General features: G+C 45.2%; 1 protein-coding gene across 1 annotated transcript; it reads left to right on the top strand.

The window, feature by feature from the left end:
- Window positions 12,963–48,633, top strand: HS3ST1 (heparan sulfate-glucosamine 3-sulfotransferase 1). The gene is made up of 2 exons (XM_018049730.1): window positions 12,963–13,186; window positions 47,228–48,633. The coding sequence occupies exon 2, from the start codon at window positions 47,339–47,341 to the stop codon at window positions 48,275–48,277; it is 939 nt and encodes a 312-aa protein (XP_017905219.1). The 5' UTR covers window positions 12,963–13,186; window positions 47,228–47,338; the 3' UTR covers window positions 48,278–48,633.

Here is a 72,089-nt window from a genome sequence, read left to right as displayed (position 1 = left end):
AACTCTTTAAAGGGACTTCAAGGATGAAGAAGACTGTTTTCTTGACAGTCTTAGGCCAATCACTGTTCCTTTCCAAAATCATTCTATATTCACACATATACTTATATAGAATAATACAGTGTGGATGTTTATAATTTAGTTAACCCTGGTCTAAAGGAGATGGTTTTCTTGCCTGGGGAGAGAAATGAAAAAATAAACAAACTTTCCATTCAGGAAAGAAATCTCCAGAAATTTAAATGAGGTAAATGAAATTTAACAGTTGAGAAATTACAACTATGAAGAACTAGGTTAATCCAGGAATGAAACAGAGTGAATCAGGAAAAAAATATAAGAAGCTGAATTTAATTAAGGGACCAAGAAGGAAGATATTAGTAGCTGTTCTCTGTGAGGAATAATAAATGAAAGATTGTCATTTTTGGTTGTAAAGGCCTAAATTATGGTCTTCTATGTGCTTCCCTCCTCAAAAAAGAATGAATTTAATTTATCTGTAAAAATCTCACAAATGGAAGGAGCCAAGGCAGGCTGACTACAGTTTGTTGACTTGTTTGTTTATAAGAAATTCTACTGCCTTGGCTACTAGAGGCAAAGTAATTCCCAAATGGGGAGAAAAGAAATGTCCTTTTTTCCTAAGTGTGGTTGGTGAACCAGGAGAATTTGTTTGAGGCAGAGATGGGCACTGAGCCTAAAACACTTCATTGCTCACACTGCGTAACTTCAAATACATTTAATTCCTGTGTTTGGGGAGGTTTTTTTGTTTGCGTGTGTGTGTGTGTGTGTGTGTGTATCACCTCCTAGTGCAAAGTCATGCTATAGAAACTTTTGGAATCTTGGAATCAACACGCCAAATGCACCATGCAATGGCAGCGAGTTAACCGCTAGTTCAGTGATTTTCTGTCAAAAACCCTTTGTTCTCTTCAGAGGAAAATCACAGTTCTAATATTTTAAAAGCAGTGTGGTGATTATAATAAAATCACAACCAGCATTTTCCTCTAAAGCTATGACTAGGGCCTTATGTATGTCACTCAGTCAAGTCTGACGCTTTCAGTCCCATGGACTGTAGCTTGTCTGGTTCCTCTGTCTAAGGGACTCTCCAGGTAAGAATACCAAAGTGTGTCCCTTCCCCAGGGGATATCCCCAATCCAGGATTGAACCCACACCTCCTGCACTGTAAGTAGGTTCTTAACCACTAAGCCATCAGGGCCCTAGTTGGCCCAATTAGGGGTGACAAAGGTGAATTCCTGGAGAAGGCAATGGCAACCCACTCCAGTACTCTTGCCTGAAGAATCCCATGGACGGAGGAGCCTGGTAGGCTGCAGTCCATGGGGTCGCTAAGAGTCAGACATGACTGAGTGACTTCACTTTCACTTTCACTTTCATGCATTGGAGAAGGAAATGGCAACCCACCCCAGTGTTCTTGCGTGGAGAATCCCAGGGATGGGGGAGCCTGGTGAGCTGCCTTCTATGGGGTCTCAGAGTCAGACATGACTGAAGTGACTTAGCAGCAGCAGCAGCAAGGTTAGTTCCAATCTTTCTGGCTCTGTAAAGTAACTGTTTGCAAGGCAATGTTGGTAAATGGGAGTTTGAAGCCTCTTTGGAGTTCTGTGTCCACAATGTGCTAGCCATGGGAACCTGACCAGTAACAAAAGGAAACACTTACGGAGCACTTACTATGTGCCGCATATGGTTCTAACTGTTTACATGCATTAACTCATATAGTCCTAGCAACAACAAGATGTAAAGTAGGCATTATTATTATTCACATTTGTAGGCAGGAAAACAGAAGCACAGTAACTTGCCCCAAACATATAAAGATTTTCTATAAATCAATAAACACAAGACAATAGAAAAATGGGCAAAAGTCATGAATATGTATTTTATAAAAGACGGACAAATTAGGGGTATGGGATTAACAGATACAACCTGCTGCTGCTGCTGCTGCAAAGTCACTTCAGTCGTGTCCGACTCTGTGCGACCCCATAGATGGCAGCCCAGCAGTCTCCCCCGTCCCTGGGATTCTCCAGGCAAGAACACTGGAGTGGGTTGCCATTTCCTTCTCCAATGCATGAAAGTGAAAAAAATGAAAGTAAAGTCGCTCAGTCGTGTCCAACCCTCAGCGACCCCATGGACTACAGCCCACCAGGCTCCTCCATCCATGGGATTCTCCAGGCAGGAGTACTGGAGTGGGGTGCCGTTGCCTGCTCCTACTACATATAAAATAGACAAGCAACAAGGTTATGTTGCACAACGCAGGAAATTATAGCAATCATCATCTCATAGCCTATAATTGAGTATAACTGCAAAAATACTGATTCACTATGCAGAAACCCTACTCCTAAGTTTACAAAAAAATATAAAAGTTTACATTTTTGCACCGAAAGGACACACACTGGAATGTTCACAGATGCAAGATTTGGGAAAGTCCTAAACTGGAAACAACCTGAACGTCATCAACAGTAGGACTAAGATTCTTCCAACATTCACACAATATGCAGCAGTAACAAAGAATTCCATCTGCAAGCAATGGCATGGATGAATTGTATAAGCAATGTAGAAAGCAAGGTCTGGGACTCAGAATAGAGATGCGTGCTGGTATTTAAATCACATTCCAGTTTGCAAATTTAATCTCTAACTTTAAAATTCAGGAGAAGGGGTGACTTTGGGGAAGGAAGAGAGGGAGGATGTTTGATGAGGAAGAGGCCGGAAAGTCTTGTGGAGGTAAAGACCTACTCCTCCATCTAAACCCACTTCTTCATTCCTGTCTCAAGAACTGGGTGTGAGTGAATTGCTTGACGAGTTGTCCTTCTTCAGACTTCCATGCGTCATCAGACAAGAATGTATTTGTTCATTTTCTATATAAAGTCAATATTGAAGTATTACTAAAACTGATTTTTTAAAAATCAGAAACCAGGCCCCGGTTTGCACCCTTTCCTAAGAAATCAGAAATCCAAATATACAATAATGTTATGTTTAATAAAGTTAAACATAAACAACTTTAAATGCTATAGACTTAGAAATACTCTAGTACAACAAACTGGTGATTTCAATTTTGTTTTTCATTTCAGTTATTATCTACCCAGTCTTAATCCAGGAATTGCCTTCAGGTAGTGGTATTATTGTTTTCTTTTTTTCTCTGTCTAATTTTCTGTGATTTTTTTTCCAAATTAGCTATAATGAACAAGTTTTACTTTATAACAAAACAAATGCCAAAGTAAACTTTAAAATCTAGCTTAACCCTTAATACTGGGATGTGGAAGTTTAAAAACAGTATTTAGTCCTCGCTTGTGTGTCATTGGTGGCCTGTATGCTTTTTTCTCCTCTGACCTGTTCAGTAAATTCAGTAGAGAATTTTGCTATTTGACACTTCTGCTGAAACCAAGCATTATATTACATGGATGTGGCCCAGATCCCACCTCTTTGTGAAGGATTCTGATCGCTGATCAGCTGATCTTTTCCTCTGAATCCATCAAACACTTTGAGGGTAGGTCTTTCCTGGTGGCTCAGTTGGTAAAGAATCTGCCTGTAATGCAGGACACATGGTTTGATCCCTGGGTGGGGAAGATTCCCTGGAGAAAGGAATGGCAACCCACTCCAGTATTCTGGCCTGGAAAATCCTATGCACAGAGGAGTTTGGCTGGCTACGGTCTACGGGGCGGCAAAAAGTCAGACACGGCTGAGGGGCTGACACATTTTCACATGCATAGGGGCTTCCCGAGCAGTGCAGTGGTGAAGAACCCACCTACCAGTGCAGGGGTTCCAGTCTCGGGTTCCATCCCTGGGTCAGTAAGATTCTGTGGAGGAGGAAATGGCAGTTCACTCCAGTATTCTTGCCTGGGAAATCCCACTGACAGAGGAGCCTGGTGGGCTATAGTCCATGGGGTTGCAAGAAGTTGGACATGACTGATCATGCATGAAGCAGCTGTCATATGCGTCGAACTTAGTGGTATCCATCTCTTTTTGACTGATTAAATGATTTATTAATTAAGTACCTCAACATTTGATTCCATGGTTTTGGCTTTCCTTATTCTCTATTATAACACGTAACTGCAAAGGTAATGTGAAAATTACAAGAAAAAATTTATGATACATCATGTAGGGATGCCATTTCAAAGATTCTAAGAAATAACATTGCATTTAACTGACTTTAAGGTTTTTACATCTTAATATTTAAGAAACTGAGATTACACCAGAATTGATAGCATGTCACCATTGTGGTCAGCCAGGAAGTTGTCATGAGGCTGATGTTGCTGCTGCTTGTGGACGGACTTGCCTGTAGCTGCATTTAGTGTGTACTATATACCAGGTGCTTTCCATGTAATAAGAAGAGAAGGGGGCCATTTTCACGATTTTACAGAAGAAGAAGCTGAGGCTAAGTAACTCAGGTGACATCACAGAGCTCATTCTGCAGATCTAGGATCTGAACCCTGGCAACCTGGATCTGGAATCTGCCCCCTTGAGGTGTCTCATCTGTCCTAAATGTTTATTTTGGAAGAATTCACTTCACATTCTCTTTCCAAGAATGAGTAGGGCCTAAAAGGTATAAACTATGAACCCAACAGACTTACAGTAACCCCAGGAATTGACCTTGGCCATGGTTAACAATTAGAGCACAGGATGGTACCTAATGAGTGCTAATTACGGGCAGTTCAGCTCAATGAACTATGAGCCATGCTGTGTAGAGCCACCCAAGATGGACGGGTCCACTCCAGTGGACAAAATGTGGTCCACTGGAGAAGGGAATGGCGAACCGCTTCAGTATCCTTGCCTTGTGAGAACACCATGAACAGTAAGTGAATTAAGACAAAGGGGAAAGAGTTCATCAGTTGGGAGCTTTTAAATCAACTTCTGTACGTGGCACCCCTATTCCATGCCATGCCATAATGACCAAGATGGACATCAGCTAAGTAAGTCTTTTTTACTGAGGGAAAAGAGATTGCAGAAACTTACCATGTGAGAGCTAAGAGGGCTGCATAGCTGAACCCCAGAACTGGGCACCTACGCAGGGGGAAAGAAACAGTCCCAGGCTAGAACAGACCTCTCTCCCATAGAGGTGGATCCCAAAGAGGCAGCAAAGGAATCAAGCAGGTTGGACACTTCCTACAGGCATCTTGCTCCCAAGAGGAAGAAAGGACGAGCTAACGGATAATCTGAAGATACACTTCTCAGTTCATTCATAAGTAAGTCCATTCATTGAGCTTCCCAGGTGGCTCAGTGGTAAAGAATCTGCCTGACAATGCAGGAGATGTGGGTTCAGTTCCTGGGTTGGGAAGATTCCCTTGGAGGAGGAAATGGCAACCTGCTCCAGTATTCTTGTCTGGAAAATCCCATGGACAGAGAAGCTTGGTGGGCTACAGTCCATGGGATTGCAAAAACTCAGACACGACTGATCAACTGAGCACACACATACACACTGACACACAAGTTCATCCACTTCCCTATGAAGGCAGAGTGTCTCTACCAATCAGAACAGCTTCCAGGTAGAGTGAATCCAGAAAGGCAGGCTGACTCCTGAACAAGAGCTGGGAAGGGCATTCAATCCTCCAAAGGATGTTTGGACACCTTCCTGATTTTCAGCTCTAAGACAACAGGGAGCGCTGTCTGCAGTCCATTCCTGTATCTCCAGGGCCCACCTTGTACCTGACACAGACTAAGAACTAAAAACTACATGATGCTGGAATAAATGAATGAATGACCACAGACACCAGAGCTGAGATCTCAAGCCCGCCTGAAATCAAGGGCCACAGTGTGAGATAAAGCTTGCCAGCGATACATCTTCATCATAAATGTATGCAGGGAGAGAAAAACAATTACACTGAGAACTGAGCTTTTAAGCCTGGAGTTAGTTTACTAAATGCAATTATAACAGTATCATGAATATGGGATTTAAATACCTTATGGATAATTCCTAGAATGTAAGTATCTTTTCAAGGCCTGAAGAGAACCCCTAATCTCTTCTTCATTTGGAAGAGATAGACCATAAACTCCACTGGACTCTTCTTTCTTATGAAGTGAATATGTGAAATTAAGCAAGAAAAGAGAAATTATATCATGAGACAGGGGGGACAAAAACATAGAAGGACTTGATGCTCACCTGGTCCTAAATCCAGCATTGCTGGTTGTATGTCCTTTAGGAACTTCCTTAACTGATCTATGTCTGTGTACAAAACAAAGATAAGATATTCAGATCTCCTAGCACAAAGTTTATCAATAAACGCCATGATTTTTATTTACCTCTTCATACCTCCACATTATTTCCCATGCTGTCTAATATATTTTCCCAACTTTGTGCAAGTTAGCCATTTTTTAACATGGAATTCAAGCATGGTTTCATCTGCTCAAAGTCACTCAGTCATGTCCAACTCTTTATGACCCCATGGACTATATAATTCTCCAAGCCAGAATACTGGAGTGGGTAGCATTTCCCTTATTCAGGGTATCCTCCCAACCCAGGGATTGAACTCAGGTCTCCCACATTGCAGGCAAACCCTTTACTGGCTTTCATTGAGTCTCCGTCCTAATCAGTCTTTGATCCATTTGTTTTGACATCTTCTGTGTCCCAGAGGTCAGACCTTGTTTTCACACTGAGGTCTCTCATGGTCACAGGATAGACACAAAAAGGAACTGAGGTATCATATTTGCAAGCTAGCCATTTTAGCTTTTCATAATAAATTTTATTACCAATATATTTAGATATGTCAACTTGATCATTTTAAATATCAAATCCTTTTTTTTTCTTTTAGAGCTAAGTTGTCTGAGCTTCAAAGTGTTCTATAAAATACACATTACTACCATAAAGGAGAAAAAATATATATATATATATATATATATATATATATATATATATAGCGAGCTCTTTTGGAGTGTCATAACAAACTCTTTTATAAGAAAAGTATTATAAAAGTCAGAAAGAGAACTCACGAGCACCTTTCAAGACTTTTCTTATCGTTTTGATTCTATTTTAAATCTGGAATCAAAACAAGGCTCAGAAGTGAGAAGGCAGCCCTGCTGGTTTTCAGGGACAATAAGGCCACACTCTGGAGGACTTCAGCAGGGACTCCGAGAGGAGAGAGCTGCTAGAAATAGCAAGTGCTGCTTGAAGCTGCAAGTTCAGGGTAGAATGTAAGGGCGTGAGAATCATATTCCAAATGTTCCATCGACCTTCCTAGTGCACCAGGAACCTGAGCGTGTGAGAATCCTCAGGCTGAATTGGAATTTTTCTGTTCTGCACATCTGTGAGCCCCTTTGGGTTAGGGCTTACACTTTATTCTTCTCTGTACATCTCCACCCAGGTACTTACCACGGCTGCTGTCTAGGACGTACCCAGTAAATGTTTCCACTGAACTGACAGGGCTAGAGAGAGAGGTAAAGAGCCATTTTTTTTTTCTTTTTCCTGAAGAGTTTGAACCTCTCAGGATCCTTGAATGAGGTCTAAAAGAGAGAATCAGCAAGACTCGCTTGTCAAAGCATCATCAGTTTTGGTCCCTGCAAACCTGAAATCAAAAAGAGTGCCGCAATTTCCTATGGCCCGGAAGGTTTTCTGGCACTCAGCAGGGTCCAACAATTTGAACAAAAGGACCACTTCAGGGCTGCAATATTGCAATTTTTGCAGCACTGATGTGTGTAATTTGGGGCAAAGCTTGACACAGGACCCAAAATAAAAGCAGCATGTTTTCTATGGTTGTTTATCCAACATAACAAATGGACCTTGAAGTATGAGTCTGGAATTGCGGTTTCATACATACTCTGTGTGATCAATCTCTCAGTCATGTCCGACTCTCGGTGACCCCATGGACTGTAGCCCTCCAGGTTCCTCTGTTCCTGGGATTTTCCAGGCAGGAGTACTAGAGTGGGTTGCCATTTCCAGGGATTCTTCCTGACTCAGGGGTTGAACCCATGTCTCTGTCTCCTGTATTGGCAGGCAGATTCTTTACCACTGCACCTCTTTACCAAAATCAATTAAGCACCATCACCACCAACACAGGGGTAACCACTCCGTCAGAAATCTTGAGAGCCCAAGGTACTTTCAGGGCCTTTCAAAAATATTGTAATTTCTTTTAAACTCCCAAGAAATACTGATTTGGGGGGCCTCAGAAAATATTTAAATAAGTAAAAATAATATCAATATATTCTGGAGAAGGAAATGACAACCCCTTCTAGTGCTCTTGCCTGGAGGATTCCATGGACAAGGGAGCTTGGTGGGCTACACAGTCCATGGGGTCATGGGGAGTCAGATCACAACTGTTTCACTGAACATGCACACACATGCTTCTTTATGGCGATGTAGACATGCCATATAACTTTAATGTTTAATTAATTGCATAAGCAATATGGGAGAAGGATAGGTCCTGTAAAGGCAAAAGTTAGAGCTGAAACTTGTCACCACATGTGCCGTGAGTATGTCCAGTGTTACTAAGGGGATGAAAGTCCTTTTTTCAGAAAAACATCCCATAGTCTATTAATCACAGAGGCATGAGTCATTTTCAAGGACACACAGATAAGGTTGGGAGTTGGACAGGCTGGTGGGGTAGGCAGGTGACAGGTGTGCTGGCTGGGAGGAATCACAATCCTACGTATTTTCTGGATATGACCATCATTTTTCTATTCTCACAAGCCTTCTGCTCCAGCTAATTAGCAAGTCAAAAGAAATGGAAACAATTCTAGACCTCAGCACAATCAAATTAGAGGAGTTATTTGAGGATACCATTTTCACACAGTGCAATCACACTCCCTTTGTTTTGGTCAAATGAGTGAAAACTATCTTTCAAACCGAACGCCCTCTCCTCTCCCAACCAGCTCTGTGCACAGCAGCATTTCATATCTGCTCTCATCCATTATACACGTGATCTTTTCTATGAAGACAGGGACGCACAGTCTACAATTAAACAACACCCATCCAGCTTTCTCTACAACAAGGACCTTTTAAAAATACATTGATTGTTAAGGTGATTCAGCACTGAAAGCCATTAGTGCATCATCTAAATCAAGACTTGGAAAGTTTATTAAAATTGGATTTTTAACCTGATCCCAATTTCCTCTGCTTATAAAGAATCCCATTGGACTCCTTAATATTCATGCTATTAACCTGAAAGTTTCAAATGGCCATTAAGGGAGGAAAGGCTGAGGCTGTACAGGGGAGCCTTACAGATAAAATCAGGTTGAGCTCAGGAAGGTAGGGTGACTCTGAGTCCTCGACGTTTTCCGAGGAAGCAAGCCCTCTCTTTCTCTCTCTCTCTCTAATTCTCCTCCTCCTGGCCTCTCTTCCATCATACATTTGAGGAAGAGTAGAAACAAAAGAGATAACAAAAGCAAACATTAACTATTCAAATACAGAAAGCACTACGCTAGGAATCTTTTTCATGGCAAATAGATGGGACAAAATGGAAATCGGCAGATTTAATTTTCTTGGGCTCCAAAATCACTGTAGATGGTGACTGCCGTCATGAAATTAAAAGATGCTTGCTCCTTGGGAAAAAAAGCTATGACAATACTAGATAACGTATTAAAAAAACAGAGATATCACTTTGCTGACAAAGATCCATGATTTTTCAAGTAATCATGTATGGATGTGAGAGTTGGACCACAAAGAAAGCTGAGCGCCAAAGAACCGATGCTTTGGAACTATGGTGGTGGAGAAGACTCTTGAGAGTGCCTTAGACTTCAAGGAGATCAAGCTAGTTAATCCAAAAGGAAGTGTTAGTTGCTGAGTCATGTCCAATTCTTTGTGAGCCCATGGACTGTAGCCCACCAGGTTCCTCTGTTCATGGAATTCTGTAGGCAAGGATACTGAAGTGGGTAGATATTCCCTTCTCCAGGGGATCATCTTGATCTAGGGATCAAACCTGGATCTCCCATATTGCAGGCAGATTCCTTACCATCTGATCCATCAGGGAAGCCAGGAAATCAACCCTGAATATTCATTGGATGGACTGATGTTAAAGCAGAAACTCCAATCTTTGGTCACTTGATATAAAGAGCCAACTGATTGGAAAAGACTAATGCTGGGACTAAGGGCAAGAGGAGAAGGGGGTGACAGAGGATGAGATAGTTGGATGATGTCACCAACTCAGTGGACATGAGTTTGAGCAAACTCTGGGAGATGTGAAGGACAGGGAAGCCTGGAATGCTGCAGTCCATGGGGTTGCAAAGAGTCAGACAGGACTTAGTCAATGAACAACAATAACAGCAACAAAGATGCTAAATAAGAACAAAATAACCAGTGAATACTTTCTTATTTACCTAAGCATAAGAATATTGATCACTGATTGATGAATGCTGGCCAAAATCAAAAAAGAGAGAGAAGCTACAACACCAATCCTTGCCAGCGGCCAGATCTGTCTGGAGTCATTTGGGGCAAGAGAAGCTTGTGACAGAGTCTCAGGGCTGTGGCCTGAGGTTTTAGTTCCCTTTTAGGGCTTGTAGTGGGGAAATAAGTAGATCAGTTAACCGGACTTTGGCTCCCAGGGTGCAAATGGAATCACTGCCAGTCTCACTTTGCATCTCACAAATGAGTTGTGAAATCCAGACTGTGGGCCCAAAGGCACTTTGAACTCCTAAGGAAAAGCAATCATACCAACTTAGGACATCAAAGTGGCTCCCTATTTTGAAGAACTTGTGATCTGCACTGGGCTTAGCTGCTGGTAGGAGCTTAAGGACTCCAGTACTTGGCAAGGGTACATTTGAAACTACCATTTGACCTGCACAGCCTCATCATACATGATTTTACAGAGCTTCATCGAATGAGGCAGGAAAAGTACTTTTTTTTAGAAGCTAATGCAAATTTGAATGTTAAGGCTTTTCAAAGAGAGGCTTTAAACTGACTTTGTTTTTTTTTTTTTTTCCAGGTTTACTGAGATGTAATTGGCATACATCATTTTAAGGCATACAGCCTTCTGGTTTGATTTACGTCTATTGTGATATGATTATGACAGTGAGTTCAGCCAACAGACACATTCTCACATAAACCCAATATAAGGGAAGAAAAGAACAGAAAAAAGGCTCTTTGTGATGAGAACTCTTGGGATTTACTCTGTTAGCAACTTTCCTACATATCATACAACAGTGTCAGCTATAGTCAGTATGCTGTACATTATACCTCTGATATTTATCTATCTTTTAACTGGATTTGTACTTTTTGACTACCTTCCTCCACACCCAGCCCCCAACCACAAGTTTGATTAAAGTGACTTTTTAAAATACATACGTGTGTGTGTGTTCAGCGGCTCAGTTGTGTTTGACTCTCTGCAATCCCATGGACTAGAGCCACCAGGCTCTTCTGTCCATAGAATTTCCCAGGCAAGACTATTGGAGTAGGTTGCCATTTCCTTGGGCTTCCCAGGTGGCACTGGTGGTAAAGAACCCACCTACCAAAGCAGGAGATGTAAGAGAGGACTGTTAGATCTCTGGGCCAGGAAGATTCCCTCCAGGAGGAAATGGCAACCCACTGCAGTATTCTTGCCTGGAGAATCCCCATGGACAGAGAAGCCTGGTGGTTTACAGTCCATGGGTCACAAAGAGTGGATCATGACAGAAGCAACTTAACACAAAGGTACTCCAAATGTATTTTAAAAGTTCTAAAATATTATGTCAATATTAGTCTGGCTCAAAGAAGCGATCAGGATCATTAAAACTTCTATAATCTTATTTTCCAAAATAAGACTTGGCCTTGGCTTCCCAGATGCTACTGGTTTTATTAGACAGCCAGAAAATGCTGATCATCGTTTTGCTTTCTAAAAGGACAGTGTGTAACACTACACGAGAAAGAGGTCAATTTCCTACAGGATTTATTACTTATTTTTAATCTGAGCAAAGTTAATGAGAGGTTTTTTACACTTGAAGGGCAAATTTGATTTCTTCCAAACATTTATTTTCCAGTACTTAAGATATGGAAGAGCGACTGAAATGTCATCTAAAATAAATTACTTTGACACTCATCTGGCACGTTTTCTTTTTATTTTATTTAATTTCTTAACGTATTGGCTGATCTGCCTTTTAGGGCCACTAGTTTGGGCTCGGATAGAGAGACAGCCTAGCTTCTCCAAGGGGATTCCTACCCTGGGTCCCTGGAAACCTTACATCTGAAATGAGAGTGAAGCCTGGTCCAGTTCTGACACAAAACTTCCCAGGTACAGGAACGCGGGGGAACGGGGCAGGGGGACCGGCTTAATTTCAGAGCTGACGTTTGCAATCCCGATGCAACAGCAAAGGCAGAGCTGAAAAAGCTCTGCGTTCTCCGGGTGAATCCGCATCGCTCCGGGGACGCGAAACCGAAGAGGGAGGGAGTGTTGAATGGCGACACCGAGCGCTGGGGAGCCGGGTCCTCGCGCGGATCCTCGCTCCAGCTGCCCGGCCGCCGGCGTCCGGGTCCGGCTGCGGTGCGAGTGGATGGCTCCCCTCGCTTCCTGGGCGGCGCAGGGAGCAACCGATGCCTAAGGTGGGCACCTGCCCTGACGGAGATGGGCCGTGCTGACGCACGTGGGAGGACCCGGCGAGGCCGGGGAGTGGAGGAAGACGTGGGCTCAGGGTTAGGAAGGACCTCGCCTTCCCAAACAAGAGAGACAGTGGAGACAGGATGTCCCAGGTTCGCAGCGACGGCCATCACCCAACCCACAACCGGCCCCACCCTCCCGGGAGGGAGCGCTGGTCCCCTCCCCAAGTTCCATCCCCACCCCCAGCTTCCCAGGGCTGAAACCCCGGGAACTGCCGCGCCAGGCAAGGGGCGGGACTGACTCGAGCCGTACCTGTCGGCGGGATTTCCCGAGCCCTGCCCGGCTGCCCCGGGAGCGGCGTGGCGAGCCGGACTCCGAGCCGACCCGACCCGACCCCGGGGCAGCACCGGAGCGGACCGGGCAGCAGTGGGCGCTCGCGATCCTCCTCGGCCCGACACGCTCTCCCTGCGGGCCCGGCCTCCTCTGTCCCCTCCTCCCGCTCCCGCTCCTCCCTCTGCTCCTCCCCTCGGCGGCGGTGATAACCTCGCCTCCCCGCCTGCAAAGTCCCCGGCGCGAGGGCAGCCGCGAACCGCCGCTACCGCCGGGTCTCCGCGGGCGCCTGCGCCGGCGTATCGCCCGCCGGCCCGGATAGTCCTGAAAAAACTCGCTCCGCTGGCCGCCGGGGCTCCACGGCGCTGCCCATGGCCAAGCCCAGGAGCCGACTTCGGGCGCCGGACCGGCTGGACCGCCGAGGCGCGGCTCAGGTGAGTGCGGCGCGCGCTTGCGGCGGCGGGGGTCGCTAGTGTGGGGAGCGGCAGGACCTGGGGCCATCGAGGTGCCCCGACCTGCCATCCTGGACTTCAGTGCGAGAGCAGAGCCCAAGGTGAGTGGAGGCTGGAGCAAGCGGGGTGCACGTAGGTGGAGGAAGGAAGGAGAGCCCAGAGCTTTCCCCATCCTACTAGCCTCCTGACTTCGTCCCTCAGCTAGGCAAGTCTTCAGGGACTGGTTTTTTTCAAGCAGGTTTCTGACTTAGTGGATTTTTCTCTTTTTTTCCCTTACCCCCTAGAAGAGTCAGGAGGTTTGCTTCTGCCCGACGCGTCTCTCTAGGACCGACCGCGAGGGGCAATAGGAGCCCAAAGCGCCGCGGAGCTTGGGTACCACTCTGGCTGGCAACTGGGGCGGTGATAACAGCAAAAAGTCCGTCTTCAGGGAGCATCCAGGGTGGGGAAACCTCAGTGCGGTTAGCTTTGGGAACCAAGCAGAGATGGGACATCTCCCGAGGGGCGGGGAAAGCTCGGGAGGAGAGAGATGGAAGCGGCGGACAGACAGTAAGTAGCCTAGCCCCCGCCGCCCCCGCCAATGCCGAACATGCACGGTTCTGGCTTTTCGTGTTACTTTTTACTTTTTTTTTTTTTTTTAATCCTGCGTCTGTTTCTATTTCGAGCACCTTGGGTGGTGACGGCAGATGAAGGTGAGGGGAGGAGGGGCGCCAACTCGCGGTGGAAGCGCGTAGACCCGGACTCAGAACCGGGCACACTCGCGGAGCCTGAAGTCTCCAGGTGCGACCTCTGGGCCAGGCGGCCGACCGCGCGCGGCTCGCGCTGCTGACCCCAACCTGTCCCGGACGCAGGCAAAAAAAAAAAAAAAAAAAAGAAAAAAAAGAGAGAGAGAGGGAGAGATGGAGAGGCTAGAGGGAGCGAGAGCTGGGATGCAGGGCGCGGGGCGGGTGCGGGGAGTGTGAGGTGTGCTCTGCTCCGCGGCGGTTTGCGAGCTCCGCGAGTCTTCCATCTCCTCCCCTCGGCGAGGCGAGCGTCCACGCTTCTTCGCGCATCCAGGCCCCTCTCTCGGGAGGGGATCGCACCCCTCTTCCTCCGCCCTCCACTTTGCAGGACCAGTCGGATCCTTGCTTAGCCTTGCGTGAGTCTCGCTCCTCCCTCCCCCCCGGCGCGCTCCGCTGGCTATTTTTATCCACTACTTGTACAGAGATGCTTTCGGGAGGGATTCTTGGGAGGCGACTCCAAATCTGGTGTCTTTTCGCTCCGCTCCCAGAAGCGGTCCCCTCCTAGCAGGGAGCAGCCGCGAGGAGCGGCCGAGGGATGAAGACGGAGCTCTGGAAACCCCGGTTTCACCTGCCCCGCTTCTCCGCCTGCCGCTAGGTGCGGGCGCGGATCCTCGAGGGTCCCATAGCGCCCGGGGGCCGGTGCTTAGCTGGCTTTTGTGGCCGCAACCCGTTTACACTCAGGATCCTTTGGGCCCTACTTGGGCGTTATTGCTCTGCAGCCACATCTTACCCTATTTTGTTAAAATGCAATTGCCCACTACCGTTCAAGGGTTAATTTCAGGAATGTTATGTTAAAAATTAAAAAAAAAAAAAGAAAAAGAAAAGATAACCCAGCTTCTGCCTCCTTGCATTTCTAAACCCCATCCTTTGGCGTTCTGAATTATTCTTCCTTTCTGCTTCCTCGGTACTGATTGGGTGCGACTCGAATAAGCCTGACCGAGTGAAATTCCAGGAGATGAACGCTTCAGCTGCAGATGCCCGCGTTACTCTTTGTATTTCTAGCGCTTAGATTTTTCCCCCCCTTTCCTCCCATAGGATTGCAGAAATAACATATTGAAATGGCCCATTGCGTTACATAAGATTTTCTCCAGCGCTCGGCAGAGCAAAATCAACTTCTCATGGAGCATCTCAGGGCTTCAGCGGGTCCCTCTAACTCGGCTGAGTTTGCCTGGGATCAGCAACTTCGTGACTAAGCACTCTTAAGTCGAAACAGTTCATTAGCATGGCAGCATACACTGAGGATCCCTTTCTGAGGCATCCTGAACCTTGCTTTGGGGGCTTCTGATTCAGGCCAAAGCTGCCTGCTGTACAGCGCACTGTAGCTTTAAGATGGGAGATTCTTCGCTTGGGAAACTGGTGAGAAAGTGATACCTTGAACTCTACAGGGGAGAACAGGAAAAGCCCACGGTTCTAGTTGTGTTGGTGGTGTGAAATTTCAAGTCTTCCACGTTGTTGTTCAGGAGTCCTTTACTTGTATTTTCCCATGTAATTGGGGATGTGCTTTTATTCTGAAAAGAAGACCGTTCTCTTACTGGAAATGTCCAGAGAGCTCCTTGAAGGGAAATGCAATGTGGAAGCTTTCCTTATCTTGAATTAAAATTTGATGATGGCTAGAAAGAGGCTCGGAGAAGGCAATGGCAACCCACTCCAGTACTCTTGCCTGGAAAATCCCATGGACGGAGGAGCCTGGTGGGCTGCCGTCTATGGAGCCGCACAGAGTTGGACACGACTGAAGCGACTTAGCAGCAGCAGCAGCAGAAAGAGGCTAGGGAGAGGGACTGGCTGATGTAATGTGCTTGACTGGCACACAGTGGCTTTTCCAGAACAGAGCTTCTGCCCAGGGTGGTCCAAACCCACAGTGAGTCCTGAGCCACGTTCTGGCTATACAAGGCAGTTTGGAGAAAGGCATAGTAAAAGGTACTGATGTCCTGGTGGAACTGAGTCTGTATTCAGGATCAGGGCTGAGAATTCAGGCTCCAAGTTGGTGAGTAGCAGCAGCCTTCTTGCTGCTCTCTGGAAAATGAAGTGACTTTCTGGCTGTTGTTGAAAGCTGTAACTTTCCAGCTGGTGTTGGAAAAGATCTGCGTTTTTCCCCATCACTTTGATGTAAGTATCTTCCTTCAACCCCACTAATGGCTCAGTGCTTCCCAATCAGGCCAGCCTTTTCCAGTGGGGAATGGCAAGACTGCTAGCTGGATTTGGAACCAGCTTCTTGCCTCAGGACCCTAAGCAAATGCTTTTTCCTCTCTGAGCCTCAGATTCATCTTCTAAAAAATAGAGCTTGAAAGATTATTATGAGAAAGTGGGAAGATACATGTGGAGAACATTTGGGCAGGTCTAAAACACTGGTGAAAAACGTACTGGGTTACTTAATTTCCTTTTCCTGCAAATTTCATTTGATCTATTTTAATGCTGATTTTCATTTTAGTTTGTGAATGTCTGTGTGAATTACATACTCTAAATATTCAATAAGGGAGAGGATTTCATGTAATGGGCCAATATCTCCTGATTATTCCACCTGAAATTCACCAGCATCAGGCCTCACTACTTCTAAGAACCATTAGTTTCTTATTTGTAGAATCAGAGTTAAAGTTTTTTGGTGCCCTTTTTTTTTTTTTTTTAGCTTAATGCATTTTGTATATCAGAAGGAAATGTTATGTTTCAGGAAGGGCCTTGGTATTGATTAACCGAAAAAGGAAGAATGTTGCAGATTGGTGTTAGCAGTTGGGGAAAAGGGATACTTGATCAGTTTTAGAAGATGACCTGGGTCTCCATTGTCTACCTCTGTCATCTAGCATAAAGCACTGTCTCTCTGTTGCATTTTTGGTGTTTAAAGTCCCCAGGTGCTACTTAAGTGGCTTAGTAGATGCTAAAATAGTAATTTCAAAATAAGTGAATTAATGCTTGAACTGAATCTTCACAGAAAGCTCATGGGCAGATGGCAACATTTCTATTTTAAAGATTTGGAATCTGCCGATTAGAAAGTTAATTAATTTTCTAAAGGTACAACAGATTCCAGATTGGAGTTGAGGTCTGCCTGTTCTCATTCCATTCCGCTCTTCAGCCTTTGTTGCCCTCTCTCCCATCACCACTTAAAATTCTCCTAATCCATGGTGGACTTTTGCATTTTGTAAGGTTTCCAGCAATCAAATACCCTTCTTCTTCAGAGAGGTACCAACCTTCCCTCAGGTTGGTTTCACAGTAAAGAATCCACCTGCCAGGTGACATGGGTTCCGTTCCTAGTTGAGGAAGATCTCCTAGAGAAGAAAACAACCCACTCCAGTGTTCTTCGGAAAATCCCATGGATGGAGGAGCCTGGCAGGCTACAGTTCATGGGGTCGCAGAGAGTTGAACATGACTTAGCCACTGCTGCTGTTGCTGCTGCTGCTAAGTCGCTTCAGTCGTGTCTGACTCTGTGCGACCCCATAGACAGCAGCTCACCAGGCTCCCCTGACCCTGGGATTCTCCAGGCAAGAACACTGGAGTGGGTTGCCATTTCCTTCTCCAATGCATGAAAGTGAAAAGTGAAAGTGAAGTCGCTCAGTTGTGTCTGACTTTTCACGGCCCCACGGCCTGCAGCCCACCAGGCTTCTCCGTCCATGGGATTTTCCAAGCAAGAGTACTGGAGTGGGTTGCCATTGCCTTCTCCAGACTTAGCCACTACACAACAGCAACAGCAACCTCCCCTCGTGGAGGGACTTTAACACAGGGCGGGGCGGGGGGCTCTTTTTCTGTATCCATATCTCTGAGCTCTGAACTGGGGCTCAGCCTGGTGATCCCACCTGAGGCTTGGAATCTCAAAGGACTGACTAAAGGACAAAAGGACAATCCAGCGTTTATTTACCAGTATGAGTCATGAATCAAGAGGCGTCAGCTGCAGCCTCAGTGTTTTAGGATGTCCCAGGGATGCTATTCCAGGGGCATGATCCTGATGCCTCCAGGGTCTCTTCATTCCTTCTCATTTCCAAGACCCGCTTTCCAGCTTCTCATGATTTTCTCGAGGTAACTAATAGTCTTCAAGTAATTTCCTTCTCTCTCGGATTCAGTCAGTCTTGTAACCAGCTGATGTCAGCCTCTCACAATGCATCTTTAGGCCTGCCTCCGGCATGAAGCTTTCTTAGCTTCTTCTACCCACAGGGAATTAAGTTTCATAGCTTTTTCAGGCCCTTAGAGGAATATTTACTGGGCCATAGTATGTCAACAGTTATGTGATACTACCAGAGTTCTAGAAAAATGAATACATTATTCTTCCGAGAAATAGCCTGAACATAACGGAAATAGGTCCCAGTGGGCATTTTTTCTTTTCCTTTCTTTTTTTTTAATGCTGTGTGTTTTTTGGTAACTTTCCAGCAGGGGTCGCTCACTCAAATGCCTTCAGCAACCCGGCAAGTAAATAGCCTGAGTGAAACAGGCCTGGGCACAGGCTGGGTAAGGGGGATGTCTTGGCTCTGACTCAGCACACAAGCTGGGACCTCAGGCTCTGTCTTGATGAGTATGATTTTATTTTCCAAGATAGGCTGTGAGTTTACAATTTTATGTAGAATTAACTGAGGTAAGTTGTTGTGTTAGTTGTTCAGTGTGTCCAACACTTTGTGAGCCCATGGACTGCAGCCCACCTGTAGGCTCTTTTATCCATGGGGTTTTTCAGGCAAAGAAAACTGGAGCGGGTTGCCATTTCCTTCTCCAGGGGATCATCCCGACCCAGGGATGGAACCGACATCTCCTGCACTGGCAGGTGGATTCTTTATTGCTGAGCCACCAGGGAAACCCTTGACTTTTAATTGTGTCTGTGTGTGTGATCAGTCATATTGGATTCTTTATGACCCCATGGACTGTGGCCTGCCAGGATCCTCTGTCCATGGAATTTTCCATGGACAAAATGCTGGTGTGGATTGAAATTTCCTACTCCAGGGGATCTTCCCGACCCAGGGATCAAACTCCAGTCTCCTATCAGCAGCTAATTCCGTATTTTTAAAATAATACTATGTGGTCCAAACAAAGCACGTCTATAGGTACACCTCCTTCCTCATCTGTACCTGCACCCACAGGCCTCCAGTTTATGGCCTCTTGGTTCCAGGCATAGAAAAGAAATTGGTGGGACTACAGAGGCTCAGTATAATCAGTTATTCGTAAGCTTGAAGCAAGAGTGCATCAGGAGTGGAGTTTTAACAGTGTTCCTGTGAGTTAAATTTTGCGTTTGCAGGATTTCTGTTTGCGGTGTTACTTTTTCCTTGTCCTGTAAGCAAAGCAGCTACACCGATCACATTTATGCCCTTAACACATGTTTATTGAGTTCCAGTCGTGTACCAAGCACTGTTCTTCTCACTGGTGACACAATAGGGGATAAAACAGATGGAAAGCTCTGCTCTTCTGCTTGTCTTCAGTGGAAGAGACAGGTAAAAGCAAGATGGGGAAGGACAGTCCATCTTAGGTCAGACTCTTAGGTGCTAAGAATAAAGATGAATTAGGGGAAATGTCAGGGTACCGGGGTAACACCTTTGGCAGGGGGCCAGGAATCTCCAGGTTCAGTCTCTGATCCAACATAACCAAAGTCAGGTCTGACATAAAGGATTTGAGGATTTGGGAGTTTGGACCTAGTATTATATTCTGGGAATTACTATTGTGGGCAAACCCCTAAGAGCAGACTCTTCTGTTAGTTTTAATGAGATCACCTCTTGAGCCCATTCATTGAGTGTCCAGCAGGTGGTAGGTGCTACATTAGGTGCTAGAATCCATTAATACAAAATTTCCAGTCCTCCAGGAAATTGTAGGCCAGTGTGGAAGGCATGAACAAATGATCACAAAAGAGGAGATTACTTTTTGACTTTTTTTAAAGATTTTTTTTACTTTTTTTAAAGTCTTTATTGAATTTGTTGCAGTGTTGCTTCTGTTTTATGGTTTGACCTGTTGCCTGTGAGGCATATGGGATCTTAACTCCCTGACCAGGGATCAAACCCAGGTGCCTAGCATTGGAAGGCAAAGTCGTAACCACTAGTCTGCCAGGGAAGCCCCCCATTTAGCATCTTTTTAATGGACCATCTGAGATGTACCAGGAACAGTTTAGACCTGTGCTTTTCAACCTCCCCATTATCAATAAAAATTTTTTGAAGCTTTTTTTTTTTTCCTTTTAAACATGGCCATGGCATTTTGTATTCTTAACCAAATTTCATTTTGTATCAAGAAAATTGAGTCTTTAAAAAAATATTTTCTAAGTGTGAAATGTGCTTTGGCCCTTTGAGACTCCAGTACATCTTCCTCTCCAGTCGACTCTGCCATTGATGGCGACTGTTGTTGCCAGGGTAGCTGCACAGAAACGGAAAAAAAAAAAAAAAAAAAGTTATTGTTCTTGAGGAACTTACAGTTTAGTATGGCAGTCAGATAAATGAGCAGTCTTTTTGTGTATGAACCGAGAAATGCATCCTGTTTGGGCCTTTGCTTGTGGCATCAGGTAGGCCTGCCTTTGAGAACAACTTCTTTCCAATCACTCTGTTTCTTTCTTTCATGGCAATCCTCCTTCCCACAGCATACTTTTGCAGCCATAATGTTTATCTGGAGTCGTCCTGTTACTTCCTTGGTTCTCGTCCTCCCCACCTATCACGCCCCTGTAAGAATATACACCCGGTCCGAGCAGGCATCTGGAGCCTCAAGTTTGTTTCTGCCACTAGGTTGCAGAACAGTGTGTCTGGTTCCAAGTAGTTGCTCAGAAAGGAAGCAAGAGGCAACATTTCTGCCTGCGGGAACTGGGAAAGGCTTCATGGGGGAAATAAATATTTAAGGAAAGGGAGAGGCTTGCAGAGAAAAGCCAATGAAGGGTGATGATACAAGATAATCCAAATATGGCGCCAAGCCATCCCATTTGTCCATTTTAGAGATCTTCAGTGTGGTCAGTCCAGGTAAATACCTGGCATGTTAAAGACAAACCCTTCCCTGAGTAGACTCTGGCAGCACAAAAGCACTCTGGCATGAAAAGCATGAAAATGATTTTAAAAGAATGAAAAAAAATGGAAAAAATAAATAACAAAATAACAGAAAAGAGTGAAAATGATAACTCTTAACTTCCATCTAGAACTTTCATACCCACTGTCTCCTTTCTCTCTTGTACCTGGTCCTTTAAGGGAGACAGGGATCTCTTAACAATTTTATTTTATGTTTTAGGAAACCAAGATTCAGAAAAGTGGCTTTTCTTAGATCCTCAGAATGAAGACAGCAGAGCCCAGTCCAGGACCACAGTTCTCCACTTGCAGTGAGCAGACTGCTCAAGGTGGAGACAGGTTAAATCCCTGGGGGGCTGAGTAGCCCACATTTTCTATAAGCAAAGGAATGTATTTAGATTTGAAACATTCATGTCTCCTTTGATTTGTTGAGAACTTCCACTTCAGCACTTTCCGAGATGCATTTTGTGTCTTGATGAATTTCCCCTAGAATTCCTACAGATTAGGTACACCCTGCAGTAAGGTTGTTTTTGTGTAAATATCTTCACTCTTTAAGGAGAGTAAATCAGAGGCCTGTATCAGCAGTTAACATACAGTGGGAGAAAGGTGATTGCAGATGCAGCTGAAATGAAAAGGCTTGCTCTTCTAGCTGTGCTCAGAGAAATACACACTTGAGTGGCACAGAGTGAAAGCAGGCTGGCACAACACCACCTCTGAAAAACTCAGTTTCACTTGATATAAATTCCATCTTCAGCCAGATTTTTCCCAGTGTCCCTGATAGGAAGGTCAGAGAAGGTGTCAATTACAAGTTTCTGGAATTAGGTATAGGAGTTATTCTCGAAGAGTGTGACTTTTGAAGTCCTGTCTGTTTGAATTTCTGATCTCCTCCTTACTGATGGTATCACCCGGAGAAATAGACAGTTTTTCTGGCTCTCAGATTTTTCAGTATTCTAATGAGGATTAAAGGAGATTGCCCTTGTCAAATGCCTAGCCTAACGCTCAAGAAAATGCACGTTCTTCTTATGCAGGGTTGCCTGATTTCACAAGTAAAAATACAGGATGATCAGTGAAATTTGAACTTTGAATAAAGAACATGTATTCTTTTAGTATAGGCATATCCCGGATACTTCATATTAAGACATGATTGATTGTTTATCTGGAATTTAAATTTAACTGGAAGTCCTATATTTTATTAAGCATCTCTATTCTTGCAGTGACAGTTGTAGGTGATGCGTTTGGTGAAACTTCCAGAGCTGTAGGCAGTGAGAGAGGGAAAAATACAGTCATTTAGAGGTGAAATAATTTAGCCACCGTATGATCCAAGGAGAGAAGGAAGGGCTGTTTTCTCTGATGAGCTTAGCAACAGATCAAACCGAGGCAAACTTACTTGTTTGCAAAAAGAAGCAGAAGAATTGTGGACAAGTCAGATCTCTCCCATCTATGCAGCACATTATTCCCAGCACCCTTTGGGAAGAAGGCATTTCAACCCTTGAGGCCACCAGGGGAGCAGCCAGTCCACCAACGCAGCACATTATTCAACACAAACATTGCTCTGAGCTCATTACTGCAGGACCAGAGTTGGAACCATGAGATGCGCACAAGGGCTCCACCGAGTACAGTGAAGGAGTGCTTTGTGCTTTGAAAACTCATGCTTGCAATTGCTCCCTCCTCGGATGAATCCAAAGCTAATAAAACAGTGAGAGGGCCTTTCAGACTGGCTCCTCCCAAGCAGATGATCTCAGGTTATGAACTGAGTCCGAGATCTCCCCAGGACTGCTGGACTATGTTGTTCTGAGGATGGCCATGGAAATGTGTTTCCATTTCAGGTAATAACCTGGCAGAAACTCAATAAGCAGTACTTTGGTTGCCAGTGGACTTTTCCCAAGCAGAGTTTATAGTAAAATACTGCTTATGCCAAAATGATGTTTCTGTTGCATCTGAAATTACTAACTCTTCATTTAACTTGAGCTGCTTACGAGCAGTGTGTTTATATGGAATATGGACCAGAAAGAAAGCAAAGTGGCTTGCCAGGTTGCATGTAGAATGACTCAGCCAGAGAGATCTGGTTATATCCACTTTGCTACCTCTTGGCCATGCAACGGGAAACGAGTCATCTCCCATCTCTAAGCCTCAGTCTCCACATCTTCAAAATAGGCATAATTAAAATTATAGCAGATAATTGTTTGGTGCAAATTAAACTAAATAAATAATGTCAAACATTTACACAATGCCTGACTCATCAGAATTAAAAAAAAAAAAGATGCTGTTAATAAGATAAGAAAAGAAAGCAGTGTAGACTTCTAGATTGCAAACTCAATGTTATATCACAGAGAGCATGGATCTCATAGCTCACATTCTTGGGAGACTGTCTGGTCTTTTGCCCTTTGTTTCTTTAGTCTTAATTTATATCGTGTGAGCAAATCTTATTATTTCATTTTCTGGGCCAAAAGCTTAGAAGCAGCAGTGCAGAAAGGGTACAGCAGTAACCGTCAGGGGAAGACAAAGTACAGAAAGAGAAGGGAAGGAGGAAGAACCCAGGAAAGAAGGAGGGAAGAGAGGGAGGAGAAGCCAGGACAGAAAAGGATTATGAGCAGACAGAGGATTCCTAGCCCAGGGAAATGCAGTGGCCTCCTGTAGCAGGAAGTCCTTGGTTAAATCCTATCCAGATACAGTCATTTAAGTAAATGTCCCTCCCTCTCCCTGTGCCAAGGCTTCTCAGGATCTGTGCTTAATACCTATGACCTTGAGGGAAGGACGTACAAACTCTAATGGTGGAACTGGAAAAAATGTGGAACGTGATGAAACTAGAGAAGTTGAGGCCTTTCTCCCTGCTCTGAGTCAGCACGAAGTCACAGCTGAACGCAAGGGAACCCAGTGCCATCTGGTGGAGGCACCAGCCACCATGCCCCTCATGGTCCTCCGCATGATGCCAGGAGTGGGTCTGTTACTTTGGATTTGGTTTTATTTCCATTCATTACACAGGAGCTCCTTTTCACTTTGTTTTTTTTCTTGGGGTATAGCCAATTAACAATGTTGTGATAGTTTCAGGTGAACGGCAAAGGGACTCAGCCATACACATACATGCATCCATTTTCCCTTAAACTCCCCTCCCATCCCAGCTGCCGCGTAACATTGAGCAGAGTTCCACGTGCTGTACAGCAGATCCCCGTTGGTTATCTGTTTTAAACATAGCAGCGTGTACATATCCGTCCTAAACTCCCTAACGATCCCTTCCCCTCACCCTGCCCGCAGCAACCATAAACCCCTTCTCTAAGTCTGTGAGTCTCTTTGTTAAACACGGGCTCTTATTAGAGAGAGTTTCGGGTGGCATCTCTCCTGCCCTGCTCTCTGCCTGTGAAATGGTTCCTTCCCTCCTGACCCCTCAGCCCCATCTACACACACATCAGAGGAACTGGCCTTTTCTGGGGAATAAGTCGGTCCTCAGTTGTTCAGTGAGGCAGGAGCATCCTTGGGGCCAGAGCATTACTGGAGATCACAGAACCACCCCTGCTCCTGACAGCACTGCATTATTTGAGGTTTTTGACGTTGGAGAAAATGCTTTTGTTTTTCCCAACCTCGACTGTCCTGTTAAAGGGCATTATATTTCCTCATGGACCTTTTCCGCTTCCCTGGTGGCTCGGTGGTAAAGAATCCACCTGCCAATGCAGGGAACGCAGGTTTGATTCCTGGGTTGGGAAGATCCCCGGGAGAAGGAAATGGCAACCCACTCCAGTTTTCTTGTCTGGGAAATCCCATGGGCAGAGGAGCCTGGTGGGCTACAGTCCGTGGGGTCACAAAGAGTCAGACACAACTGAGCAACTAAGCAACAGCAACATCCTGGACTTTTTGCTGGTAGAAACATTGGGTAATATATGTAAAATACCCATTGGAAAGTCTGGTACTAAGTGTGTATAAAGCAGCACTTAGTAGTGATTATGAGCTTTTCTTGCTGGTAAGCCTGATCTCGTGTGAAAAGCAGATTAAGAATGTTACTAAGGCTCAAGCTGTGTATCCCCACCCAGATCACCTTGTCCTTCACTGATCTGTCCAGGTGGGGAGAAGGCCAGAATGACCCCGGCAGGTGCCCTTACCCTCTGCTCTCACGTAGGAAGGGAGCAAGGTTGAGGGACTCCCAATTAGGGAAGAAATCTTTCTCAAAAGCCTGCAGGAGATTTCCCTGTGAAACAGAGAAGTTTGAAAGTTAGTCACTCAGTCGTGTCTGACTCTTTGTGACCCCAAGGACTAGAGCCACCAGGCTCCCCTGCCCATGGAATTCTCCAGGCAAGAATACTGGATTGAACCCAGGTCTCCACACTGCGGGCAGACTCTTTACCAGTTGAGCCACCAGGGAAGCCAGATTTCCCTGTAGGTCCTCTTATCCAAAAGTTTGGTCACATGCACACAGGCTAGAACTGCGGAACCAGAGACTAAGGCACAGCCATTTGAAACTGGAAGAGCCAATTAATCAAACAATAAGCCAATTAATCTGGGTCATCCAGAATCGATCCCTTTTGCCTTTGAGCAACTACAGGAGACGTGAGGGAGACTCAGGTTCGATCCCTAGGTCGGGAAGATCCCCTGGAGGAGGGCATGGCAACCCACTCCAGTATCTTGCCTGGAGAATCCCCATGGACAGGGGAACCTGGCAGGCTACAGTCCATGGGGTTGCACAGAGTCAGACACAACTGACATGATTTAGCATGCACAAGCCTTTGAGCAACAGTTACCTTTATGTTTGTATCGTGCAATTGGTGATGGATGCTGCTCCTCTCTAAAACGTCTTTGACTGCTGTCTTCAGCCGAAATAGAAATCTTGCATTCTTCTGGTTTTGCTTTTCTTTCCCCTCTCAGCTTCATAACTTTCAAAACTGTTTGCAATCTGCAGTGTTTCTCTATGTTAATTTCTCCAGCTCTGACCCACTGTGCAGAACACAAATATAATCTGGTCCCGGCCCTGTCCCCCGGTGCACAGTGTCCCATGGAGTCCATGGTTTACAGCACTGGTGTCTGAGTACAGGACACTTAAACACAGATGAGCTCTGGGCCCAGGGCCCAACTATATTGCTACATCACAGTATCCCTTTGGGCAAGGTTATCATTTCTGCAAACCTCACATACTCTTCATGATTTTTTCATACACTTATTTAATATTTAATCTGTTCCAGTAGATTAAATCACAGGAGGATGGAGGCTTTGTCTGGACCCCCCAACCCCTAGATCAATCCTGAACCAGGGTGTGGTAGACAGTTGTCACCCAAGAAATAGCTACTGACCAAAAAAATAAGGACCCCAACATATTCTGTTTTATTGATTTGTCAGGATTAAAGGCAGTGGTGTATAGAGAACATTTAGTGTTCATGTTGTTATTTAGTAGCTAAGTCACATCTGATTGTGTTGCAACCCCATGGGACTATAGTGCTCCAGCCTTCTCTGTCCATGGGATTTTCCAGGCAAGCATACTGGAGTGGGCTGCCATTTCCTACTCCAGGGGATCTTCCTGACCCAGGGATCAAAGCATCATCTCCCCTATCTCCTGCATTGGCAGGTGGATTCTTTACCACTGAGCCACCAGAGAAGCTTTAACGCCTGTAGTGGTTGCTCCAGACCTAGCTGTTAATAATGCAAGTAATGATACAATTCCAAGTCCCTCAGCCTGGCATTCGCACACTACTCTTTCAAGCCTTGTCCCTTGCCATCCTCTGTTCTGACTCCCACCTCGTGGTCTACCCACAGGACTGCCCACTGTTTCCCCAGATGAATCAGGAACATGGACATCCCCACCCTGTGCCCGGGCTGTGCTCCCTTTGCCAGCCCCCTCCCCTTTCTTCTTAGCTCCAGACTCTTGTCTTTCCTCCAGATCTGTCTTGAATGCTCTCCGCCTCCCGCCTCCCATCCACAATAAATAATAATGCCTGTGGCAGCATCCTACTGTCTGTCTTTAGGTTCAGAGTAGGGGTGCACTGTCCCCCATCTGAAGGTCAGATGGCCTTGGGACTTGCTGAGGGCAGTGAAAGTGACAGGAAGCTCTGTGTCGCTTCCTGGAGCTGGAAGGGGCAGCTGAGGTTCTTGCACGTTCTCCCCGCTCTGGCCCCAGATGGCCGGCGCTGTCTTTCTAAGTCCCTGAGACCCTCGAGTGGGCAGAGTCCTGCCACCAACCCAAGTGGGACAAGAAGCTGAGGGTTGGAGGTGCTGAGATGCAGGGTCTATTCTTGGTGTTCCCAGCTCCTCTGGCACTGGGACATTGCTGTAATTGACATGGGCTTGGCTGCTTCCCGCAGGAAACGCCTGCCACGGGAGAGCAGGATAAACCTCTGCTGTCAGCTCTGCACCCGCTCCTGCCTGGTCCCAGATCTCAGTGCAGGATTGCGCAACAGAAAGTGGATCTATGCAGGGAGAAGGCAGGAAAAAAAAAAAAAGCCTCGCGTCGCAGCTGCTGGAAGTGAAAGTACCGTTACCATAAACAGAAACAGGAGTCTTTGAGAGAAGCCTGAGGTTTTGGTCCAGATTTGTGAGCTCAGATGGGCAGCTGTCGTTGGTGGTCCACCAGGGAATGAAAGTGAGCAGAGTCAATGTCTCTGGGTAGCATCAGTGCCAGCTGGTGCTCTGTTTTCTCCTGAGCCCTGTGGTTGCAGGCAGCCCTGTGTGCACCAGCCTTCCCCAAGCCTGGCAGCCCCTGTTCCAAGGACGGCTTTACATTATTTAGTCTTGAAAGTGGGCTTCCACCGTGGCTCAGCTGGTAAAGAATCCGTCTGCCAGTGCAGGAGACACAAGAGACGTGGTTTCAATCCCTGGGTCAGGAAGATCCCCTGGAGGAGGAAATGGCAACCCACTCCAGTCTTCTTGCCTGGGAAATCCCATGGACAGAGGAGCCTGGAGGGCTACAGTCCGTAATGTGGCAAAGAGTTGGACATAACTGGGCACATGTGCACACACACACAGTCTTGAAAGTCAAGCTTGCCTTGACCTTCCTCTGCTCCCAGCCACGCTTCCTGGCGGCACCGATTCCAACAGAAGCTGCAGCAGGGCTCAGGGTTGGCGTGGAGCCACTTAGGAGGATTCCAGTTACACAAGCCGCCAGACCCTGCTGATTGAAACAATCTCGTGTTCAGAATTGCAGTCACCTGCCGCCTTTTCTTACTGGAAGGGTTCTTTACAGTCCTCTGCAAAGATGGTGCCAAGGCTAATTATCTCATAAACATTGTCCTCTAAAAATATTAGATTTAACAGCCACTTTGTGCTCTTCATTCTGCAGTTTCCTTTGTCATCTCTGTCTCTGTGAATGGCTCTCAATGCTCAAAATTTTCCACTTTCCCTAAAGAATACTTTTCCTTACGTGTCAGTTTTTGGAATGTTGAGATTCCTTTCTTTACTTAGGACCATTATTTAAGCAGGTTAGATGTTATAAAAATCTGAATTTTAATTGCTATTATTGTCCTTTTACTTCTCTTTTCAAGCTGATGTCATCATGCTACTGTTACTCTGGTATTTTTGAACTCCTTTGTCTTGAGGGTTTAACCTTGTATCAGGTGAGCTAAAGTGTTTTTCCTCAGCATCTCATTTGAATCTTACAGTCACTCAACAATGTAGGAACCACCCTGTTTTTTGCATATGTGGGTGCTTAGTTGTGTCTAGCTCTTTCCAACCCCATGGACTGCAACCCGCCAGGCTCCTCTGTCCATGGGATTTTCCAGGCAAGAATACTAGAGTGAGTTGCCAGTTCCTTCTCCAGAGGATCTTCACAATCCGGAGATCGAACCCGCATCTCCTGCATTGGCAGGCGGATTCTCTACCACTGAGCCATACCGGGGGAGCCCCCCACTTTCTTTAGATGGAAAAAATAAGACCCAGAGAGATGTGTGACTTTTTCATGATCAAATAACTAAGCCAGGATTTAAACCCCAGCAGATATCAACTCACTTGCTTTGATCTTCCCACACCATTCTATTTATTTCTCTGTTTATATGCTTTACCTTGGATGTCATTTAAAAGCATATTGAACTTGGTCTTTGTCCTCACCAGACTTGTAAGTGTTCCGTAGGTGTTTTTTCCATGAAGTATGTCCCAAACTTCCGCTTCCTGGCTTCCTTTAATTTGCTAAAATAGTGTTTATCTCAGATCCTCCTCCGACTGATTGGGCCAAAAGTGTCTATTTCCACACCCATCTTCTGTCCACAGTGGGCCTCTGGGGGATGTGGAGGGACCTGTCTTCTTCTTGTATCCCTGACCAGTGTCCAGAAGGGACCTGTGCTCTGGAGACCTGGTATCCGTGCCCAGAGCAAACCATGTAGTCTCCTGGATGGTATCTGAGAGACGAAGGAGGGTAATGTGTGTAAGAAGAAATCTTGAAACTTAATTTAGTGACCCACATTATTAAATGTCTTTCTTCCTGTGACTCTAAATACTTGAAAAACACTTGTGGACAGCCAAACCAGAAATTTCAGCATAATCGTCAATACCTCATTTATTGGGAACTGTTGAGCTTGGGCCAAGCCCCTCATTTGCCCTGACATATAGGACACCAAATGCTGAAGAATTGGTGCTTTCGAACTGTGGTGTTGGAGAAGACTCTTGAGAGTCCCTTGGACTGCAAGAAGATCCAACCAGTCCATCCTAAAGGAAATCAATCATGAATATTCATTGGAAGGACTGATGCTAAAGCTGAAGTTCCACCTGATGCGAAGAGCTGATCCACTGGAAAAGACCCTGATGCTGGGAAAGATTGAGGGCAGGAGGAGAAGGGGACGACAGAGGATGAGACGGCTGGATGGCATCACCGACTCTACAGACATGAGTTTAAGCAAGCTCCAGGAGACGGTGCTGCAGTCCATGGAGTCGCAAGGAGTGGACAGGACTGAGTGACTGAACCACAGTGAATGCTGGTTTGAGTTTGATCCTAGTCTGAAGCACAAAGCCAGGGCATCAAGTTCACACCAGCTGATGGGGAAATGAAGGTGATTGTCAACATGGGAAATCTGTGTGGCTCAGTGACCAAGATGGCTATAGTGATTTATTCTTTGACATCTTTGAAAATGTCCCTTTGGAAATGCATTGTCATAGAAACATCTCATAGGCAATACCTGAAGGCATGTGTTAGCTTCCTTAGTGCCTTGATTGTCTTGAGAGGATGTAAAAGTTGCAGAAAGTCTTAAAAACCTGGTCTATCATCAGAGCTCTAACACAAAAACACTCAGGCGTACACATACATACAGATTTTATGTACAAATTCCTTTCAGAAGGAACTGGCATCGGGTTCCCATGGATGGACCTTCATGTTGTGTGTGTGTGTGCTCTCTTTTTCCAGGCAGGGATTCTGAGGCTGGTGGCCATTTCCTACTCCAGGGGATATTCCCAACCCAGGGATCGAACCCACGTCTCTTGTATCTCCTGCATTGGCAGGTGAATTTTTTTTTTTTTTTTTTAACCACTGACACCACCTAGGAAGCCTGAACCCTACTGAAATCCCGTCAAACCGAGTTGACACCATAAAAGAAGGAGCAATGGAGAAATTGACATGCAGACTCCTATCTCTTCTCTCCCCTCCCAATACCTTTGCTTTTTCCTTCCTGTTCACTGAGACTTGGAGGAAGAAATTCTGTTACTCTAATGTCCCTGTTATTGGGACATGATAACTCATTCCCACTCCATTTTCCCACCTTCGATTTTGACAAATAGAACAAATTGTTTCTAAATGTAACTTTGTTACAATTCTTCTTGTCTCTTGACACATTAATATGACCAAAATAATTTGATGTGTGATGCATGTATACCCATCATTCTGTTGTCTGTGAATCTTTATGCTAGTAAGCCATGTATTCATGGCCATTTCTCAGCCCTAACCTTAGTGCAGTTATCACGTACGTTGCCTCCTCTCTCTCATCTGCCCCCCAAAACACCCTATACCCCTGCATATACCTGAGTTATTGGAGGGAAGGAACAAGGATGCAAGCTGTGTCTTTTAATTCCCCAGGGCCTGAGACACAGCAAATCCGCTTAGGTCTTGGGGGGGGTTCTGGATATGCTGGGCCAGCTGATATTTGTGTTTTGCACTTCCTACTATTCTTCAAAGGTTGCATCTTCATTGATTTAGGAAGAGACTGGATGTTACGTGTGATCAGGACCAAGAAGGGGGACCCTTCTGGCAGCCCTCAGTCCTTTTCTGTTGTCTTAAGGCATTCTGCTCACTCCCAAACTTCCCTCCCAAACGTATCCAAGCGAAAGTCCTGAACTCAACTGTCTCCATCCAGCCCAGAAGGTGCTGAGACTCACCCATTGCAGCTGGGTGTGGGGAAGGCTTGTCCCATGGCACACAACCCCTCGGCCCCCACCCCAGCTGGAAGGGCTTGGTCTGCTTTCTATATTTTCCTTTCATTGGGAAGCTTTTATATAATGCTACTTTTCTTCATTTTTTTCCCCTGGGGGTGATGAAGCCTCCTTCAGAGAGGGTTCCCCTCTCCTGTATATCCACCTCTTTCTTAATCAGGTCCTGGGTTTCATTAGTATTTGTTGATTGAATGCTGAATATGATCTGAATAGAACCAGAGCAACAGGTAGCTTGGGAGACCCTACACCTGTCAATACATGAGACGTAAAAGACGCGGGTTCAATCCCTGGGTTGGGAAGTTCCTCTGGAGTAGGAAATGGCAACCCACTCCAGTATTCTTGCCTGGGAAATTCCATGGACAGAGGAGTCTGGCAGGCTACAGAGTCGCAAAGAGTAGGACCTGACTGAAGCGGCTTAGCACACACATACCCTCAAAGGGAGTCCTTCCTGCTAGGAGCTATGTGATCTTCCTGAATAGCAAAAGGACCTCAGAAGTGTAGAAATTCAATATATTGCTCCCTTTAGCCTATGAAATGGAAGGCTGATGCCAAGTGACAAAACGTTATTAAGATTTATTTTTAACAGTGATTGTTTTATTTAGAATCTTGGATAATAGTGTCTTGCTTGCTTTGACAGACAAGAATGTTTCTTAATTCTCTAAAGCCTGTATATTGTAGATGGATATAAGAGGGCAGATGTTCTGAGAATTTATGGTCCAATTGTTTTCTTTTGTACAAGAGGCTTAAGAGTATTTCTGGGCCTTGGCCAAGGTCACACAGAAGTCAGGACAGAACTTGGGACTAGACCCCAGCTCAACACCCTGCTCGCTCTTGTGTATGGGTCCTTTCAAGCCAAGACGACTTTGTGGAGATGCATTTTATGTGCCTAAAATGATCGGTGTTAGAGAAATTGATTACCTGGATTAAAGATGGAAAACAGAGTTCTGCCAGGGCTGATGATCACATTTGGTGAGGGTTTTCTACATGCCAGGCTCTCTTCTTAGCACTTCATGTATGTGGTAATACCTTCTTTAAGCCTCGCAACAACCCTACAGTATTAATGCTGTCATCCGTGCCTGTTATGTATAAAAACAGAGCCCACAGTGGTCACATGACCTTGGTCACACAGTGGGAGTAAGGGATGGAGCTGGGGTTCAAACCCACACTCTTAACCACCAGCTGGCCCCTCCGAGCTCATCATTCTTGAAGATTCCTGAATGTCTCCCTAAGATGCCAGATTGTTTCAGATACATTAGTTAAGGAATAATAAATTGAACATATTTTTAAACTATAAACCACTTTGCAACAGCGTTCAGAAAGAATACATGATCAGGCTGACGATGGTTGAGCTTACTGTATAGTACTGTAGTTAATCTGAAGATACTGAAATTATCACAAGCGATAACAAGAGATCACAGAGAGGGTTGTGTCAAGTGCAAAATCTAGGTGTAGTTCTTCTGAGCCGATTAAACAGCATTTAAGAGATTCCAAGATGACTGAGATAATAAGGCGGATGCTTTCTGTTTAAATTTATTGTAGATAAGTTCAAACTCGATTCAGAGGAAATGAGACACTAACTCATTTTGTAAAACCTGAAGCTTTAAGAATAAAGAAATATTTAACTTGAATAGTATTTAAATTTTTTTTTAAGTAAGGAATGAACAGAAATCACAGTTCTGTGTGTATGTGTGGGAGGAGGGAGAAAACAGCTGTTACTTTATTCAGTACTGTTACAGGAACAGCAACAACTCAATTCGGAAAAGGAAGAAAAAAAAATTACAATGTAAAATCGAAACCAGCTATGGTACCGTGCTTTCATTCTGCCCGCGCCTGTTTCCCCCTCAGCAACTCGCAGTCAGGGGTATCTCAGTCCTTGCCCCACCCTGGTGTCTGTCAAGGTCAGTACTGAGCTCACACTCAAACGTCTGTTTTTAAATGATCACGTTAAACCAAGAACACGCGCATCCAAGAGGAAAGACAAAAACAAGCTCTTGGACCAAGAGTGAGCAGTAGTTTCCAAGATTTTCCATTAACATGTCCCAACTTGGAGTCTGTGAGTGGCGTTTCTGGGACTCAGGCTCAGGACTTTTTCCTTTGTTCTATCGCCAGGGCTCTTTCCCCTCCTGTGCTTCTGAATCTCAAGTTGTGGCCCCTATGGGCTCCTGCAGTCTCGTATCATCTGCCACTTTTCCCCAAAGACCTTACCTCCACAGCCAACCCCAGCACAGGCCGAGTCCCTGGCCCCTGCCCAGCCCTGATTCTGCTGCAAACTCTTTCTGGGCTGATTGTCCTTGGGGACTTCCTGCCAAGCAGACCCCAAGCCTCCTCCTGGATTATTTCTGGCCATTGATGTTGATTCCTTTTAGTGCAGTGATGCCAGGCCCTCCCTGTCTTCTTCCTGTGTGGCCTCTCTCCCTGCGCTCTGATACAGTGGTGCCTAATCCCTGCTTACCCTGGACATCGTAATAGGGTTCCTTCCATGGGTTTCTTCTGCATTACAGGGTGCTCTGAGGGCAGTGACTGGGTCATTTCTGTGTCCCCAGGAATTCCCTCCTCTCGGGGCAGGAATTCCCTCCTCCAGCAGATCACATTTTGTTGGAACTCTTCACTGTGACCTGTCTATATTGGGCGACCCTGCCCAGCATGATTCATAGCTTCATTGAGCTGCACAAGCCCCTTCGCCATGACAACGCTGTGCTCCATGAAGGGGATGGAAGCATCATACTGCTGCTGCTAAGTCGCTTCAGTCATGTCTGACTCTGTGCGACCCCATAGACAGCAGCCTACCAGGCTCCCCCGTCCCTGGAATTCTCCAGGCAAGAACACTGGAGTGGGTTGCCATTTCCTTCTCCAATGCATGAAAGTGAAAAATGAAAGTGAAGTCGCTCAGTTGTGTCTGACTCTTTGCCACCCCATGGACTGCAGTCTACCAGGCTCCTCCACCCATGGGATTTTCCAGGCAAGAGTACTGGAGCATCATAGGTGTCTTGTAAAAGTGTGAAGTGATCACCTGTGGGCAAGCATAGACCTGAGGCATCAGTCTTTGCAGACTTGCCTTCTAATCCTTTCTTTAAAAAAAAAAAATAATATAACTTCACCTTTTTGAGCATTCATAAAAATCAAGAACTTTCATATAAGTATCCATAATAGAGTCTCAAAAAATCCAAAGATCCAGTGACACTGGTCCCTCTTCCCAAACAACATCGGCCAGAGTTATGGCAGCAGCCTGCTCATTACACCTCCTGTGTACACACGGGGCTGCTTAGTGCTGTCCCCCGACCCCTGCCACCCCGTTTCCAAGGTTCATGTCACCTGCCTGGATCCAGGAGACGGTGGTGTGCCACCCTGGGAAGACTCACCCAGTGGAAACAGTCCCAGGCACACTCTTTTCTTTCTTCTTTCTCCTAAGGGCTGTGTATCAGCCCTGGTGGCTCAGATGGTAGAGAATCTGCCTTTAATGTGGGAGCCCTGGGCTCGATCTCTGGGTTGGAAAGATCCGCTGGAGGAAGGGCATGGCAACCCACTCCAGTACTCTTGTCTGGAGAGTCCCCAGGGCTCAAGGAGCCTGGTGGGCTACCGTCCATGGGCCGTGGGCTCACAGAGTCAGAAACAACTGAGAGACTAAGCACAGCATAGCGCCTGAGTGTGCTCAGGCAGCTGTGGCAAAATGCCAGAGGCTGGGCGGCTTAAACAACGGCAAGTGTTTATTCTTCCCAGCTCAAGTTCAAGATGCGAACAGATTCAGTTCCTGGTGAGAGCTCTCTCCAGGTTGCAGATGGTTACCATCTAGCACTGGGCTTCCCCGATGGCTCAGTGGGTAAAGAATCTGCCTGCAATGCAGGAGACACAGGCGTTGCAGGTTCGATCCCTGGGTTAGGAAGATCCCCTGGAGGAGGAAATGACAACCCACTCCCAGTATTCTCGTCTGAAAAAATCCCATGAAGAGAGGAACCTGATGAACTACAGTCCACAGGTTCACAAAGAGTCAGACACGACTGAGCTACTAAGCAAGCAAGAGCACTCTCCGTGGCAGAGATAGAGCATGGATCTCTCTTCCTCTTTTCCCAGGGATGCGCATCTCATTACGAGTCTTATCCTCAGGACTTGATCTAACTCTAATTACTTCCCCAAGGCCTCATCTCCAAATATCCACCACACCAGGGACAAGGGCTTCAACCTATGAAATTTGAGAGGGAACAACATTCAGTCTTTCCAGCCTGGCTCAAGAAATGAGACAAATTCACCCTCCATCTTTGCATACTGAGGGGAAGAATTTACTTTGACTTGTATATATTTATTTTCAGTGACAACTATTCTAGGGCTCCGTGACACCAAATAAAAGAAGCACAGGTTTCGGTGTGTTTGGGGTTTGGTGCATGGGTATCAGCAGACCTTGCTCTCTGATTCATTTCAGCCTCTGCGCCCTTGACCTTGGGGCTCTGGTCCTCTGTGACCTGTGTCCTCATCAACAGGGATTGCAGACAGGACAGGGGGTTCTTTGGCCTCCGATGCTCTGTGTGTCTTTCCTGTCCGTTTCCGGGGAAATGGATTGCATGGGTGCTGGCCATGAATGGGGTGATGAGGACTGTCCACCTCGTCCCGGGACGTTCCCACAGTCAGATGGCACCTGTCGGGAGATTGGCTCACACCTGGAGCGGGAGCTGAGCCGCGCGTATCTGAGTGCACCGAGGCAGTCGAGATCCTGTCTCCCGTCTGCTGGCATGGCCCCCTTTTCCACTCAGCTGCGCTGAGTAATAAGAGAGGCCCCGTCTGCCCTCCCGTCACGGAGCTCAGCCTGTGCCAGTGTTTCTGCTTCTAATGAAGGATTTATTTAGGTCACCACTGCCTCCTGTGCACAGCACCGCAGATTAAACCTGAAGGGGGTGGGGAGTCCTCTTCATCCCTCCTGCGCACACCTGGCCGCCCATCACTCAGGCAGGGGGCCTTTCTAGAGGACCCTCTGCGAGCCCCTCCCCAGACAGAGAGCCTGTGTGCCACAGTCCTTTCTCCTGTAAGCCTCTGTCTGGTTGAGTCACTGCAGTACTTTGGATCATGAACAAATGCGTTTGACTAATTATCATCCTCGATGCCCATTTATATCACACAGCCTCCTTTTTTTTTTTTTAAGAGACAAAAATAGCTGCCACGATTGAAGGGCTTGCCATCGGCCAGGCAATATGGCAACATCGTAAGCACCCTCATAGGCTGTTCTGTTTAATCCTCACAATAGTGTACGTTGGCCAAGGCATTCGATCGAAGGCTCTGGGTTTTCAGTGCTCTCTCGTGGATTTTAAGTTATAAAGCTGAGATTTGCGCCTGGGTTTTTGGCTCTAAATCCTCTGAATTCCAGCATCGGCCCTCCACCCCCCTCCACAGATAACACCCCCTCTGTGACCAGAGTGATCCCTCTCTATTTTGTCTGCTGAAATTGTCTCCAGCCTTGGATTTAAAAACAAACTACCCTAACAACCATTGGAAACCGAATCCAAAGGCAGCCTTCCCAGCCCAAGGCCAGGGGCATCAGGCTCCGAATCTGAATGGATGCAGTTGTTCCAAGCTCAGGGAGTTCTTGAGTTCTTGCCATTCCAAAGGCTTCTCCAGGCAACTGGTTAGAAACGCAGACTTCCAGGCCTCTGCCCAGAACTCTTGGATTAGAATCTGCATTTTGAACTACATCCCCAGGGAAGTGATGTGCACTTGTAAGTCTGGAAAGCGCCTGGCGATGGAGATGGAGCAGCCAGAGCTCCTGGCGGGGATGTGGGGAGCTTTAGTCGCCTCTGACTTGCAACCCCTTGTCCAGATCCTTCAACCTAAACTCTCACCTAATTTGGAAATGTCCTGTGGGTTGACTGCAGGCTACCAATGGGGCAGTTGGCATTTATTATCCATCATTGGATCAGGGAATTCTCAGAAGCTTGGAAATAACACGGTGATTGAAATCCACTGGCCCCAAATCCTTGCCCCACCATGCTGCCCTCCCTGGCTGACCCAGGCACCTCCTTCCTTCAGTTCCGGGGAGTTGCATTCATTATCCAGGTACCCTTCTCTATATATGGAACCTCCCGTGTCATGGAGGTAACAGAGCCTAGAAAGTGGAGGAGGGAGTGTTGGAAGAGTCCTGGTCTTTTTCAAGAGGAAAATAGAGCTGGTCACTCCGCCTTTTCCCAGGCAGTCAGTGTGGCCCAGGGGAACTTTTTTTCTTTAAATTGGAATATGGTTGCTTTACAACGTTGTGTTTATTTCTGCTGTACAGCAGAATGAATCAGCTATCCGTATACATGTAACCCCTCTTTTTTGAGTTTCCTTCCCTTTTAGGTCACCACAGAGCACTGAGTGATATTCCCTTTGCTATGCAGTAGGTCTTCCTTAGTTATCTATTTTATACATAGTACCAATACGTATAAAACATATATATATCAACGTTCATATGTCATTCCAATCTCCCAATTCACCCCAGACCCCCCTTGGTATCCACATGTTCTCTGCATCTGTGTCTTTATTTCTGCTTTGTAAATAAGATTGTCTATACCAATATTTTTTCCGATTCTACATATATGCATTAATATTCCATCCTTGATTTTCTCATTCTGACTTACTTCTCTCTGTAGTAACATTATGTGAACTGACCTTGGGTCTTTTGTACCCTGAGCTCTCTTCTACCCCCAACTTACCTCACAGCAATTACCATGAGTAAATCCAAGCAAAAGTCAATGTCAACAGCTGTTGACGAGTGTCATGTGTAGGCAGTTTCAAGAAAATAAATATTTATGGGAGTCTTGAGATCTCTCTGTCCTTCTGTAGACTGACAGGCAGGAGCTAAATCTGTTTCCTCTTTTTGGTTTCCACGATGACCTGCCAAGGATGGAAAGTTGATGCTGCTGCCACATGGTCTTAAATTAGCCACGCAGAGGTAAAGGTCTCCTAAAGGCAAACAAAAAATCATACACCATTGATTGCTCAGAAGTTTGGTTGAATACAGAAAGGACAGTTCTCATCAAACCATCTTTACTCGGGTATTAGCGCATGCCAGAAAGTAAAATCACTCGACACCCCAGCATGCATGGAGAGAGGCAATTCTTGGAGAGCAACACAAGAGCTCTCATCCTTCCTGCTGTGTTATCAGGCTTGGAGTAAGCTCTCGCCCTCTGCCTGGAATGTGCTTTACCGCAGCCCAAGGATGGCATCTCCACTCAGAGGCAAAGCAGCACATTTCTTGGTCCTGTGACATCTTTGTTCTAGTTCAGTTCCCTGTTTTGTCTGACTCTTTGTGACTCCAGGGAATGCAGCCAGGTTTCGCTGTCCTTCACCATCTCCCGGAATTCGCCCTAACTCATGTCCATCGAGTTGATGATGCCATCCAACCATCTCATCCTCTGACACCCCCTTCTCCTCCTGCTTTCAATCTTTCCCAGCATCAGTGTCTTTTCCAGTGAATCGGCTCTTCGCATCAGGTGGCCAAAGTACTGGAGTTTCAGCTTCAGCATCAGTCCTTCCAATGAATATTCAGGGTTGATTTCCTTTAGGATTGACTGGTTTGATCTCTTTGCAGTCCAAGCGACTCTCAAGAAACTTATCCAGCACCACAGTTCGAAAGCATCAATTCTTTGGCACTCAGCCTTCTTTATTTGAGAAAGTCTTTAAACCTTACTCAGCTGAGCCACAGGGGAAGCCCAAGAATATTGGAGTGGGTAGCCTATCCCTTCTCCAGCCTTCTCCAGCGGATCTTCCTGACCTAGGAATCGAAACGTGATCTCCTGCATTGCAGGCAGATTTTTACCAACTGAGCTATCAGGGATAAAGAAACTGCCTGCTGTGCTGGAGACCTGGGTTTGATCCCTGGCTTGGAAAGATCCCCTGGAGAAGGAATAGGCTACCCACTCCAGTATTTCGGCCTAGAGAATTCCATGGACTGTATAGTCCATGGTGCCCCAAAGAGTCGGACACAACTGACATGTTAACTTTCATTTTAACCTTAATAGCATGTTTCTCTGTCTGCCTTAGGGAGAAAGGCAGGCCATTAGCATTCGTAGTATGCCCTGTAAATGCCAGACATTGCTTTGTCTCTTTGGCGTGGGTAATCTTTCAGAATCACGATAGCATCCCTATGAAGTAGATTTTAGCCCATTTTGCAGAATGGCACGCTGAGGCCCAAAGAGATGAGAAACTAATCTGAGCTCAGTTAGTTATAAGAATTCTAGCCTGGGTCTGTCCAATTGCTTTTCTATTGCCACTCACTGCCCTTTTATTGCTTAAAAATATATAAGATAAAAGGAGAATAGCCACCCCCTTGATACTGTTACAAATATTCAGAACGATCATTTCTACATGAGGGCCTCTTGCCTGACACACAGTAGCCACTCAGGGAGAGAGTAATTGCTTCCTTTCCAACCCTTCTGTCAAATCCCTTGGATGACTTTTGTTCCCCAGATAACCATCCCTGTTATCCAAGAAGATTCTTGCCTGTTCCGACTGGTTCACCATCTTTTCCTGAGGGGCGAAAAGGTTTTCCTGCAGACAGAAGGACCACAAGCATCACTGTGCTTGATGTACTGAATGTCCCTCGTGTGAAATATTCTAGTTCTTTAATTTTATCCATGAATATGTTCTAGTGATGGGGCTGAGAGCAAATGTGTTGTAGTGGTTACATTTGAAATCCCGGTCATAATGTGAATTATGTAGTAAGACTTAAGAAGAAAATTAAAATATTTTTGAAGGGTTATCTCACTACTTCCCATCCTTTTTTAATGAAAATGCACTCTAGGCTCTCCGGCGATTGATTTTGTCTGTCCTCCATGAGAAATTTTGAGCCCCCTTCTCAACATCTAGTTTCTGTTTGATCCTCTAGGGAGGAAAGCTTACTACTTTTTGCCACTCTCTTTTTCACAAGTGGCAAATGGTTAAGTTTCTCTTTCTGCTAAATGAAAAGCCTCTGTCAGTGCCTTCCGTCATTTGCCTGACTTGCCACTACATTCGATGTGTTCATTCAGCAGTGTCTCTAGCACCCGCTGGGTACCAGCAATCACGCCAGCCCCTGAGGATGCAGCGGAGGGAGGTAGGATGCTGATAAGGAAGCTCTGAATTGACTTTGTTGGGTGGAGAGGCAGGCAGTAAACAAGCAAACATAATTTTGGATAGTATATCAGGAATATAAAACAAGATGATGGGAAAGAAAGTGATTAAAGGCGAGAGGGTGGGCTCATGTTGCCGAGGAAAGCCAGCATTTGAAATAAAATCCGTGACAGGGGACAGCCATCCCCAGGAAGCCTGTGGAGGGTGGAGCATCCTAAAAAGACGGAGCAGAGAATGCCAAAGCACAGAGCTGGTGTGAGCCTGGTACCATCAAATAACCGGAAGGCCCGAGCTTGGCTTAAAAGGGCAGTGAGGTGGGAGGGGCAGACATATCCTATTCTAGGTTCATTCCTGACCTGAAAAGGATTTGGATTTAACTTGTACTTTTTTCACCTCGAAGCATGCGGCTTCCCAGTTCCCCAACCCCATGCCTCCTTCAGTGGAAGCTAGGAGTGTTAACCACTGGACTGCCGGAGAAGTTCCCTTGGATTTAATTCTTAATACAGGGGAATCTCCCCCTGGAAAATTCTGTGCCGTTTCCCATGTGTCCCCCATGCCTGGTGTGTGGTCAGTATCTTCATGTGGAATCCAAGGAAGCCTAGTGCTCCTGATGGGAAAGACTCTTGGCTTCGGAATTCTTGAAACTCAGGGCTTGGTTTATCACAGCAGGATGAAGCAAGTAGCTTCCCTGGTAAAAGGGAGTGAACAGAGAGTGAGTTAGATCTCTTTCAACAGGGAAGGATGGGACTTCTCAGGTGGTACTAGTGGTAAAAGAGCCCGCCTTCCAATGCAGGTAAACAGAGGAGACGCGGGTTCGACCCCTGGGTCGGGAAGATCCCCTCGAGTAGGAAATGGCATCCCAGTCTGCTGTTCTTGCCTGGAGAATCCCATGGACAGAGGAGCCTGGTGGGCTACAGTCCTTAGGGATGCAAAGAGATGGACATGACTGAAGAAACCATTCCGTTTCTCTGAACCTCACTTTCTTGTGACAATATCAGTTCCCACATCAATGCAGTGTGCATCACACGGGTCCTGTGTGCAAAGTGGCTAGCCTAATGTCTGCTCAGTAGCAAGTGCTCCGGATGACTGCTGCCAACATTGCTTTTTGGAGGAATGTGGACTGGCCTCCAGGTGCTGTTGAACAGTCTTTGTGCTGATGCCAGCTCAGGCTCCAGGCTTCCAGAAGATTCCCTTTGATAGTACCTAGTTTACTTCTGAAGAGAGAATAATCTGTTTATTTTTGTACTGCTTGCAATTTCAAACTTGCCTTCCTGGTTCTTGTCCTGTTTGAGACACTCCTGATTTGTGAGTGGGGTCAAGGATCTTACTTTTGAAGAGAGCACGTTCCACAGTTAACGAGCTTTCAGAGTAAGAATTGCAACACTGCTCAGTGTTGTGGATCTCTGGGCTATCCACTCCAGTTGTCAGAAGCCACAAGTGGCCTTGCGCCCCAGAATCACCTCAGATGGTGATTTCAGCCACGGAATTAAAGGATGCTTGCTCCTTGGAAGTAGAGTTATGACAAACCTAAACAGCATATTAAAAAGCAAGCCTGGCTTTGCAAAGGGGTTGCAAAGACTCAGACATGACTTAGTGACTGAACAACAGCGACAAGAAGCAGCGTGAGATGTCCTACAAATGTATACACACTGGCTTTTGAAGACGTGAGACAAAAAACTGCAAAATATCTCCTTCATTTTGTAGTTAAGTAATAACATTTTGGATAGGGTTACAGAAAATATTGTTTTTAAAACAGGGCTCCTGGAAAATGTGCAAGTGCATATGTGGATCATTTTAATATCGATAATAAAAATCCATCTTAGGGCAAGCTGTGACTAAGTGTTGGAGGCACAAATGAACAGTGGTTACTGTCAGCTTTCAGAGGGGTTGCTCTTACCTTCTGGAGAAGGCAATGGCACCCCACTCCAGTACTCTTGCCTGGAAAATCCCATGGATGGAGGAGCCTAGTAGACTGTAATTCATGGGGTCGCTAAGAGTCGGACATGACTGAGCAACTTCAGTTTCACTTTTCACTTTCATGCATTGGAGAAGGAAATGGCAACCCACTCCAGTGTTCTTGCCTGGAGAATCCCAGGGACGGGGGAGCCTGGTGGGCTGCCATCTATGGGGTCACACAGAGTCGGACAGGACTGAAGGGATTTAACAGCAACAGTAGCAGCTGTTACCTTCCTGAGCAGCTCTTAATGACCTGTGGTGATTTGAGGTTTTCTGAATATCTTGTAAAACAGTGTGTTACACTTTTACTTACATGACTCCTTTTGGGAAGGCAGTGTGGTTGGAAGAGTGGAGGGGAGAAGGTATTGGTAAAAGTAGGGAATATCAGATTACTTTACCTGCCTCCTGGGAAACCTGTATGCTGGTCAAGAATCAACAGTTAGAACCAGACATGGAACAGGGGACTGGTTGCAGATTGGGAAAGAATAGATCAAGGCTGTATATTGTCACCCTGCTTATTTAGTTTATATGCAGAGTACATCATGTGAAATGCTGGGCTGGATGAAGCACAAGCTGGAATCAAGATTGCCAGGAGAAATATCAATAACCTCAGATAAGCAGATGATACTGCCCTTATGGCAGAAAGCGAAGAGGAACTAAAGAGCCTCTTGATGAAGGTGAAAGAGGAGAGTGAAAAATCTGGCTTAAAATTCAACATTCACAAAACTAAGATCATGACATCCACCCATCACTTCATCGCAAATAGATGGGGAAACAAAGGAAACAGTGTCAGACTTTATTTTCTTGGGCTCCAACATCACTGTGGATGGTGACTGCAGGCATAAAATTAAAAGACGCTTGCTCCTTGCAAGAAAAGCTATGACCAAACCAGACAGAACATTAAAAAGTCAGAGACATCACTTTGCCCACAAAGGTCCATCTAGTCAAAGCTATGGTTTTTCCAGTAGTCATGTATGGATGTGAGAGTTGGACCATAAGGAAAGCTGAGCACCGAAGAATTGATGCTTTTGAACTGTGATGCTTTTGAACTGAGAAGAGTTTTGAGAGTCCCTTGGACTCCAAGGAGATCCAACCAGTCAATCCTAAAGGAAATTAGTCCTGAATATTCCTTGGAAGGACTGATGCTGAAGCTGAAGCTCAATTATTTTGGCCACCTGATGCAAAGAGCAGACTCATTAGAAAGGACCCTGATGCTGGGAAAGATTGAAGGCAGGAGGAAAAGGGGGCGACAGAGGATGAGATGGTTGGATGGCATCAGAGACCCAATGGCCATGAGTGTGAACAAGCGCTGGGAGATAGTGAAGGACAGGGAAGCCTGGAGTGCTGCAGTCCGTGGGCTTGCAAAGAGTTGGACATGATTGAGTGACTGAACAGCAACAAGGAGTTTTTAAACTACATACTAAAAAAATAAAATAAAATAAAATAAACTACATACTAGTCTTTTGTTTTGGAGAGGGAGTTGTTTTGGAGTGGTGGTGTTTTTGTTTTGTTTTTGTAAAGGACAAACTATATTTAGTTTCTTCTCAGGAATTCCCTGGTGGTTCAGTGGTTAGGACTTCAGGCTATCACTGCTGAGGGCCCAGATTTAATCCCCGGTAGGGGAACTAAGATCCCACAAGCCTCCTGGTTCAACCAGAAAACAAACAAACAAACAAAAAAAACTTTCTTCTTTTTGCTGTCTGCTGGTAACTCCCCTTTAGGAAAGTGATCTCAGATGCTCCCTGTGCTAACCCACATGCCTCATAATAAAGTGAAAAGAGCATGGATAGTCAAAAGGGTGTGCATCTCAGGTCTGGCCTCTGGCTCTGTTCCTTTGGTGCCCCAGGGTCGGGCTGTTTTCTGGGATGTGAGGCTGTGAGATGGGGGGAGTGTTGCTGCTCAGAGTGGAAGAGCTGCTCTCTCCCTCACATTACCCACCCCACACCCTGCACACGCACACACGTGTACACACGTACACATAAACGTGCAGACACATAAGCACACACGTACACCTGCTCACATACCCCAAACGTGTGAAAGGCAAGCACAGCTTGGCTGACCCACACCCGAAGTGGAAAAGGAAACAGAATTTCACTGAGTCATGCTAAAACATGCATTTGACTAAAGCAAATGACCCATTAAATTGAGCTCATCCAATCAGTAAGACCAACCTTGAACCCCATCTGGTTTGGCCATCTCTCCAAAACTTTTTTTTTTTCCCCCTAAATGAGCATGTGGTGAATTTGGAGTTTCCTTTTCCAGTATTCTATTATTTTTCAACTTTTTAATTGTTTGATCTTGAATATACATTTTTCAAAGTGGTTAATACAGTTGATATCTGAAGGATATCAAATCAATTTGATCATAAACAAGGAAGCCCTGTATATTGTTTTTCATTTACACATTCAAGACAAGTGTTAGTACTTCTCTAGTGGATCAGCCAGTAACGAATCTGCCTGCAGTGCAGGAAGTCTGGGTTCAGTCCCTGGGTCGGGAGGATACCCTGGAGAAGGGAGTGGCAACCCAGAAGTCTTGCCTGGGAAGCCGCACCGACAGTGGAGCCTGGTGGGCTATATAGTTCATGGAATCAAAAGAGTCGAACACGACTAGCAACTAAACCGCCACCATCAGACAAGTTTTAAACTAATAAAGTGAATTTTAAACCTGGCATAATGAAGATGATGGGCCTTCTTGATAGAAATTGTGTTTTCTGGCTTTGTAAGTCCTACAGTCCCCAAACTGGGCCTGTCTCCAACTCTCCCTGAGCTGTGTTTAGACAGAGATTATTTAAAACAGAGCTTCCAATCGCCTCTTTCCTGGAGAGGGTCAAACACGGATTGCTGCTTATCAGCCCCGTAAAAACATCAAGCGCAGCTCATGTGTCTTGGGGGCCCATGCGCTGCAGCTCAGCAGCTCCTGCGTTCCTTAGGGACTTTCATGCCCAAATGTGATAAATCTCAGAGAGTTAAAAGAGGAGAAGGCACAAAGGAGGCAGTTCATGGGAAGAGCCCTGCGTTTAGAGCTTTAAATTTGGACCATGAATTCTGAAATGGAATAAATTTTTGTGTCCCTGGGCAAGACCCTCATCTATAACTGTCCTGCCTTTCTACCTTCCACTGTCGTGTTGGGGTGACATTCCACTGAGCAGACTGCAAGGCCCGCTCTTTATAAACAGTTAACCTTTGCTTGTGTGAAAGCTTTTTGTTCCTTCCACTAACCTCACCTGTTCATCCCTCTAGGCCCACTGCACACACTTGCTCTACTAGGAAGACATCCCTAATTGTTTCAGGCAAAAGGAAGGAACACAGGTCCTCAAAGTACCTAAACTGTGATCATAACGGATACCACACTGATGCTTGCAGTCAGGTTGTGTCAGTTAACTTTTGCCAAATTTGTACTGCAATACAAACCAGCCCAAAACTCAACAGCTTAAAACCACAAGCACACATTCTCACACATGAGGGAGATAGCTAGGCTGCACACGGGACAGATGGGATGGCTGTATGCCAAGTGTGTTTCATCTTTCTCCTGGGACCAGGGCACATTTTTTTGTTTGTTTGTTTATCACAGTGGTGTAAGGGACGAGGGCATGTGAAAACATACAGTCCTCTTAAGGGCTATGTTGGGCACTGGCACACTGTCGTTTCTGCCCACCTTGTTGGGCATTCACTAAGTCATGTCCAACTCTTTTCAATGCCATGGACTGTAGCACGCCAGGCTCCTTTCTCTTCCACTATCTCCCTGAGTTTGCTCAAACTCATGTTCATTGAGCCAGTGATGCTATCTAACCATCTCATCCTCTGCAGCCCCCTTCTCCTTCAGCCCTCAATCTTTCCCAGCATCGGGGTTTTTCCAATGAGTGAGCTCTTTGCATCCAGGGGCCAAAGTATTGGAGCTTCAGTTTCAGCATCAGTTCTTCCAATGAATATTCAGAGTTGATTTCCTTTAGGATTGACTGGTTTGGGCTGAGCGCCAAGGAACTGATGCTTTTGGATTTTGGTGCTGGAGAAGACTCTTGAGAGTCCTTTGGACTGCAAGGAGCTCAGACCAGTCAGTCTGCCCACGTGCCACTGGCCAAATCTAAAATCACTGGGAAGTACACCCCCCTGCACTGAGGCCACAGCAAGAACTGGATCCAGGGACAAGTGAACAATAGGAGCTAACCATTCCATTTTTCAAGCAGGTTCGTCGGTCCTATTAAATCAGAAGCCCCTCATGGGTAGGGGAGCAGAAACCATGCCTGCTTCACTGTCACTAGCCCCTGTGCCTGGGGCTCGAAGCTAGTTGCTATTCACTGATGTCTCTTGAGGTCCAATAGACCTTCCCAATCTTTTTCCTTTGTAGCAAAGGTTGGCAGAATAGGACTACAGGCCAAATCTGGCCTGGTTTTTGTGTCAATAGAGCACTAAACATATAAATGTTTGGGGAAAAAAAGTAAAAGAATAATAATTTTTAATGCCCCATGAAAATGATATGAAATTCAAATGCCAGTGCCCATAAATAAGGCTTTATTGGAACACAACCACACCCAGGCCTCTGTGCCTTGTCTGTGGACACTTTAGAGCAAAACAACATAGCTGGAGGAGTTTCCATGGAGACTATATGTCCCCCAAAGCCTAACCATTTACTCTCTTGCCTGGTACAGAAACTGTTTGCCACCCCTGCTTGATAGGATAAGTGAAAGTGAAAGTCACTCAGCCATGTCACACTCTTTGCTACGGTTTCTCTGCCCATGGGATTCTCCAGGCAAGAATACTGGAGAGGGTTGCCATTTCCTTCTCCAGGGGATCTTCCCCATCCAGGGATCAAACCGGGTCTCCAGCATTGCAGGCAGATTTTTTACCATCTGATAAAGAAACTGAGAAAACCCCTAGGAGGTGAATGCCTTGCCAAAGATGACAGAGTTGTCAGCTTGATTAAGCCAAGTATTTACGTGGGGTTAATACTTTCCCCCCTTTTTTTCCTAGTAATCAGAAGCCTGCGATACCCATGTGTCACTGATCTGGAGACGTCCCCTCGCGGGCAGCACTTCATGACCCAGTGGCGCCCGGCCCAGTAAAGCCACCGTGGTGTCCGGCATGGCCCCGCTGCTCCTGGGCGCGGTGATGCTGGTGGCCCAGCTCCAGCTAGTGCCTTCCCGCCCAGCGGTGGTGCCAGGGAACGAGCCGGGCCAGCCGGAGCTGGTGCGGAAAGCGGCGACCCTCCAGGAGGAGATCCCCGACGGCGCAGCCCCCAATGGCTCTGCCCAGCAGCTGCCGCAGACCATCATCATCGGCGTGCGCAAGGGCGGTACCCGCGCGCTGTTGGAGATGCTCAGCCTGCATCCAGACGTGGCGGCTGCCGAGAACGAGGTGCATTTCTTCGACTGGGAGGAGCACTACAGCCAAGGCCTGGGCTGGTACCTCAGCCAGATGCCCTTCTCCGCCCCACACCAGCTCACGGTGGAAAAGACCCCCGCGTACTTCACGTCGCCCAAAGTGCCTGAGCGCGTGCACAGCATGAACCCGGCCATCCGGCTGCTGCTTATCCTGCGGGACCCGTCGGAGCGCGTGCTATCCGACTACACCCAAGTGTTCTACAACCACGTGCAGAAGCGCAAGCCCTACCCATCCATCGAGGAGTTCCTGGTGCGCGACGGCCGCCTCAACGTGGACTACAAGGCTCTCAACCGCAGCCTGTACCACCTGCACATGGAAAACTGGCTGCGTTTCTTCCCGCTGCGCCGCATCCACATCGTGGACGGCGACCGCCTCATCAGGGACCCCTTCCCCGAGATCCAGAAGGTGGAGCGGTTCCTGAGGCTGTCGCCGCAGATCAACGCCTCCAATTTCTACTTTAACAAAACCAAGGGGTTCTACTGCCTGAGGGACGGCGGCCGGGACCGCTGCTTACACGAGTCCAAAGGCCGGGCGCACCCCCAAGTGGACCCCAGACTCCTCAATAAACTGCACGAATATTTTCATGAGCCAAATAAGAAATTCTTTGAGCTTGTCGGCAGAACATTTGACTGGCACTGATTTTTTTTTTTTTTTTTTTTTTTTTTTTTGGCGATAAGCTAGGCTCGGAACCTTTCCTATTGTAAGTTCTGGTGTACATCTGGGGTGGGGGAAAGAATTTTAAAAGGGCATTTAAGTATAATTTATTTGTAAGATCCATAAATTACTTCTGTACAGTATTAGATTCGCAATTGCCATATATACTAGTTATATTTTTCTACTTGTTAAATTGAGGGCATTTTGTATTGTTTTTCATGGTTGTTAACATGTGTAATATGTCTCTATATGAAGGAACTAAAATATTTAACTGCAAAAAAAAATGAAATTCTAGAGATGCAGTCTTTTTTGAATATAGTTAACTTGCCCCCAACTCCAAATAGCTGTGTGTGTTCATTCATTGCATATATTTCTTTGTTACTCTTTAAAAAAACAATGTTTTTCATAATTATTACCTTCCTCTCCCCTTCTCTCCTTTCTTCATTGTCATTTTAAAGTTTTAATGTCTCCCTGAGGTCATCAGATTTATTTTTTACTTGCATTGTGAGATTTCTCTTCATTGAGATGCCCGTTATTCTTGGAGGGGACAGTTTCACCCATTTCCAGCTTTAGCAGGTCCCTGAGTGTGGATTCTAACTCCACGTAAACTCCAAGAGGACAAAGCAATTAAGCTGGAGAAGTTAGTTGCTAACCAGCGAGAGACTTGCTTCAAAGAGTGCTTACACTTCCTTCTGATTGCAGCAATAGATGAAACAACAATAAAGGAAATTAAACCTGGCTTTCAGAATGATCTTGGGGCTGTGTACTTTGCCCCATGTGGCAGTGGGTCTCCAGAAAGTCACTTAGAATAGAAAAGAGGAATTGCAGAATCTATGCATGTCCCCATCTGTGAAAGGCTGACCAAAAGGATAACCGTTTGCTTGGGCTGGGAGTCTGATAATCTATTTCCTGAAAGATCAATACGCACATATAGACATATATTCCATATGCTTTGAGATCTGGGTGTGTACCTGTTTAAACATCAGCTCCAAATTTGGAGTCCTGAATGTGAAAGGAAATTTAAATTCCCAAGAGTTGAAATTGAAAAGAGAAGAACGCTCAAAGCAGCGGCGGATATAGGTTTGGAACCCCTTGCACCTGCCTCAGAGACGAGGAGCCCAACTTCAGTTTCACTTCTGCCCTGAACAACTGGGTTGTTAGCAATGATCAGATAAGCCCCTCTGAGCCTCAGTTTTCTCATGCATTCTTCGTTCAGTCAGCCTCATACAGAGTTAAATAAATCAGACTTTTTTTTCTTATTATGAATACAAATATGTTCGTTACAGTAAAACAAAAACAATACAAGGACACAAATGCGTCTCCTGACATAGTTCTCACTTAAGGCAGAGGAGTGAAATAGACATTTTGTAGAGGAACTCATTGAGATTTCCCTCAAGCAACCCCAGGAAGCAGGAATTATTATGGCAAGTTCAAAGTGGAAGAAACAAGCACAGTGAAGATAAGGAACTCGCCCAAGTTCACGTTGACTATAAAACAGAGCTCAGAGTCCACTTACAGTCAAAGCCCAAGGGTTTGTCTGTGTGTGTGTGTGTGTGTGTGTGTGTGTGTGTATTTTTGTTTTTTTTCTATACCCATTTTTTCCCTAAATGCAAATGGAAAGACCTAGAGACAGTTCTTCCTGACATATTCCTTTTCTGGTGCCAAATGTCTTCCATCCCAAGAGGTGAGACTGAGCCAGAGGGAAGAGCAAGAAGGAGCCTGAGGTTTTCTCAGGCGTGCTATCAGGGAAGTGAGTCACCTTAGTTATGCTTCAGCAGCTTCAGTCTGGCTTGACCTTAGCATTGCCTTCACCCCACCCTGGGCCCTGCACAGACAACAAAAAATGCCTTCTCTGCACCTTCATTAAGTGAAATTGAAGTCTCTCAGTCGTGTCCGACTCTTTGTGAACCCATCTCTACCAGGTTCCTCCATCCATGGGATTTTCCAGGCAAAAATACTGGAGTGGGTTGCCATTTCCTTCTCCAGGAAATCTTCTCAACCCAGGGATTGAACCCGGGTCTCCCACATTGTAGGAAAATCCTTTACCATCTGAGCCACCAGGGAAGTCAAGGTTGTCATTAAAAAAAAAAAAAAAAAAACAGCTCCCCAAAGGGTGGGGCAGAAATAGACTGGGCTTCCTGTTGACATGGAACTTTGCCATCTGCAGAGTGTTTCCCCCTGTAGTGCATCACTGGATCTTACTTCTATTATGAGTGAGTGAAGTCGCTCATTCGTGTCTGAATCTTTGTGACCCCATGGATTGTAGCCTACCAGGCTCCTCTGTCCATGGGATTTTCCAGGCAATAGTCCTGGAGTGGATTGCCATTTCCTTCTCCAGGGAATCTTCCCAACCCAGGGATCAAACCCAGGTCTCCCGCATTGTAGACAGACACTTTACCATCTGAGCCACCAGGGAAGACACTGTAATAGGTGAAGGCTGAAAAAATGAGAGACAAAGGTGAAATCAAGTTATCAAGGTTGCCCAGGAATTGGGTGACTACTTAAGTAGAGACCCTGGTATGTGTTTTCTGACTCCAAAGAGGATGCTTTTTGCAAAATACCTAAGCATGCCAGCACCCTCGGGATGGTGTACTTGAAACTTGCGCTGTTGGGGCAAGAAGGTGGTGGGTAGGGATGAAGGAGGGAAGGACCAAGCACTGGAGACATGGTCTACCTTTTGTGGCTGACACAGCTGATCTGGGGGTGACTGAATTTAAGATGATCAATGGGTATAAGTTCAATAATTGTTGGTTTGGATGTGTGCTTGTGTGCTCAGTTACATCTGACTCTGCAACCTCAGGGACTACAGCCTGCCAGGCTCCTCTCTGCATGGGATTTTTCCAGGCAAGAATACTGGAGCAGGTTGCCATTTTATGCTCCAGGGGATCTTCCCAACCCAGGGATCGAACCCATATCTCTGGCATCTCCTGAATTGGCAGGTGGATTCTTCCCCACTGAGCCACCTGGGAAGCCCAATGGGGGTGTTGTTGACTAAAAATGCTGTCATGGAGGTCTACCACAGGCAAGGGTCAGGGGCCCTAGTAGCTATTTCTATTCGTCTGTTTTTGGTACCTCCTGAGCTAGCCATTTGTAAGGGATAAGCAGTATGAGGCCATTGCTCCAGACCTGTTCAAGGCCCTTAGCTCTCATCTGAGCATGGTCAGATTCAGAGGGGTCCTGCCCAGGGTGGGCCTACTCAGAGGCCCAAATGCAGCGACTTAGGAGTCAGATGGACACCTGATCCGTCTCCAAATGCCTCATCAGTTCAGTTCAGTTCAGTCACTCAGTCGTGTCTGACTCTGCGACCCCATGAATTGCAGCACGCCAGGCCTCCATGTCTATCACCAACTCCCAGAGTTCACCCAAACTCATGTCCATCGAGTCAGTGCTGCCATCCAGCCATCTCATCCTCTGTAGTCCCCTTTTCCTCCTGTCCCTAATCCCTCCCAGGATCAGAGTCTTTTCCAATGAGTCAACTCTTCCCATGAGGTGGCCAAAGTATTGGAGTTTCAGCTTTAGCATCATTCCTTCTAAAGAACACCCAGGACTGGTCTCCTTTAGGATGGACTGGTTGGATCTCCTTGCAGTCCAAGGGACTCTCAAGAGTCTTCTCCTAAACACTTCAAAAGCATCAATTCTTTGGCGCTCAGCTTTCTTCACAGTCCAACTCTCACATCCATACATGACTACTGGAAAAACCATAGCCTTGACTAGACAGACCCTTGTTGGCACAGTAATGTCTCTGCTTTTGAATATGCTGTCTAGGTTGGTCATAACTTTCCTTCCAAGGAGTAAGCGTCTTTTAATTTCATAACTGCAGTCACCAGCTGTAGTGATTTTAGAGCCCCCCAAAACAAAGTCTGACACTGTTTCTACTGTTTCCCCATCTATTTCCCATGAAGTGATGGGACCAGATGCCAATGATCTTCGTTTTCTGAATGTTGAGCTTTAAGCCAACTTTTTCACTCTCCTCTTTCACTTTCATCAAGAGGCTTTTTAGTTCCTCTTCACTTTCTGCCATAAGGGTGGTGTCATCTGCATAACTGAAGTCTATTAACAGAGAAAAGCCTAGGGAGTGAGGTTGCTACCTGGATTGGTCTAGGCTCAAGGTCAGCCTGGGTGATGACCTCCTCGCAGGGCGAAAGAGAGCAGCTGAGCAGAGCCTCAGCTATTGTGTTCGGGACGTTTGGAATACTCACTTTACTTGATGCTTCTGAGGCATCAGACAGCCCCCTCCCATCCTCCAGGAATTAGATAGTGCTGAAACCCTGATAACACAATTTTGATTATCAACTCTCAGCCTGGAAATTTGCTGTTTTAGCAAAACTGCTGGTGCACCTCTGAGCAGAGTGCCTTGCTCTTTCTATCTTGGGAGACAGTACACAGCAGAAAGGAGATGTGGGGCAGAAGAGGCCAGCATTCAGAGTGCCTGCTACCCGCAGCGGTAGAGTCAGAGATCACTGCTGAGAGTTTGAGTATTCATTACAATTGTGTTTTTCTTTTGAGACCCTACTATGTGCTTCGCATGGCACTAAGCTCTCAGGAGAATGAAAATGTCATTAACTGTTCTGTGTTTAAAATATAAACAACAAAACATAGAAGTGCTAGGAAGGCTATTCTGTGTTTAAATTAAAAAAAAAGAAAAGGCAAGGAAAGCAGGCAGCTTAGACTGTGTACAGATCAGCCAGTGTAGTGTGCTTAGGGCTTTCAATATGAATTCAAGAACATCCCTGAGAGAAGTCAGTTAGCCCCAGGATAGAGTGGACTAACTGAGGCATAAGACATGGACCTACCCCCATTGTTTTAAAAGAAAATAGAGGGAGCTTCCCTGGTGGTCCAGCGGTTAAGTCTCTGCATTCCCAATGCAGGTCGCCCAAGTTGGTCCCTGGTCGAGTAACTGGATCCAACAGACCATAATTAAGAGGTTGCATGCTGCAGTCAGGAATTTGCCTTCCTCAGCTGGGGGTTCACGTGATGTGACTGGGGATCCCACATGCCACAACTGGGACCTGGAGCAACCAGATAAATAAATATACATATTTTTAAATTATAATAATAAAGAGAGGAATACTACTCCGGCTATGGGGATGGTGGTCCCAGAGACGGGGAATGTTGGCATCGAGGATCATATAAAGTGAGGGATGACAGAGGTATCATTTAGCCACACCATTGCTCAGAGTAGGAAGAGATGGGAAGGGTGGTGTGGCAAAGCTGTGACCCAGATCGCTTATCCTGTGGGCCACGGGACCCTGTCCTTACCACAGGAAAGCTTCTTGGGAGAATTGCCATAGAGCCGGCGCGCAGGAGGCAATGGAGGTAAACAGAGCAGGATGTTCTGGACAAGAGCAGGTTAAGGAATCAAGGCAGTGGGGGTGTGGAGATGGAGGAAGTAGAGACGCAAGCAGGAGAAGGTCTCCTGGGCATGGGAGTGGGTTCAGCACACTGGGAGCTCACTCTGTGGCCTTGACATCTGCTTCTCAAGTGGCGGAAGCTTGCTTAGTAGGCATCCACGCGTCTCTCTCTCTCCTGTGCAGGTGTATATCTGTCATATAAAAATAACTACCATTTTTGCATACGTGCTATGTGCTTGGTATTTTAAATATGTTGTTTTTAACCCATGTGGTAATTCTGAGAAGTAGGAAATGACATAGCCCTAATTTTACAGGGAAGGAAACTCAGACGCTGAAGGGCTTGACCACGTTGCCAGAGCCACTGATGGCTGTAACTGGAATTTAGGGTCTAGTGTCCACGCCCTGCTACTAAAAGTCTATGCAATTGTGAGTCAGCAGAGGAAGAAGTAAAGCATATGCCTCAGGCTCCTCTGCCTGTGGGCTATTCCAGGCAATACTGGAGTGGGTGGCCATTTCCTTCCCCAGGGGATCTTCCTGACCCAGGGATTGAACTAGGTCTCCTGCATTGACAGGCAGATTCTTTACCACTGAGCCACCAGAGAAGCTCCTAGAAACATAAGAGGCATCCAGAATCTCAGGAGGCACTCTCTAGTGCTATTGGAGTATCTTCAAGCTAACAGTGGCTGGATCCTGATACAAAAGGGACGTGATAGCGCAGGTTCCTTGCAGGTAGACGTTCATTTAGAAAGTCTGAGCTTGAGCTAAAGACCAGAGCAGCACAAAGGCGCTCTCCAAATGGCAAGCAAGGGATGAAGACCAAGATGCTGAGATGCTTGACTGAGGCGTTTAACTGAAATATTTTGGTGGAAGGAATGACCCTGCCTCTTCCATTCACCCTGAAATCAAGATCCTCACTCCACTTTCCTCAAATTTCCAAGTCAGGCGACCTGAGAGAAAAAGCAAGGAGAGCTAGGAGACCTGAATCAATCTGAATCCCAATTCCACTAGTTATTAGGTTCAAATTCCCAGAAACTCAATTTTTTTGTTTCTGAATATAAATGGACTGACATTTACTTAACTCTATTTTGGGGAGAATTCAGTGAGATATAGTAAAAACTGTTAACTTTGTGGGTATGTGGTTTAGTGGTTAAAAGCATCGAGACCTCTGGGAAGTAGATCAAGACTGGTTTTGAAACAGCAGGCACCAAGGCCTTGGTTTCCCATCATTTCCCAGCTTCAGGACCATGGCCTTTGCAGTTGGTGTCCAGTCTGGACTCCATTCACCAGAAAAATACTCTGATTCCCCATCACCCGTTCCCCACCCCCATCTGGTGGCTAAAAGCTCAGCCTATGTACTATGTTCTGGGCATTTCTCTTAATTGCCGGTTTCTGCCTTCCCTGGAGGTGCCTGGGAAGTAATGCCCACCCTTCTTCTCTACTCTCCAGGGGGTTGCCTGTGACTAACGATTGACTGATGTGGCATGAGGCATAAGATCGTGGGGAGGCGTCCCAGCCTCCTGGTCTCTGGGCAGGACAACCTCTATGGTACAACTCACGTTCCAGAATTCATGGGATCAAGTGGAAGCTAGACTTCTCCTGAGGGCTTCCCAGGTGGCAGTAGTGGTAAAGCCACGCCTGCCAGTGCAGGAGACGCAAGAGACATGGGTTCAATCCCTGGGCCCGGAAGATCCTGCTGGAGGAGGGCATGGCAACCCACTCCAGTGTTCTTGCCTGGGGAATCCCAGGGACGGAGGAGCCTGGCAGGCTATGGTCCATAGGGTTGCACAGAGTCAGATACGACTGAGCCGACAGCACACACACATGCACGCAGACTTCTCCTGAAGCCACACTTCTGCCTAGCTTTTGCTCCTGTTTTATTGTGCGTCCCTGGTTATCTATTTCTTCCACAATCCTGTTCTTAGTAAATGACTTGCTTAAGAATACAAGCGGAGAAGGAAATGGCAACCCACTCCAGTGTTCTTGCCTGGAGAATCCCAGGGACGGAGGAGCCTGGTGGGCTGCTGTCTAGGAGGTCGCAGAGGGTCGGACACAGCTGAAGTGATTTAGCAGCAGCAGCAGCAGCAGCAAGAATACAGGGATCCCCATCCTGGGCTTCGCTTCTAGAGCATCCACTCTAAGATAGTAAACTTGCATACAGGTCTTAGTCTTTCTGTATTTCATACAAGTAATAGGACCAACCAGTAATACAACAGGGCTATTCTAATTTTTCCTGTGAGGAATGAGACCACTTTGTTCTCTGACACACAGAAGCACTAAATACAATGATAGACTTATTATCAAGGAGTAGTCTCTTCTTTTGGCTTCTCAGAGTATCAACAGTGTCCATGCATTACCATCAACCTCCAGCTACATAAAAGCTTTCTGGTTCTCACCAATATGAGGGCATCACTCCATCTTACTTATGTTACAAGAGATCGTATCTCTATTGTTTGGTTAGTAATTAATTTAGAGCTCCTGAATGAATGTCCTTTCCTCTTGGTTACAACACTCTGGCACTCAGCACTGTGCCTGGCACATGGTAGATAGCAAATACTTGTTTGTGGATTGAATTGTAATTCTAGCCCAGATGTCAATCTGATGTGAAAACCCCCTTCACCAAATCCTAGCTTTGTGAGCTGACGTCCTAGGAACACCTTCTCTGGGCCAGGCACTGTTAGCAGTTCACAGTATACTGTTTTACTTAATCCTTTCAAAACCCAGGGGAAATCCAAGCTCATTGTTTTTTTCTGACCATCATAACCCAAGCAAATAGAACAATGTTTGACCTAAGAGTTACAAACATTTATTAACTAAATGAATCATTCCAGCATCCGAGCTTTCTCCACTATGCCGTATGACACAACCTCTTCCCGAATATTGCACCAGTAGAGAATCCAGTATTCCCTAAGGCAAGCCATTGCATCTCCAAATTGGCCACTAAAATACATGTTTCCTCTAACTACATCTCTATTCCCCTAGCTTCCTCCAGTGGATATGAGTTCTACACCAGGTCTTATGAATAACAAATCTCATTCTACTGTTTTCATGTTGGCACACTGGAAAAGAACACTGACCTTGGATTCTGAAGTCCTGAATTTAGAGAGCTAGTCCTGAACCTAGCTTTTCACAGCAATGTGACCTTGGGCAATTTCCGTAGCTTCTCTCAACTTCTGGTGCCTCTCTGCAAAGCAAGATAAATGATGCCTTCTTCACATAGATTCTATGAGTCTTGCATGGCTAGTGGCCAATGTACAAATATAAGAGATCATAATTCTACAAAAACTCATCAACATTGAAAAGTAGCTTAGCTCTCGTGACTGGTGTCACCCCATTTAGAGGGTAATGGAATAATACTGAGTATTAATGAAAAGCTGGGTATGTATTATCTCAGTTAATTTTCAGGTCAGCCTCTGAGGCAGACATTACTATTAACCTCATTCTATGGATGGGACATCGAAGGCAGGAGACATTAAGTAATTTCTCAAAGTCACATGACTAGTAAATAGAGCTAGATTTGTTCCCTGAACTGTCTTCTTGGCTAGCATAAGGATGTAGTACTAGCTAGTACTAGTAAGGTAGCCTAGTATCTTCAGGTTACCCCACCTTTCAGTGTAGACGGGAGTCCTTTCTTTAACATACTTGCTCATGAAAAGAGCTAGAGCACAAAGAAAGCAAACATGGAGATTAGGAACTTAAGATAAACATCAGCAAGGAGATGTAGTAGGTAGAATTCAAGAATGTCCTCCCAAGATTCCTCCTCTCTGGTGTACATGCTCTATGTAATTTTCTCCTCTTGAATGTAAGCTGGACTTGTAAATGAGATGGGATATTTACCCTCTTGATTGGGTTACATTATCTGGTAAGGATAATCGCATGTGACGTTATCAGGTTTTCTGAGACTCCAAGTCAACTTAGCGTACTGAGGAGGGAGAAAGATTCTCCTACTAGTTTTGAAGTCACATGCCATGTAAGAGGCTTAGCAAGGGACAGCAGTGGTCAGCAATACTGGAAGTGTCCCTCAGCCAGTATCCAGCAAGGAAACAAAAGCCATGGTCCTACAGGTGCAAAGAATTCAAGTTTCTGAACAAGATGTCAACTTGGAAGAGGGCCCCAAGCTCCAGATGAGAACACTCTGGCTGAGAATTTGACTGCCACCAGTGAGGGCCTGCTTGGACTCCTGTCTCAAGGAAACTGAAATACCAGCTTAAACCAATATACTTCTACTATTTCAGTGTAGCTATTTCAAATCCTGAAAGATGATGCTGTGAAAGAGCTGCACTCAATATGCCAGCAAATTTGAAAACGCAGCAGTGGCCACAGGACTGGAAAAGGTCAGTTTTCATTCCAATCCCAAAGAAAGGCAATGCCAAAGAATGCTCAAACTACCACACAATTGCACTCATCGCACATGCTAGTAAAGTAATGCTCAAAATTCTCCAAGCCAGGCTTCAGCAATACAGGAACCGTGAACTTCCTGATGTTCAAGCTGGTTTTAGAAAAGGCAGAGGAACCAGAGATCAAATTGCCAACATCCGCTGGATCATGGAAAAAGCAAGAGAGTTCCAGAAAAACATCTATTTCTGTTTTATTGACTATGCCAAAGCCTTTGACTGTGTGGATCACAATAAACTGTGGAAAATTCTGAGAGAGAGGGGAATATCAGACCACCTGACCTGCCTCTTGAGAAATCTGTATGCAGGTCAGGAAGCAACAGTTAGAACTGGACATGGAGCAACAGACTGGTTCCAAAAGGAAAAGGAATACATCAAGGCTGTATATTGTCACCCTGCTTATTTAACTTCTATGCAGAGTACATCATGAGAAACGCTGGACTGGAAGAAACACAAGCTGGAATCAAGATTACCGAGAGAAATATCAATAACCTTATATATGCAGATGACACCAGCCTTATGGCAGAAAGTGAAGAGGAGGTAAAAAGCCTCTTGATGAAAGTGAAAGAGGACAGTGAAAAAGTTGGCTTAAAGCTCAACATTCAGAAAATGAAGATCAGGCATCTAGTCCCATCACTTCATGGGAAATAGACGGGGAAACAGTGGAAACAGTGGCAGACTTTATTTTGGGGGGCTCTAAAAATCACTGCAGATGGTGATTGCAGCCATGAAATTAAAAGACGCTTACTCCTTGGAAGAAAAGTTATGACCAACCTAGACAGCATATTCAAAAGCAGAGACATTACTTTGCCAACTAAAGTCCGTCTAGTCAAGGCTACGGTTTTTCCAGTAATCATGTATGGATATGAGAGTCGGTCTGTGAAGAAGGCTGAGCACCGAAGAATTGATGCTTTTGAAGTGTGGTGTTGGAGTAGACTCTTTGTCCCTTGGACTGCAAGGAGATCCAACCAGTCCATTCTGAAGGAGATCAATCCTGGAATTTCTTTGGAAGGAATGATGCTAAAGCTGAAACTCCAGTACTTTGGCCACCTCATGGGAAGAGTTGATTCATTGGAAAAGACTGATGCTGGGAGGGACTGGGGGCAGGAGAAGAAGGGGACGACAGAGGATGAGATGGCTGGATGGCATCACTGACTCGATGGACGCAAGTCTGAGTGAACTCCGGGAGTTGGTGATGGACAGGGAGGCCTGGCGTGCTGCGATTCATGGGGTCGCAAACAGTCGGACACGACTGAGAGACTGAACTGAACTGAACTGAATTGAAAATCACTGCAGATGGTGATTGCTGTTATGAAATTAAAAGACACTTACTCCTTGGAAGAAAAGTTATGACCAACCTAGATAGCATATTGAAAAGCAGAGTCATTACTTTGCCAACAAAGGTCTATCTAGTCAAGGCTATGGTTTTTCCAGTAGTCATGTATGAATGTGAGAGTTGGACTGTGAAGAAAGCTGAGTGCGGAAGAACTGGTGCTTTTGAACTGTGGTGTTGGAGAAGACTCTTGAGAGTCCCTTGGACTGCAAGGAGATCCAACCAGTCCATTCTAAAGGAGACCAGTCCTGAGTCTTCTTTGGAAGGGATGATGCTAAAGCTGAAACTCCAGTACTTCGGCCACCTTATGCGAAGAGTTGACTCATTGGAAGAGTCATTGCAAGAGCTGACTCATCATTGACTCTGATGCTGGGAGGGATTGGGGGCAGGAGAAGGCGACGACAGAGGATGAGATGGCTGGATGGCATCACCGACTCAATGGACGTGAGTTTGAGTGAACTCCAGGAGTTGGTGATGGACAGGGAGGCCTGGCGTGCTGCGATTCGTGGGGTCGCAAAGAGTCGGACACGACTAAGAGACTGAACTGAACTGAATAATAGAAAATTCCCTGGTTTCTCAGATGGTAAGGTATCTGCCTGCAATGTATAAGATCCCTGGGTGCAGAAGATCCCCTGGGGAAAAGAATGACTACTCACTCCATTATTCTTGCCTGGAGGATTCCATGGGCAGAGGAGCCTGGTGGGCTACAGCCCATGGATTTCAAAGAGTCAGAAGATACTGTGCAACTAACACACACACACACACACACACACACACACACACACGCGCACACTACAAAGTCTTAAATCTGCTTTTTAGCCATTCTTCTCAATTTATACTCACTTTTATATACTCTCTATTGAAAACAAACAAAATGCGTGACTTTTTTGCTACCCAAGGAATACATGTTCTTTGTATGAAAACTGAATCCTTTAAGTAAGATTATAAATAATCACTGCCAATATTTTGTCTTGCTTCAGATTTTTCCAACACATATCTGTGTGTATTAAAAATAAATTACATATTTTTGATAACTCACTCAACAACCTGAGGGTAAACATCAGCTGATACCTATCCACTGATAAACTTGAAAGAGAACTTAGAAATAATTTAAGCTAATCTTCTTGTTTTATGGAAGAAAGGTGTGAGTTCTAGAGGAGTCAAGTCTCTGTTAATGCTGAATTTATAATGGATGAGAACTCAGAACTACCCCTTAATACCTTCCACACTGTATGTTTGATGTCATATCACTTGTGTAACTCTCCTCCAGAGAGTTTGGTCCCCAGAGGAAGTCCTGTTGCTTCCTACGAAGCCACTGCCTCACAGAGTTTTGCAGGAAGCCAATAACTAGGTGACAGCGGCTGAGTAAAGTTGAAGTCTTCATCTAGTAGTTGTTTTGGTGCAATGGGAAAAACAAGAAAAGCTAGGTAGACTTGGTATTCTGGGCTTAACTGATGGTGCAGCGGTAAAGGAATCCACCTGCCAATGCCGGAGAAGTAGCAGATTCAGTTTCAATCCCTGGGTCGGGAAGATACCTTGGAGTAGGAAATGGTAAGCCAATCCAGTATTCTTGCCTGGAAAATTCCATGGACTGAGGAGCCTGGCAAGCTGCAGTATCTGGGGCCACAAAGAGCAGGATATGACTGAATGACTGACGCGCGTGCACACACACACACAGACCTCGTATTATAATTACCCATTGCGATGTTACAAATTACTCTAAAACTTAGAGTCATGCAACGTTTATTATCTCTGGTAGTACTGAGGGTGGGCTAGGAAATTCTGGTCAGGTCTTCCTCGGGTGTCCACCCAGTTGCATTCAGATGGTGGCTAGGATTGAAGCTGCCTGAAGGTTGAGCTGCGTTGGAGATCCAAGACAGCTTTGTTAATGACATGTTTGATGCCTTTATATTTTGGGGCTCCAAAATCAGTGCAGATGGTGACTGCAGGCATGAAATTAAAAGATACTTGCTCCTTGGAAGAAAAGTTATGACCAACCTAGACAGCATATTAAAAAGCAGAGACATCACTTTGCTAATAAAGGTCTGTCTAGCCAAAACTATGGTTTTTCCAGTAGTCATGTATGGATGTGAGAGTTGGACTATAAAGAAAGCTGAGCGCTGACGAATTAATGCTTTTGAACTGTGGTGCTGGAGAAGACCCTTGAGAGTCCCTTGGACTGAAAGGAGATCCAACCAGTCCATCCTAAAGGAAATCAGTCCTGAATATTCATTGGAAGGACTGATGTTGACGCTGAAACTCCAAAACTTTGGCCACCTGATGGGAAGAACTGAGTCATTGGGAAAGAACCTGATGCTGGGAAAGATTGAAGGTGGGAGGAGAAGGGAGCGACAGAAGATGAGATGGTTGGATGGCATCACTGACTCAATGGACTTGAGTTTGAGCAAGCTCTGGGAGGTGGTAATGGACAGGGAAGCCTGGTATGCTGTAGTCCATGGAGTCACAAAGTATGGGACATGAATGGGCGACTGAACTGACTGACTGACTGACTTGATGCCTCAGTTGAATGACTGCTCTGCCTGGGGGCTGACTGGGTCTCCCTCCCTCTGCCCTCCATGTGACCTACTTGCGGTTCCTTACCGTAGCCGACTTAAGGTGGAAACTTTTCTATGGTACCTGACTTTCCCCAGAATGAGTGTTCTAAAAGAGCAAAGCAAAAGTTGCAAGTGTTACCTAGAGAAACTACTGCTACGTGGTATTGTTACAGTGGGGCCAGCCCAGATTCAGTAGGAAAGGACTATTTAAGGAGCTGAATATTAGAAGGCGTGTTTCACTGGGGGGACCTCTTTGGAGACTAGCTGCCATGCTTGGCTGTTCCTTGACAATAAAATGGACAGAACACCTACTTAATGGACTTTTGGTCATATTTAAAAGAGAGATTAATATAGGTATGAGCTTTCATGAATCTTAGAATCCATTATACAAATGCAAGGTTATCATTATTAAAAGTCCTCAGGCCAACTATGTAATTTCAACTATTTTGACCTAAAGCATTTGCCTATTTTCAGTCCAAGCTTTTGATTGTGTGTGATGGTGATTAAGTGATTTTGCATGAATCATTTGTTCCCTGATACTTACACTGTGTTTTTATTATAGCCCAACCAAACCTTATGAGGAGAAAAGATACACTTAGAACAAATTGTGGACTGGGTCAGCAGGGAAATTTTGTCCTCTGTGTAGGCAGAGCTACAGGACCTCTCAGATAATCTGTCAAACACAAAAGAAAGTTACTGAGACATTTAACACTGCATATTAGAAGCTGTGTACAGCATTCTAAAAATGCATGGCAGATTCCATTTCTACTTTCTTTAATTTGGAAGTTCTATCTTTAGTAGCGATTTACATTTTCCACACAATTAAAGACTCTACCTAGTTCTGATTTGCACTTGAAGTATCCAATTCAGCTGTGATTTACATTTTTTCCTCTATTTATCTGTTTCCCAGTTTAAAAGAAAAAAAAAAAACTAGGTCTTAAACTTGACATTAATTGGGGATAATACTGGACAAATGTGATTATTTCAGAAGATCAATTTGTTCATATGTTAAATAGGAAAGATACTCTTTAAGGAATTCTCGTGCATATAAAAGGCCACAAGCACAGACAGGCACTTGGTAGACACTCAACACACATGCATTCATTGTTCTTTAACTGACTCTATGTGGATCCCTTCAAAAGGTCTGTAATAAAGAACTGGCTATTGGAAACAGAAGAGCCCCTTGGTATCACTGCCCATTTTGAACATCAAGGCCAACACTTCAAAAAATCAGTGAAATTTTGTTGTGCCTCTAAATATAAGCATCCACATAAATCCAGGCCATTGACAAGCAAACACAATTTTTGAGACATGTATCTAAATGATAAAGGTCTATTTGTTTTTCTGAAGTATTTGAGTATTGAAGAAGATAAGTCTGAACGTCCTCTTTCTTCCTTTCTTTTCTATACATGTCAGATGCAGATTAAAGGTATTTTAAAAAGAAAATCTCTTCCACTAAATAGTTTGGAAATTTAACTGTTTTGGTAGAGAAGGCTCCTAACTATTTGCTAAGGACATAAAATTACTGTTTATCAATTAGCTGCCATTTCTCTCATCTGTGTGTGTGTGTGTGTGTGTGTGTGTGTGTGTGATCTGTACCATAATCATTCATTTAAGATTCAGTTCTCCCATCTCCCAGTGTATGAACTTTGAAAAGGAAACTTGAAAGAGTTTGAAATTTCAAGGGATATTTTACTCATGCTTGTCATCTATCTATTAAAATCCAATCTTTTATTTATAATCACCTGCTGGTAGAAACTGGAGAAAGAAATGGCAACCCACTCCAGTACTCTTACCTGAAAAATCCCATGGACAGAGGAGCATGGTAGGCTACATTATATGGGGTCGCAAAGAGTCAGACACAACTGAGCAACTTCATCTTCACTTGCACTGGTAGAAACAACTCAAGCGTCCACACACAGGTGACCCAGTAAACCAATATGTTCTCTCCATACAATAAAAAGCTATTCAGCTGTGGAAAAGAATGAATTCTTATATATGCTACAGCATAGATGAACCCGGAAAGCTTTATGCTAATGGAACTAAACCAAACACGGAAGAACAAACACTGTATGATTCCAATTATAGGAAATAAATAATTGATCAAATTCATAAAGACAGAAAGACAATTAGAGGTGATCAGGGGCTGGAGAGGAAGGAGAAATGAAGAGCTATTATTTAATAAGAAGAAAGTTTCTGCTACAAGGCTTCCTGGGTGGCTCAGTAGTAAAGAATCCGCCCGTCAACACAAGAGATGGGAGTTCTATCCCTAGGTCAGGAAGATCCTTTGGAGAAGTGGAAACCCACTCCAGTATTCTTGCCTGGGAAATCTCATGGATAGAGGACCTGGTGGGCTACAGTCCATGGAGTTGCAAGAGAGTGAGACACAGCTGAGTAACTAAACAGCAACAACAGCGCAGTTGATGCTGAGATGACAAAGTTTTGGAAATAGACAGTGGTGACCAACGTACATTTTTTTTGGAAATAGTGATGACTGATATAAGCAAAATGTATGCTTAAAAAGGGTTAACATTTATGTTATATTTCTTATCACTTTATATTATATATATATGGACACAAATTCAACCTTAGGGTCTATATTAGCTTTTTACTTAATTGCAAGCAAGTCAACCATTCTTAATTCATCTGCAATTTATGCAGGTGGACTTTCATAAAAGTATTAACTCCATGTATCACCAATCATTGCGTAACAATTCTAGTTTATAATTGCTGCATTATATATCAATTTATAGATGGAAAATAAACATGATACTTATTGTAAAGCAGATCTAATTGGATCCACTGTTCATGTGCCTAACTGGTGACTTATCTTGAGACCAAATACTTCATTTACAGTTATAATTTAAGCTACTGTACACAGTTTTACACTGTGGTATAGAAGAAGACTCTTGAAAGTCCCTAGGACTGCAAGCAGATCAAGCCAGTCCATCCTAAAGGAAATCAGTCCTGAATATTCATTGGAAAGACTGATGCTGAAGCTGAAGCTCCAAAACTTTGGTCAATTGATGGGAAGAACTGACTCACTGGAAAAGACCCTGATGCTGGGAAAGACTGAAGGCAGGAGGAGAAGGGGATGACAGAGGATGACATAGTTGGATGGCGTCACCAACTTGATGTACATGAGTTTGAGCAAGCTTCAGGAGTTGGTGATGGACAGGGAAGCCTGGCGTGCTGCAGTCCATGGGGTCACAAAGAGTTGGACAAGAACTGAATGACTGATCTGAACACAGTTTTCCAATCCCTCCCATGAGAAATGCATTATTTCCTCTCCAAATGGTGCTCTTCCCAACCTTCCTGTGAAATATTCAACATCACAGCCTTAGGGTGTCTGCATCATCCAGGGTGAAAATTAACCCATGACACTGTCAGTTCTGTTTGACAATAATTTATCATCATGAGTTGGGACTAACTGATCAAACTGTTGGAAATAAATGATAAAAAAGATTACCTCCTTATAAGGAAAAAAAACAAATTATATACATATTTAGAGAGTCTGCCTTGTATAGGAATGGGTTGTTCACCAACATGTTGGTTAAGGTCAACCCAGAAGACCCATCAATGTGCTTGTATTTTCTTCCTAAGGATGTTGTAACAAATTACATGCTCAGCCACTCAATCGTATCTGACTCTGGGACCCCATGGACTGTAGCCTGTCAGGCTCCTTTGTCCATGGGATTCCCCAGGCAAGAATAGTGGAGTGGGTTGCTGTTTCCTTCTCCAGGGCATCTTCTCAACTGCCTCTCTTGCATTGGCAGGTGATTTCTTTACCACTGAGCCACCTGGGAAGCCCAGAAAGGAGTGTAGCTCTTTACAAAATGGAGGTGGTGGATGGGATTTTTTATTTTAACAGCTCTGAGTTTTGGCCTGGAGCTTGTTTCTGCCTCCCAGCCCTGGGCAGGTTGAGAAGTGGGACCAGAGAAGGCAGACTTGTTTTCACTCAGTTTCTTTTCTCCCCAGACCATCCTGTCCTGTTGCCTCTTTTCATAGTTTGTGTCTCTGGGTCTGCATGCTGAAATCCAAGTGTAGGTGCCCATGAGCATTCTTTTTAATTCATGCAGTGCATTGCAAGAGGTCTCTAATGTTTGCAAAATGGGAACACGGCATCCGTCCTGGAGGAGCCTATGGCCCAGGAAAAGGGATGTGACTGCATATCCTGCCATCTGTGATAGAAAATTGGACAGAGAGGAGGTAAGAGGGGACATGGCAGTCACCGGGATGGGGGAAGGCATCATAGAACATTTGCTCCAGGTCTTGAGGATGGTCCTGAGTTTGTCTCCATCCACCACTGACTGAAGCCCCCATTCTTCAGTGGATTCTTGAATAAATACACAAGGTTTTCTTGAATTTCATTCCATCCCACCCCAACCAATGTTGTCAATCATCGCTAGATGTACAAGTCACCAAGGTAGCTTTTTGAGAAGCATGACTCTACCATCTCCACTTCCAACAGATCCTGATTCACAGCGAGGGGTGGGTAGGGTCCTTTGGATTCTGAGTTTTGTTGATTGGTTGGCTGGGTGGTTAGTTTTGAGGCATCACAGATTATGAAACAGGGCATGACTGACTCTTTGTTCTATCAGTTGGATCTGAGAAGGGGTGGTTCCAAAGTTTGAGAATGTATCCCTACTTGATAGAAATGAGGCAGAGCCCCCATAATGATTGAAGGCACAGCCCCAGAGTCAAGCTGTTGGTCTCAAATCTCAAGCTCTTCTCTTTCCAGCTGTAGTACCCTGGACAAGTTACTTGATTCCTGTTGCTTCATGTCATCGGCATCAATATGGCCAATGTTAGACACCTCCTCACTTGGCTATATGAGAGCTGACTAATTTAACATGTAGAAAGCTGTTAAGAACAGTGTTTCCTGGACTACATGATTCATAAATGTTAGCCATGATTATTACTTCACTTGAAATTAGATCTCTGCTCAGATATCACCTCCCTATAAGGGCTTCCTCTATTCTGCAGCTTTTTTTTTTTCCCACTCCGTTTTATTTATCTTCATAGAACTGATCATTACTGGAGATGATATACATTTGTTTTAGATTATATACATATGTAATTGAAATAAGAGAGACTGTTTATATAAATATATATACAGATGTTTAATTTGTTCAATTGAATAAATATATTTGCAATAATAACACATTACTATATCATAATATTTATAATAGTAATATATTACTAGTCTCTCTTATTTAACTTTTTGTGCCAGATGGAATTTATTCAATCATTCCATGGATATTAACTGAGTACCTTGTGGGCCAGACACTGTTCACAGGGTAAGGAATGCAACAGTGGATAAAAAGCAAAGTTTTTTTCCATCAAGAAGCTGTCCTCTGGTGTTGGCTTACTGCCCTTCCCTTCTAGAATTCCAACACCATGAGAGTAGGGATTTTGCATCTTCCGTTCCTTCCTGAACCCTCAGAGCCAGCAGAGCGTCTGAGCCCTACTGTTAATATTTAGTGAATGAATGAACAAATGATCTTTCATCCGGCACATAGAAATTGACACCAGGGAGGAAAGAGTCTCTGACAGAGAAACCTGAGGATCTCTTAACAGAGAACGGAAATTGAATTCTTCTCCTATTTCACTCTCATGATTCCTTGGGGTCTGTGTTTGTCCCTATGTTTGGCTATGGACAGTGAGAACCAGAGACATCCAGTAGCTTCCTCAAGGACACACAGCTGGACAGAAGCAGAGTCTATTTGACCCCCCAGCTCAATACTCTACGTACTGTATCTGTGCAGAACAGCACAAGCTTGCTGACTGGTGACTGAAAGAAACACTGAAGGACAGGCGAGGACCTCAGTGACGCACGCAGTGTCTCTACACTCTCAGTACCACCACCGCACTCCATGTACAGCAGACGTGGGGGTGAACAGCTAGGGCTTAGACACCTGAAAGTATAAATCATCTCATAAAAGAAGGAGAAAAAGATGAAGGAGGAGGGATTCGGGGAGACAAGGAAAAGGAAGAAGAGAAAGAAGAGACTAACCGAGTTGGGACATTTAATGGACTGTTTGCTCACATCAGTATTTCATCCTGGCCTGCAATTCTGCACTTGATGGTGTTTACCATCCTAGAGGGATTTCTCACTGGTTTCTTAGGCCCGATTCTTACGCACTCTTTAGTTGAGAGCCAAGATTCTCCTCCCAGTTGGGTGGCTCCCTCCCATTCACTGCAGTCCCTCGATGCCTGTCCAGAGCCCAGCTCCCCTGGCCACTGGCCAGGAATTCAAACACGCATAAAAATGAAGTACATTTATACAAGTGGGTGGCTAGACTCTGCAGTTCAAATCTGGACCAGAAAATCACTAAGCACGCCGTCCCCTCATCTAATCTGTTGTTTATCTAGACAACAGGGGACTATGGGAAGTGCTGCACAAAGTTTCGGTCCATCCATTCACTGGCTCTGTGGTTTTAGACACACATTGTCATCTCTTTGAAGCCTGAGTTTTCCTTCTTTGAAAAGGGTTGTAGAACTAGCTGATCTTTAAGTCCCTGGAAAGTTCTAGAATGTTGTAACTTCTCCTAGGTAAGAAAAAGAAGAACGTTTTGTCTTCACTCCCTCCCTTCTTTCTTTTCCCTTTCTTACTCCTTTTTCTTTCTTTTCTTCTTCTTTATGCCAAGATTTTAAGTCACAGTCTGCTCTGGCTGAAATTAGTACCTTAAATTTTTGAAACTGTTTTGGGTAGAAGCCAGGAAAAATAAGCTCTTAAAAACTGCTACCATTTTGTTTTGCTCTTAGAGGAGGGAACTGAAGGGCTCCTTTGTTGCTTGTATCCTGAGAACCTCTATTTACACATTTTTGGAGAGTCAATCACTCCTCCATCCTGAAAAGATATGGAGACAGGATTTCAGCATGGGTTTGGAGGTGCAAACCCATTTTCATTTCATGTCTTGTTGATCAGTTGCTGGTGGGGTGTGAATGGCTAAGTCAGGTTGTCTTGGTCTAGAGGTGGAGCCTTGAATGTTCTGCAAACTGTACCTTATTGCTATAGAAATGGAGGTGATGTTTTAATGTTTGCTTTTTGAGACTTGCATACAGGAGAAGGGCCATGGAAGAGGGTAGCTGAAGGTGCTAATTTCATGGGAGACTTTGTGAAATTCTGGGTAGAGTAGGGTTTCCTTAGGATCAATGAAAAAGTGCCTCTGAATAGGAGGGGGTCCACTGTCCACATCCCTGCCCTTTCCTCCCCAGCCATACAGATGGTGGTTGTCAAGCCTTTGAGATTCAGGACTGTTGCTATTATGTCATACATTGCATGATACAACCTAAAGCTTAACCAGACAAATAACCCGCAGAGCTATAACAATGAGTTGATAACTGTGAGCATGTTATACTCCTTTTGGGGATCCAAGAAAGAATTGGAAGATGCTGATGAGAGGAGATAAGATCCTATAATCAAGCCAGGAGGGTTCAATAGCACCATGATTTTGGACTGCTTGTAGATGAGACCTTGCTTGGATTCAGCATTCATGTCTTTGGTATACTTCATGTCCTTGAACCTTGAATATGACTCCTTAGAGGAGAGGACCTTGAGGCTGTGGTCTGAGCCAGGACTGTCTCACCTCACAGACAGCTCTCCCCATCACACAACACTGACAATATCTTCTCTTTCACTCTGCTCTTGTCCCTGTCCAGCATGTGTATCATTTTAATATATGCATAATCATATCACACTATGTATTTTATTATCACTCTGCTAGAGACAATGGACCCTTCCTACTGAAGACCTTGATATATTCACAGTGTACAAAACAACAACTAATGTTTGCAGTACTTCAGGCTTGGTTCCTCTTCCTATGAACCATGCTTGGAGTTTGAAAACTTTAACTAACTCTTGTTCCAGAACTGTGGAGGGCTGATAGAATTGAGAAGGTTTTAAATGGAGAGGAATCTGCTGTTCCCTTGACAATCTCATCTCATAATTCAAACGACTTCAAGTTTTTCAGTGGTACACTTGTGATATAATATGCATGCTAAGTTACTTCAATCATGTCTGACTCTTTTCAACTCTATGGACCATAGCCCAGCAGGCTTCTCTGTCCATGGGTTTCTCCAAGCAAGAATACTGGAGTGGATTGCTATGCCCTCCTTCAGAGGATCTTCCTGACTCAGGGATCAAACCCATATATCCTGTGTCTCCTACATTGGCAGGCGGGTTCTTTATCACTAGCGCCACCTGGAAAGTCACTATCAGTCAGTTCAGTTCAGTTCAGTTCAGTCGCTCAGTCGTGTCCGACTCTTTGTGACCCCATGAATCGCAGCACACCAGGCCTCCCTGTCCATCACCAACTCCCAGAGTCCACTCAAACTCATGTTCATCAAGTCGGTAATGCCATCCAGCCATCTCATCTTCTGTCATCCCCTTCTCCTCCTGCCCCCAATCCCTCCCAGGATCAGAGTCTTTTCCAATGAGTCAACTCTTCACATGAGGTGGCCAAAGTACTGGAGTTTCAGCTTTAGCATCATTCCTTCCAAAGAACATCCAGGACCAATCTCCTTTTGAATGGACTGGTTGGATCTCCTTGCAGTCCAAGGGACTCTCAAGAGTCTTCTCCAACACCACAGTTCAAAAGCATCAATTCTTCGGTGCTCAGCTTTCTTCACAGTCCAACTCTCACATCCATACATGACCACTGGAAAAACCATAGCCTTGACTAGACAGACCTTTGTTGGCGAAGTAATGTCTCTGCTTTTGAATATGCTCTCTAGGTTGCTCATAACTTTCCTTTCAACAAGTAAGCGTCTTTTAATTTCATGGCTTCAGTAACCATCTGCAGTGATTTTGGAGCCCCCAAAAATAAAGTCTGACACTGTTTCCACTGTTTCCCCATCTATTTCCCGTGAAGTGATGGGACCAGATGCCATGATCATCGTTTTCTGAATGGTGAGCTTTAAGCCAACTTTTTCACTCTCCTCTTTCACTTTCATCAAGAGGCTTTTTAGCTCCTCTTCACTTTCTGCCATAAGGGTGGTGTCATCTGCATATCTGAGGTTATTGATATTTCTCCCAGAAATCTTGATTCCAGTTTGTGCTTCTTCCAGCCCAGCGTTTCTCTTGATGTACTCTGCATAACAGTTAAATAAGCAGGGTGACAATATACAGCCTTGGCATCACTTTAGACAGTCATTAATAAACGTAAATGGGTTTTTGAAATTTAGATAAAAGTCAGTAAATAAAAAGAAGGGAAACTCTATGCAGAAAGCAGGTGGATGGTGTTGGGGACTGCGCTTTGGTAGCTGGCTGGTATTTGCATGGAGTTCAAGTTACCAGTGTTGACTGTGACCCTTAGGGGGGTGTTAGTTATTCCCCAGTTTCATATCTTGATGGCTACCCACTGATGGAAGGTAAGTTTCCTTTGAGATTCTTAAAAGTGGCATTCAAAGCCTTTTGCAAGATTGGTCCAACTTTATCTTCCTGATCTCTTTCTCTTCTCTAACTATTTGACCACATTTTAAGACAGAAGAGTACCTGACACACTAGCCAGTTTTCCCAAACAGGCCACCTTTTTCCATGCCTCTATGCCTTGCTCAAAGCAAGTCCCTCCCTTTGCTCCCCATTGTTGGCCTCCGTGGCTTTCAGAGCCCTGCTTGGATTTAACTTCCCCTGGTCCTCACGGGTAGAGGGACTTAGCCCCTCCATGACACCCTCAGAGCACTTTCTAAGAATGTCCTCAGTGGGGCAGGCCCAGCCATCCAGTGTCATTGTCACTCCTGGGCCCAAGTCCCCAGCTAAGAAGAACACCATGAGTATCTGTCTCACCTTGACTCCCTTGGACCTCACACAGCAATGGCCGCATAGCCAGTGCTCAAAAAGGTTTGTGAAAGAATATTTGAATAGTTCATACATGGTTCATAGGTATTGGTGTTCCTCCAGCTGCCTTCATTTAACATTTTCTTTCTCCACTTGAGAGAAGGACTTGCTTTTGAATCTGGGGGCCTCCCAAGGGCAGAGCAGAGAGAGACGTCTTCCCTGAGTGTGTGTACTGAAGTGCACATTGTATGTGTATGTGTGCTCAGCCACTCAGTCGTGCCCAACTCTGCAACCCCATGGATTATAGCCTTGCTTTGTAAAGCAATTATACTCCAATTTGAAAAAAAATAAATGAAATTCTGGTTAAAAAAAAAAAAAAAGCCGAA

This window comes from Capra hircus, chromosome 6 (genome assembly GCF_001704415.2).
Source record: "Capra hircus breed San Clemente chromosome 6, ASM170441v1, whole genome shotgun sequence".
Lineage (NCBI taxonomy): Eukaryota > Metazoa > Chordata > Mammalia > Artiodactyla > Bovidae > Capra > Capra hircus.
This window is presented reverse-complemented; position numbering and strand designations above follow the sequence as displayed.

Bases quoted from the DNA above. Each gene is read 5' to 3' on its own strand.
- HS3ST1 (XM_018049730.1), top strand. From the start codon at position 47,339: ATGGCCCCGCTGCTCCTGGGCGCGGTGATGCTGGTGGCCCAGCTCCAG.